The sequence below is a fragment of the Cibotium barometz genome, chromosome 1 (genome assembly GCF_041138505.1).
Source record: "Cibotium barometz isolate CiBa-2024 chromosome 1, ASM4113850v1, whole genome shotgun sequence".
Lineage (NCBI taxonomy): Eukaryota > Viridiplantae > Streptophyta > Polypodiopsida > Cyatheales > Cibotiaceae > Cibotium > Cibotium barometz.
In genome coordinates, this window is record NC_141046.1 from 25,947,029 (window position 1) to 26,019,117 (window position 72,089).

At 41.8% G+C, this 72,089-nt stretch overlaps 1 protein-coding gene across 1 annotated transcript; it reads left to right on the forward strand.

The window, feature by feature from the left end:
• Positions 1-25,112: 25,112 nt before the first annotated feature.
• LOC147641793 (putative arabinosyltransferase ARAD1) lies at positions 25,113-58,395 on the forward strand. The gene is made up of 5 exons (XM_086799734.1): positions 25,113-25,410; positions 25,595-26,192; positions 31,116-31,412; positions 31,494-31,589; positions 57,647-58,395. Exons 2-5 carry the CDS (start codon positions 25,668-25,670, stop codon positions 58,064-58,066), a joined length of 1,338 nt encoding a protein of 445 aa, XP_086655860.1. The 5' UTR covers positions 25,113-25,410; positions 25,595-25,667; the 3' UTR covers positions 58,067-58,395.
• The last annotated feature ends 13,694 nt before the right edge of the window (positions 58,396-72,089 follow it).

Here is a 72,089-nt window from a genome sequence, read left to right on the forward strand (position 1 = left end):
ATAGTTTTGCCTGTTTCCAAACCCATCATTTGAGGTCATCTAGGTGCTTGAACCAAATGTGCCTCACAATCCAAGGATAATGTGTCTTGGGAATATTTCCTTCTACCCAAAAGTGCGGCCTAATAATTGGCTTGGATGCACTAACATGCATACTACTTGGCATGGTACAAGTTTATATAAGCTATTTACTAACCATCCAACCACACATGGCCAACATCTAACATCCAATGTTTAAAATTGGTATTGGCATGTAGTCTAGTGCTCAACACAACGACTACTCCTCGTATAAGTGGCCTTACAAAATAGAGCAACATGATCATCACCCACACTATAATAGTGATGACAAGGGTGGAGCATTAATTTCCAACATTTGTGTGGTTAACCAACTATAAATTATTCATGTTCTTTGGATATGGCTAACTTAGGCCTAATTAAGTTCAATAGAAGATTAAGATTGTAATAGGTTTTTTTGCTTGAAAATAATGCAAAAGATGATTAAGGGAAGCTTGGTGATAAATTTTGAATGGAAGTTGAGAAGTTACATGGAAAATATATAAAACAGTAAAAACTTTGACAGAGTGTTGGTAGATCTTCAAAATAGATAGAAGAAGATAGGGCCTTGGTTTTTTTATAACTATATGGAATTGTATGTATACAGTAGATAGAAGAAGACAGGGCCTTGGTCTTTTTATAACTATATGGAATTGTATGTGTACAATTGGAAACGTACGATTTGCATCACCATAAATTTTGTATGTGTATTATTTGATTATTTAATATTATATGTCATACAATTAGGAAGGGACACATATCTTTTGATGATGTAGTTAATTTCAAAAGTTCAACGATTGGACCTATCCATCAAAACATTCATTTTGTCCTTGTACATGTAAATTATACATCAAACCATTCTCCATTCATAGAATTAAACAATGGACTTTGTGTGTTAGTTCATGTGATTTGTACATCTACGAGTTGTTTTGTATGACAAACCATTAAAAACATATGTCATATTTGTGATGTTGTATGCACACAGTTAAGAATGTACGTCATATGAAACAGTGTTGCATATTGTACAATATGACGTTAATAATACATGTATAACAGACCATTAAAAACATATGTCGTATTTGTGATGTTGTATGCACACAGTTGAGAATGTACGTCATATGAAACAATGTTGCATATTGTACAATATGACATTAATAATACATGTATAAATTAACTTAGAAAAATTCAAGCCCTGACCATTATTTTTACATTTTTTAGGCCTTTGTCACCCATCATACCAATTGGGAGAGCCATGTGTTTTGCATCTAGACACTATATCCAAACATTAAAACTTTTCTTAAAAGAGTGGTCTATTCTAATTGATTGAAATGGAAACCTATTGCATCCATGACCATGGGCTCTCTAATATGATTTGCTAGGAATTTTTACATTTTTTGGTTGGAGGTTCTTATGTGTCATGATTTTTTTGCCATGGTTCTTGTGGTACTCCTGATTGACTTTTTGTACGTCCCTTTAGTAAGATGTTAAGCTAAGATTTTGTCTTACAAGCTACTTTGATGTGTAGGGATGATCCCAATTCTTATATTACCACACCTCCTTGGGTCAGAGTGTTATGGGCTCTTTGCTCTTGTGTTTTACATGTTTTACTCTAGGGATAAGAGATTCTTGTGGTAACTTACAGTATATGGGAAAGTTTTCTTGTGGAGCTTGTTGAAATGTCAAGCTCAACATGAGCTGACACTCATGAGGCACCTGCATCACTGGCGGGTTTGGTAGTAGCTGGCACTGACATATCTTCACCAGAGATTCTATAGGTGGACTAAACCAACTAGTCCACACCTACCCACTCCTCTTACCATGTTCATATTATGGACTGCTTGTATATACTCTATTATGTGTGTTAGTCACTTTATCTTCTTTGTAGACCTCTTTTGTTGTGTGAAGAAGAAGAAGAATTTTCAGCCTCTCACCTTGTGTGTTCTCTTCTAGGGTTTGTATGAGTGTGTGTGTGCTTGTTGCAAGAGCTCGAGCTCTCTTCTCCCCTGCATCTTTTCATGGTATCAAAGCCTGGTTCATGCTAAGGGTTGAGGCGGCAAGCAAGAGAAGCATAGGAAGCGGTACGAGGGTAAGAGCTTTATCTTCTCTTCCCCCTTTTGTGTTGGCTACTACATTGTCGGGAGCTTTTCGGGAGGCATCGACAAACAAACTTCGATTGAGGAGCTTTCTTCGTGGGAGTAGAGCTACAAGGCAGCTATACTCTTCATTGGACCAAATTTTTTAGGCCGAAAATGCATTTCAGGCGCGTCTGGACCTCCATTTTTCAGTTTGCAGGCATTTAGAGGAGGGGGCACTGCGGGTAAGTTTTGATTCTCTGCAAAACTCTGTTTTTGGAACTACAGGAAGGGCAATTGGTTGCGTAGACACTGTCTGCAAAGAGGTCTCAAAGTTGCCATTGGGTATATGTATGCAAATTGAGGTCACTAGTTGTGATAGTTTGGGTGCTGTATAGTACCGCTCTACAGAGAATACAACAGTTTGTGCAGGTCAAACAAGAGTGTTGTTTTTGGTAAATTTGTGTTGTAGACAAGATGTCGAATGATGGAATAAACTAGATTGTTACAGAGAAGCATGACAAGAATAACTTCCATGCTTGGAGGTTTAGATTGATAAATTTCCTGATGGGAAAAGGTTACTCTAGGACTACATTGAAGGTGAACATGAGGAGGCATCAGAGATACCGGAGATTAATCCAACTACTGTAGATGTAAAAGAATTCAAGGATTGGAATCAAGGAGCAAGGAAAGTCATGTATTGGCTTTCTATTAGTATATAGGAAACATGATTGGGCATATACAGGATGCCAAGTCACCTAAGGAGACATGGGACACCATGATTGGGCATATATAGGATGCCAAGTCACCTAAGGAGGCATGGGACACCTTGGTGAAGTTGTATGAAACCAATACCAAGGCACGAAAGATTCAGTTGAAGAATGAGCTTCATACTGTGGAGAAGAAAAATATGTCTATCAATGATTATGCCTTAAAGATCAAGGGCATTGTGGAATCCCTTACATCAATTGGTGTTTCTGTTAATGATGATGATAAGGTGGAAGTGTGTCTACGTGGTCTTGGGCCACAATACAAGGCATTCAAGATGTCTATTCAAAATCAGGAGAACATTCCCAACTTCATAGATTTGGTGTCCATGTTGATCATTGACGAGAAGAATTTGGGTAAAAATCAATAGTCTTCACAAAACAAAAATAGTTTAGAGCAACAGGCCTTCTACACAAGTACAGGTAGAGAAAGAGGTAGAGGTCGTGGATGTGGCCAAGGTGGTGGCCAAACAGGTAATCAAAATTATGGTTAGCAGCAACAGTAGTCCCAGGATTTGCCAACAACAAGACACAGGTAGAAGAGGCCAGTTTAAAGGTAGGGGGAGTCAACAAGGTCGTGGTAATTGGCAAAGGTAGCATAATGATACACGAGGCTGTTTTTACTATGGTAAGCATGGACATGTGCAGGAAGATTGCTATAAGAATCAGAGTGACATGTGAAATGGAAAAGTGCAGCAAAATAATCATGCATTCTCTAGTAGAAATAATGAGGATAATGAGAGGTTGTTTGTTATGCAACATGTGGTTAATGCTGTGTCTGGAAATGATGTAGCAGCATGTAAGGATGATGTATGGTATGTTGATTCAAGTGCTTCGAACCACATGGCAAGTCATGGTGAGTGGTTCAAGGAAATGAAGAGTCTTGAATGACTAGGTTTTGTTGAAAAAATAGGGGATAACACTGCTCATCCGATTGCCCATGTTGGAGATGTGCCATTGTCTATGCAGGATGATAAGGTGAAGTACCTTGCAAATGTACTTCATGTTCCAAACATTACAAAGAATCTGGGTTTCAATCGGCCAAATGATTGAGTAGGGTTTGTAGGTCCGGTTTAACCCTAATGGCTGTTATGTAAAAGACTTTAAAGATAAGTGCAGGCTGGTTGTAAAAGGAAACTTAGTGGGTAGAATCTTTACATTGAATGTAAATATGCCTGAAGTGAGTGCTACAATGTTGTAAATGGTTCAAGAGTTGTTACAGATAGAGACATTTGGCATAAGAGAATTGGGCATGTAAATGTGCAAAGAATGAAGTCTATACAGACTAAAGAAATTGTGACAGGGCTACCTAAGTTTAAGGTTGAAGGCATGCTGGAAATCAAACAAAGCATGTATTTCCACATGATAGAAATGTGATTATGAATGTACTAGATGTTGTGCATTCAGACGTACGAGGTCCTGTGAAGACTATGTCTGTGGCTGCGATGAGGAATCTCCTGGTCCACTCTCAAAATGATTGTGATTGCTGACTTGCATTCTGTGCAACCACGTTTCCACTTACATCAGCCCCAACAACATCTTTTTCAGCAGCATACCAACTACTCATCTTATCAAATACAACATCCCTACTTACCCTCTATTCACGTCCCTCAATTCACGTGTAGCAGGATTATAGCATCTATATCCCTTTTGCTTAAGGGAATACCCAATAAACACACATTTCTCTACCTTTGGATCCAACATAGTACGCAACTCATCTGGCACATGCACATATGCGATACATCCAAAATATTTCAAGTGAGACAAATCAGATTTCCTACCAGTAAGCTTCTCCTCTGGCGTTACATCATGTATGGTTGAGGAGTCATGTTTATGATATAAACTACTGTAGACATAGCCTCAGCCCAATAGCTATGTGGCATATTCTTCTCTGCCATCAATGCATGTGCTATCTCTGCAATGTGCTTGTTTTTGTACTCAGCAACTCCATTTTGCTTTGGAGTATATCTACATTTAAATTGTCTCTGAATGAAATTCTTTTGCAAGAATTCAGAGAACTCATTGGAGAAGTATTCTCCCCCTCCATCTGACCTTAGGCACTTCACATGTTTTCATGTCTGTTAACTTATGAAAATGAGTGAACCTTCACTCTTCTCCTTCATGAAATACATCCACAATTTTCTCGTGTGGTCAATCAATGAATGTTACATAGTGCCTGTCAAGCGGTTCTATTAATAGACCATGGAGTGGCAGGCTGCGTCATAATACCAGTCCTGGAAATGTTGTTGGTACATCATATAAAGGCAAAGAGAAAGTGGTTAAGCCCCTTGGTATACCTGATATTTCTGCAAGGCATTCTCTTGTTGATGGAGAGCCTAGTGGCTTGAAGATGAGCCTTGATGAGAATCTTGGGATTCTAGCAATGAGGGATTCTAGCAATAAGGACACTTGGTGTGAAGAAGGCTATGGAAGCCATGAATGCAAAGTTACAAAGATCTTGAAGAATCAGGTTGACTTATGATGGTTATGTGTGGCACATCACTATGCTTATATGGCAAAAGTTGTGCAGGTTGTAGAACCCACATGTTTTGATGAGTTTATTGAAAATGTGTGTTGGTGGGAGAAAGCTATGGATGAGGAGATGGATGCATTGTATGGAAATGAGTGGTGCCATTACCTGAAGGCAAGAAAGCTATTGGTTGTAAGTGGGTGTATAAGGTGAAACATAACCATGATGGTAGCATAAGCAAGTACAAGGCTAGATTGGTAGCTAAAGGATATGCGCAGACACATGGGATTGATTACGAGAGGAGACATTTGCCCCGGTTGCAAAGATGGCAACTGTGAGAGTTGTGATTATGGTGGCTGCAGAAGCTAAAGGCTAGTTTTTACATCAAATGGATATAAAAAATGTGTTCTTGCATGGCAACTTGTAAGAAGAAGTGTATATGGATTAGCCACCTGGTTTTGAGGATACAAGTCACCTAGAGTATGTATGTAAGCTTCGTAAGGCTTTGTATGGACTGAAGCAAGCTCCACGAGCATGGCATGACAAGATTGCATAGTATCTTGTCACTATTGGTTTTCATATGGCAGATGTAGATCACTCTTTGTATGTGCGCAAGAGTGATAAGGGTATTATGATCATCACCATATATGTAGATGATCTTATTGTTGGGGGTGACAACTTGGATGAAATTGAGCATATGAAAAGTCTTCTCAAAAGGAAGTTTGAGATGAGGGATTTGGGAGATCTGCGCTACTTTTTGGGAATTGAGGTCATTCGCACACCTGAGGGTATTTGGCTATCACAGAGACAGTATGTATTGGACATGTTGTCCAAGTATGGGATGGCTGATTGTAAGTCAATCTCACTGCCATTAGATCAAAATGGCAAGCTTAGTATGAATGCAAGTTATGTGCGGAGGATCCCACTACGTACAGGAAGATTGTAGGGAGTTTGATCTAAGCCACGATCAGCAGGCCAGATTTGAGTTACATTGTTAGCTTATAGAGCCAATTTATGCAAGTTCCACGTGAACCACATCTTGACAGTGTCGACACACACTTCGGTATTTGAGGGCCACTGTTGATTATGCATTGTTTTATGCAATAGGTGTACCATTGGAGCTATATGGGTACACAGATGTAGATTGGGCAGGTAGCATCTTAGATATGAGATCTACTAGTGGATTTATGTTTTCATTAGGGAGTGCAAACATTGATGCCATCATCTTCACATTGCATCTTTGAGCTCCTCTTCAATAGCTTAAACAACATCATCAACATTATCATCAAGTTCTACATTCATGGTAAGTATCATTTCCACACTCTACAATTTTTCATGCACTTTCCAAGTTTCCATCATTATCAGTGATTAACTGGTAACCATTTCAATAGGTATTGACGGCGGCAAGTAGTTGGAATATTTTCATTATGTGTTATAATATAGTCATTTGCAGGCAAAATGGCAATAGGCACTGATGTATTTGGGATGCTTTCCACTAAGGATAAGCTTGATAGGACTAACTACCCATTGTGGTCCTATATGATGTGCCATGTATTGGTCACTAAAGGGCTTTGAAATGTTGTTTTTAGCATTGAGGCACACCCTATCTCACTAGCATAGCAACATAGTACATGTACTTTGGATGGTGATACAAGTTTTAATGCAACTATGGCATCTACCTCTACACGTCCCAAAGTAAAACAAGCCAGGTGGGATAGGGATGCACAGGCATATACATTAGTGGCACTTTCAGTGAAAAGGAGCATTATTCCTCACATGCACTCATGTAAACTACAAAACATGCTTGGGATGTGCTTTACCAGGTGTGTCACGAGGCATGAGTGGCCTACTTGCACGAGCAATTAGAGTCCGAGTAGCATATGAATGAGGAAGATTTAATGGATGAGTTCCACAAGGATTAAAGATCTTAGGGAGTAGCCAGCGTGTATTACTTAGGCCTATCCTGACAGTTAGATGTGCAAACAACTCCTCGCATCCAATAAAAGGAGTTGGTAAGGACCACATGATTTAACCTTAGGATGTGGTTTCTTGATGATTGGATAATTTATGGAGCACAAACTTGAGCTATTGGTACCCAGCTACATTTTTTACCTTCATAGTAACCTTATTCTTTTAGTGATTCCTCCATCTCTAAGGTTGTTGTTATCCACCACCTCTAAGGTTGTTGCTTCTCGTAGATTTTTTGTTATTTTCCTTGGATTGCTTCTTAACCTTTATCGATGCTTTTAGCTGCTACTATCGAGTACCCAACATTGATAAGATTTTCTCAATTATCGAGGGTTAGGGTTGGTGTGCTCAACATGGGAGAGGTTGGGGTGGATATTATCATGGCTATTGTGGATGGTTTGGGGTGGATATTATCATGGGTGTCATGGAAGGGGTTTTGATGCTAGAGGCATTGACAATGCTAGAATTCTCCTTCCTAACGATTTATGAGGATTCTTTCTTCTTTAAAGAGATTTTTATGGTCAAGGGTGGGACTTGAGTTTGAATGGCATTGTTCATAAGGTTAAAGGGGTATCTTGTCCTTCACGACAGGATTTGGTTACCATTTCTTCCTTTCCCATATTGGAAAGTCATTGTTTTCTCCTCTAGTTGGACATGACATTGAATCCACTCTTTTTTAAGCATGATTATATGACTTGAACATCACTGCATCAATCATAAACTTTCCCTAACTATAGCCAAGGTATATTATATGCTTAAAACATTATATACAAGGTACCTTAACTACAAAGAATTCATGAAGTAGTTAGAATTGGTTTATCTAGGTATATCCATGTTTCCCTAAACATAAGCTTATATCATATTTCATTGGCAAGTTGTCATTCTCTCTCTTGTGTGTCAATTAATGAAGCACAAAAATACACAAATTCACCGTGAGCAAGCAATCTTACCCAAACTCTTGCTGGTTCTATGGCTTTGTTTGAATAACCTTTTTCAATCAAGGTTGCCATGTACTAATGGCTTGGTTCTAGCTTGTGATTGCTCACATCTTGGTTTTTCTAGATTTTGCCTCTTGTTGAGTAGGTCTAGTTATTCAGCTTCTTGTTTTTTTTGCCATTTTGACAATGAATCAGACTAATCAAAGGCCCATAAATTTTATTGAGTTTGCTTCCATTGAAATGTTCTCAAATTTCAACTCCATCTAGGGTCTCATTTTTTTTTTCAACCTTGAGATGTGAGTTTAGTGACTTTGAAAGGTCCAAGTCCTTTGTAAGTTAATTTGTGTTTGGTACTTTGAACTCTTGATATAATAAGGACCAAATCTCCTTTTTTGATATCCTTGAGATTCTTGTCAAACCACCCTCATTTTTTGATATTCTTATCCTTTGTAATTTTTCAACCATCATCCCATGGACAGTTCATACATACTATCATTTCATTGAGTTTTTCTAGATCTACCAATCTCTTTAGTAGTGCATTTTCCATCATCCTTTTGTTAACTGCCACAAGCAAACTTGGCACCATATATTGTAGTGCCATTACCACTTTTAAACCAAAGGCCAATTGAAATAGTGCTTAACTAATCACAACTTTATAAGGCATGCGATAGGCCCATTGAGTAGTTATAAGTTTATACTCCCACTATGAACTACTTGCTTCCATTGTTCTAGTTAAAATTGTGCACAATGTTCTATAGGTCCTTTCAGCTTGACAATTTTCTTGTGGATAATAAGGTGCATTAAACAGGAATTCTAATAGTAAGTGACTTACAATAGCTTTAATGAAATGTGTTTCCCTATCATTCTCACTAATTATGCATGCACTCGCACGTGTGTGTGTGTGTGTGTGTGTGTGTGTGTGTGTGTGTGTGTGTGTGTGTGCGTGCATGTGTGTGTGTGTGCATGTTTGCTTGTGCATATTCATATTCGTGTGTGTGTGCGCGCATGTGCGCGTGTGTGTACACATGTGTGCTTGTGATTATTCATATACATGTAAGTCAGTATGTATATGTATGTGTGACTATGCACACACTTATACAAGCATGTGTTTCTTTATCATTATAAGTATATGAATGTTACTTAAGACAAATCTCTTCATGTCATTAATTTGGTCCTTCAAAGTGGTATTTATGTTAATATAATTGTAAAGATCAAAGAAGCATAAATGCATAATTTCACGGGGGACTTTTAATGAAACTAAAGAGTTATAAGGTTCAATAATATAAGGGGACTTTTAATGAAACTAAAGAGTTATAAGGTTCAATAATATAAGGGGTGTCACTATATGGAAGTGCGAATTGAGTAGTCATTGTAATGTCCACATTCATGATGGAAGATGAATATGAACCTATGAATGTCCTTAGACAACAACATCTTTATCCCTTAAAAGACTTGTGGGTTTTTCTTTATATGCTAATAGGTTGTGTAGAGAAATGACTTAATTAGAAATCCACTAGTAATTACTACCTCTTGAAGTTTCATTGATGCCACAACATATTCTAGACATTTGAAAATGATTTCATAAGTGAAGTTTTATTATAAAATAGGCACATCCACATGCTAATAGCAAGCAAGAATAGAACTTACAACCTCATGCTTAGGATTGCGACACTACATTATTTAAGTTTATGGCATGCATGTTTTATGGTGCAAACAATCACCTTGAGAACTTTAAAAGATAGCTAAAAGAAACCAACCTAGTTGAAGGAATATTTGCAACCTATATCTTCTATTGAGTCTACCAATGAAATTGACATCTAGAGGCATGAGGGTCCAAGAGTGAAAGGTTTCAATATCATAGCACTGTCACCATGCATGGTCATGGAAGGTAAGAGTATAGAGTAAACATGAAGTGATCTTCTCATAAATAGCTACTTAAAAGGCATTATGTAATTATTGCTAATCAAAGTGCTATGCATATTTAACATAAAGCAATTTATGTAGCTTCTTGATAGCAACTTAAAAGGCATTATGTAATTTTTGCAAAGCAAAGTGCGATGCACATTACAATAGAACATTTTGGAGCTTGTGACAAAAATCAAGGAAAATTTTAGCAATGAAGAAGAGACTAACAAGGATCAAAGAGGCAAAGTAAATGGATCATACATGTAATATATTGATTTTTATCTTTACAAAGCTTAGTTATGTATGATATAATATAAACCCTAAAGGCAAAATAATGACTTTGTGCATGTATTCATCAAGAACAGTTTATAAAAGAACAAAGAGAAGGTTCTAAAAGATCTATTTTCTCTATATTATTATGTCCCTCATAATATAAACATATGTGTACTAGGTGGTCCTATATTGTGTCATACTTTGGGCAATACAATTAGATCATGAGCTTGCAACTTTTTTCTTAATCCATAAAAAAATACTTGCGTCGTGGGAAGAGTGAGATTTGAAATATCATAAATTAATTTTCATCATGAGAGGGTCATGACATAGCGTGCCCACATAATAATGCAAACTTTAAGGCTTAAAGCATACAAGAATGTGGGCTTGCATAAATAAACATGGCGGCATGTGTATGTAAAGTGCATTTTTCTTGATGTGAGCAAAGTCACAATGGTTTTCCCCACTAACATCTATATTGTTATAGATTGTAGTTTGACTTAAGAAAATGCCCCCTTTGTTATAATGAAATCTATGAGCACACTTTAAGTGACATATTCTTAGAGATTTTACACATATATCTAGGAATAAGCAATGAATGGGCATGATTTCTTGGTAACGATGGATATTTCCCTTATTTCTTGTTACCCACTAGGTGCAAGACTTGGCACTAGTTCAATTACCCTTGAAGGCCCTTAAGGACACTAAAATCAAATCAAAAGTATACATAGGGAGTTTAAAAAGTTTCTTGGGGTGTTAGCTAAAAAGATGGTTGGACTTGGAAACTTCTTAGGGGGTTTACACACTTATTGTACCCTTGATTTTTCCACTGAAAAGGTGGGGGAGTCTCTTTTGTCCATCTCCTTGCCTACCCAAATGTTATAGAGCTGCTCTAGTTTTTTCGCTTGTAGTGTGTAAACCCCTTTATGGGCGGGGAGACTCTGTGTTTAATAGACTTGGACATGGGAGATCTTCCCCTTTTTTGGGGTGTCTATTGAAAGGACGAGTGTCCCAACAAGCCCATATGTACCTCCGCTTAAGAGATTTTCATGTGCATGAATTGATTTTTAATGGATAAGCTTATCCTATCAACCCCCCAAATTTAGTAATGCAATCCAAGAAATGTTGGAAGGTATCAAAGATTTTCACGAACATGAGAATAAAAGATTCTCACAAATGTGAAAAAGTAGGTGATCCCACAAATTTGATTTTGAAGTGTTTTTGCTTATTTTGGAGGTTCAATGCATCCAAATTGGGCCTCCTGAACATGAGGATTATGATTTTGTGCTCAATGGAACCCAATTGCAACACATTATGAAATTTTTTGGTTTTTCTATCTCTTGACTCTACTAATCAAAACCATATTTTTGGTTTTTGTGCTCAATGAAACCCAATTGCAACATATTGTGCAAATTTTTGGTTTTTCTATCTCTTGACTCTTCTAATCAAAACCATTAGATTAGTCAAAATTAGTAAAAATCAAGAGTTTTTTTATTATTTTTTGTGATTTTTCACTTGTTTATTCCTATCTAATTACTTATTAACCTATTGACCTAATTGAATGCAATAAAAACAACAATAATCAAGAAAAAATCTAGATCTAAGCTCTAGGTTTAGCCTAAAACCTATTCTGCACATTACATAAAAAGTAGAAAATCTCTTAAATTTGAAGCTATTGCATCCCACGATGCATTCTAAATGAATCTAGATAGTTCCACCATACATTCTAAATGACTCTAGATAGTTCCTAACATGTTTTGAGAATAAAAAACACAATAAATAGATTTATATTATATTTGAAGCAAAATGGACAATGTATGTTGGTCCAAATGAACCAACCAGATCACCCGACTGGAACCATATTAGACTACAACCAAAATCTATAGTTTTGCCTGCTTCTAGACCCATCATTCGAGGTCATCTAGGTGCTTGAACCAAATGTGCCTCACAATCCAAGGATAATGTGTCTTGGGAATATTTCCTTCTACCCAAAAGTGCGGCCTAATAATTGGCTTGGATGCACTAACATGCATACTACTTGGCATGGTGCAAGTTTATATAAGCTATCTCCTAACCATCCAGCCACACATGGCCAGCATCTAATATCCAATTTTTAAAATTGGGATTGGTGGGTAGTCTAGTGCTCAACACAACGACTACTCCTCGTATAAGGGGCCTTACAAAATAGAGCAACCTGATCATCACCCGCACTGTAATAGAGTGATGACAAGGGTGGAGCATTGATTTCCAACATTTGTGTGGTTAACCAACTATAGATTATTCATGTTCTTTGGATATGGCTAACTTAGGCCTAATTAAGATTAATAGAAGATTAAGATTGTAATAGGTTATTTTGCTTTAAAATAATGCAAAAGATGATTAAGAGAAGCTTGGTGATAAATTTTGGGGGTTGGGAAGTTACATGGAAAACACATAAAAAGTAAAAACTTTGACAAAGTGCTGGTAGATCTTCAAAATAGATAGAAAAAGATAGGGCCTTTGTCTTTTTATAACTATATGGAATTGTATGTATACAGTAGATAGAAAAAAAAGGGGCCTTAGTCTTTTTATAACTATCTGGAATTGTATGTGTACAATTGGAAACGTACAATTTGCATCACCACAAATTTTGTATGTGAATTATTTGATTATTTGATGTTATATGTCATACAATTGGGAAGGGACACATATCTTTTGATGTAGTTTATTTCATAAGTGAGTATTGGAACTATCCATTAAAACATTTATTTTGTCCATGTACATATAAATTGTACATCAAACCATTCTCCATTCATAGAATTAAACAATGGACTTTGTGTGTTAGTTCATGTGATATCTACGAGTTGTTTTGTATGACAGACCATTAAAAACATATGTCATATTTTGTGACGTTGTATGCATACAATTGAGAATGTACATCATACGAAATGATGTATATTGTACAATATGACATTAATAATACATGTATAAATTGACTTAGAAAAATTCAACCCTTGGCCATTATTTTAACATTTTTTAGCCCTTTGTCACCCATCATACCAATTGGGAGAGCCATGTCTTTTGTATCTAGACACTATATCTAGTCATTAAAACTTTTCTTAAAAGAGTGGTCTATTCCAATTGGTTTAAATGAGCATGATTTTTGAGGGAGCTTGGTGGAGAGAGCTCTTCTTGGGTGCCCTCTCTCTCTACTTGAACAATATCTCTCTAACTATTGCCACCACCATCTCCACCCACCACTGCAGCCCAGCCCAGCCTCTCTCTCCTTCTCTCACCCTCTTCCCTCCCCCTCTCTCTCTTCTCTTCCTTTCACTCTCCCAGCCTCCCTCTCTCACTCTCTCTATCCTTGTCTCTCTTTGCTAACTCTCTCTATCCTCCCCATGTCACTCTCTCTATCCTTATCTTTTCTCACTCTCTATATCCTCCCTATCTCACTCTATCTATCCTTCTCTTTCCTAACTCTCTCTATCCTTCACTCTCTTTGGTAGCTCTCTCTATCCTCCCGCCTTTCTCTCTCCTTCATTTCCCTCTCCCTCCCTCCAATTCACTCTCCCACCCTCCATCTCTCTCCTCTCCCACCCTCTTCCCTCTCTCTCTCTCTCTCCTTTTCCCACCACCACCCAACCCAAAACCTAGCCCAACCCACACCACCCTCTCTCTCCTTCTCCCACCCTCTTCCCTCCCCCTCTCTCTTCCCTCCCTTTCACTCTCTCACCCACCCTCCCTCTCACTCTCTATCCTTGTCTCTCTTTGCTAACTCTCTCTATCGAGCTCTATCACTCTCTCTATCCTTCTCTTTTCTCACTCTTTGTATCCTCCCTATCTCACTCTCTCTATCTTTCTCTTTCCTAACTCTCTCTATCCTCCCCCCCCTCTCTCTCCTTCATTTCCCTCTCCCTCCCTCCCTTTCCCTCTCCTACCCTCCCTCTCCCTCCTTCTCGCACCCACCCACCCTCTCCTCTCCCTCCCTCCCTTTCACTCTCCTTGTCCCACCTTCCCTATGCATAATCTATTCTTCCCTCACTTTGGCCCCTGTCTCACTTTCACCTCGTTTCTCTCTCTCCCCCTCGTCTTCACATGCTATTACATAGCATTGCATGTGAGTTTATTTTCTACATTTGTATTTTTGCGTTTGCATGACATTGCCTGCTCTTTATTATCCAATTGCATGTCAATGCATGTATGTGACATTACAATACATTGCATTGCATAGCATGACATTGCATCTGAATGTTATTGCATGTGCATGTCGTTGCATGGTACTCCATGCCCTTTGCATAGTGTTTCATGTCATTTGCATAGTGTTGTATGTCATTGCCATGCCTTTATTATCCAATTTCATGTCAATGCATGTATGTGCCATTACAATACATTGCATTGCATGGCATAGCATAGCATTGCATTTGGATGTTATTACATGTGCATATCATTGCATGGTACTCCATGCCCTTTACATAGTGTTGCATGTTATTGGCATAGTATTGCATATCATTGCATGTATTTGCATGTGATTATATATCATTTGAATCCTTTGCATGTGACGACATATCATTGCATGTGAGTACAATTACAAGGTGAATAATTTAAAGAATTATACATGCAAGATAATTTCATTCTAGGTAAAATATCTACTATGCCTTACATACTAGATATTAAGAAGCAGTGAAGAATGTAAATTTATTAAAGTCAATATTTTTTCAATTATGATTGAGATCATGGCTTAATTATTTGAGAGGAAGAGGGAGAGAAAGAGAGAGGGGGGGAGTGACAGAGATAAGAACATGACGACATTACATCCTTAGGATCGAAAATACCACTTTCAATTATAGATAAAACCAAGTTCATTCACATACACCTTCCAAATACAACTCTTCTATCATAACTGTTATTCAAAACATACAAGAAACCGAGAATTCGACATAATTAATCAAAACAACAACAAATCAAAAATTTACCAATGCAATTAATACCAAAAACAAGGTGATTAATACCAAAAACAAGGTGATCTATAGTTAAGACCACTTTATTCCAAAAAACATTGTTTAAAATTGATAACATATCATAACTACCTACGGATCCTACACCTATATGCTTTTTTGGGCTACTCTATTCTTTAACTCCTCTCATAGGGGCTCCTCCGTCTCTTCGGCAATATACCTATAACTTTGCCAAGTGCCAATAGTGCTTCCAATATTCATGTTCCATACATACAAATCTCCAAAATCAATAGGCTCATCCACTAGCATCTTCATCCAAAGATTGCGGGCCTCTGTCATGATTCTGAGATGTTCTGTCGCATCTCCATCCATTTTCTTGCATAAATCTTTGCAAACCCTATCCAGGGTTTCCTTCAAAGTATAGTTGGGGCCATTGGAAGAAGCCGTTATTAGAGATCAACAAAGGTTAGTTGATCTGATAATGGTGAGTGTTGTAAGGAAGAGAACGACAATGAGGGAGAGAAATACAATGAGAGGGAGAGGGAGGCAACAAGATTTGGAAGTAAGGATTAGAGTAAGAGGCAGGGGTCAAATTTATAGATACACAAAACAAAAAGCAAAAAGGTACTTTGCATGGCTATCCACTAAATTTAGAAAAGTAGATGCATGGCTTTTCCCAAAATTTTGAAAAGGACATGTATGGCTTTTCCCTAAATTTAGAAAAGTAGATGCATGGCTATCCCCTTTATTTAGAAAAGTAGATGAATGGAATGAACATATTCAAGCCATTGACATATAACCATATTCATTATCCTGCTAAAACATTAAAAAAATAAAAAGTAAATAGTCCTTGCTAGAGAATTGAGACAAAGGACATTTTATTATTGAAACATGAAGGATCTTTTCAAAACTAGAGTACAATCTCATCAAGAGTACTAGGTCCTTTTCACATTGTTCTCTTGCTAAACATTCTCATTAGGTCCTCCTTTTTTAGAGTGGGTTGATGTATAAACATATTATGGTTCGCATCTAACCTAAAGATACACAAATATACAAAATAAAGGTGCTTGCATGTACAATATGGTCGTCCAGCACCACCTACCCTAATTTAAAAATTGGGACATGTGATGGATTCTTTTCCATAGTCACCCGGTATTTTTCATTGTGTACTAGTGATTCCTTAGTCTCAATTATAAAAACACTTCAATCTGCCCAACCTTAATGACCAAATGCTCAAAGACCATAGCTGTGCTTAAAATTATCGAATCTATTCTCTTGGCTGCCATATCCGATATGCCACTTATGTACCTTGTTGACTGTTGGCCTATATCATTTTCTTCATGACATTACCTCTTTTGCAACACAAACCCACCAGACTCCAATGCTCGGATCTCATCCACAGTCATGTGTGTACCTCATCCCACTGGCCAAATAATCAGGGGTCTAGCATGTGATTGATAGATAGTGTTACATACTCTCCAAGTATGATCCACGATGCTGTTATAAAACCACATGAACTGACGCTTTTGCCCCCCAGACCATTCTCTTATACTATAGAAAGGAGGAGCTAGAACACCTTGCCCACAATTCTTGATGCTCTTTTTACACGTGCCATCTTGGCCACCTAACCATCCTTGGTAAAAGTTACCTTACTGTGTAGAGATGTTTAACGTATAGCCTAAATTGAATCGTGTATGTCACTCTCCACAATTTCTTGCACCTCTGCTTCAGTTGTCTCTCCCTCTACATTGTGTTGACCACCTTCTGTAGCTAAAGGAATAGTGGGTGGAAAGTTTAATCTCCTATCTTGTTTCTTATGTGGTTGGTTTTGTATATGACATACTCTGGACGATGTGATGAGTTGTAACTGTGGGTTTTCGATGTCGCTAACGATAATGTTATCACCAAAAAATTTTGATTGCACATGCATTGGTGTGCCACTCATCACTGCTTCCCCCACCAATCTGTTAGTGCTTGAGAGACTTGGAGCTTTTGATGTTCTGGCCTTCTCCACCCATCAACTTTGTTATTGTAGGGCCTGCTCTGTGATATTTATCTTGCATGAATGCGAGATGAATGCATGCTTCTTTGTGGATTTCAAGAGGGAATTAGTGAGGTTTGAAATCGTTGCATCATATAAAGAGATGTTTTCCCTAAAACCCCCTCCTACTAACCAACTTGCATGTTTCGTTTCTGCTAGATTGGTGGTCGGTATGTGTGACACACTGGCATCGTCAACATCCTACAATAGGAGATTAAGTTAATTGTAAGCTCTAACCACATTCTATAACCAAATCGTTAAGTTGACAATTCAGATTCTAAATACAAGCTATTCTTTTCAAAAACCAAGAAAGTAATACTTACCTCTACAAGATGCTTCCTCCAATGGGGATATCTAGTATGCCACTAACTAAGCCAACAATCCATGGTTGGTAAGTTTGCATTAGCGACTTTACCGTTCATCTACCATGATCTAATGTGTATGTATTTTAAAAGTTCCTCTTCCTCACTCAATGCACAATGCCACTAACGACATAGTCGCTTGTGCTCTTTCTGAAAATTACGAACTACATATTGTACTGTATAGACATTCAAGCTTTGTTCCCAATGAAAAAGACATGAATGCTCATGACCTTCCAATATATTCTCTGGTCCATTATTATAGACTATCCTAATTGCCCTCCAGTTGGCTCCAGCCTCATCAACCATGAAGCCAAAAAATTTTGGTTTGGAAAAGCCTTTTTGGACCACAACAATGTTAATCATTTCCCAGAAAAGCACTCATGTGACTGTGTTCTCCTCTTTTATTTCGCAAGTTGCAATTGTCATGAGCTCACAGGCTGGATGCCATCATACAACAATTGGAAAAGTACTAAAAATAAGATCAAATTTTTTAAGAACTTTACAAGACCAAACTCTACCTTGGATCAAGCAGGATCAAGCACGCACCATCCTCCTGAATCTACAAGAGAATTGGACAACTTAACAAACTATGTAAACTTAAGTTCACAAGAATTACCAAACAAATGAAATCAATATGGAATTAACATTACCTTTAGGGGATGCATCTGTTCCAATAATAGTGACAACTCCATGTTGCTAATATTTGATTCATTCTTCGTATGCTTCCTGAGACAATTGCATCCAATACGAGTTGTTTGGTGATATCCATTTGTACTTTCCTTGGACCACTTATAGCCACCTCTGAAACTACCTCGTGCACAAGTTTTCTTATCTTTTGCAATGCTTGCCTTGATGTACCCCTTTGCACCTTATGCAAATGTTCCCCTTGATGTATCATCAATCTCGACATATGTGAGTCAGCAGGCATACAATAGTACACCATAGCACCACACATTCTTCTACATATAGGATTGTTCTTGCAGTAGAAACAAGTTAGTGATCCAGATCCATCCGAAGTTTCTCTGTGAGCTTGCTTATTATGTGAAAATTTACAAAGTTTCAATAAATACTCTTATAAATCAAAGTTTAATGAAATTAAGCCAAGACAATAAGCTTACCAATCCATGATGTTGTATTCGGTGTGCCGTTCATAGAAAAATTTGTAAAAATTATATACTCATTTTTAAAAAATAATCATTATTGTAACAAACATAAAAACATTCTTCAATCACTATAAATAGTGTCATTAATACATAAAATCTAAAATTCCTTTTCAATAATTATACTATATAATAAATGCTTGCATAACTAACTCTCATTTAATGATTATTCCATAACTAACTCTCATTTAATGATTATTCCATAACTAACTCCCATATAATGATTATTCCATAACTAGCTCCCATATAATGATTGCATAACCTTTACATGTCTTCTGTGATCCCAATTTAGGCTATAACCTTATTGCCAGTCGTCATCTAGGACTATTGCAAAGCAAAAGCACATCAAATAACTCTTGTACCTTTTTATGATTCCATCCATTTTTATTTCAAGTAAAGAGTACATCCTTGTATAGTTCTTAAGCCACTAATTTTAACCCCAAGTAAGAATGTGCTTGGAAAGAGTGGGTAGTTTAGGCATATCTTGTAAAGAGTGGGTAGTTTAGGCATGTGCTTGAAAAGAGTGGGTAGTTCTAGATTTGTCCATCTTGCACAAAGCTCCATAACTTGTTTGAAAGGCACAACTTCCTAGCCCAAGAGAATGCATATGCAATGTGACATGAGAACAATGTCCCTCCCTTACCCATGGAGTCGATGTTGGGTAATAGAGTCGTACATGTGATTGATAAATTAATTGATCGCGCGCATGCCGTGTGTGTGTGTGTGTGTGTGTGTGTGTGTGTGTGTGTGTGTGTGTGTGTGAGAGAGAGAGAGAGAGAGAGAGAGAGAGAGAGAGAGAGGTATTAAATTCATTTGTAATACCATGACCCCCCACCCTCACTAAGGGTGACAGATTCCCTTAGTGAGGGTGGGGGGTGGCACCCCCCCATCAACTAAGGGCAAGCGTCACCCTTAGTTAGTGGGGTGGGGAACGGTGTGGGAGGGGAATGGTCGCCCTTAGTTGGTGGGGGGGGGACAGTCGCCCTTAGTTGGTGACCCCCCCACCAACTAAGGGCAACTATCGTGAATTCTATTGTGAAGCCTAGAAGTCTACGTGACAAATCACATGTTCAAGGCAAAGGCAAAAGTCTTATGAAAGATGAAGGGGATGATGATGATGAAGAGGAAAAAGTGCCAAAGAAGGATGCAACGAAGGGAAAGGGAAAAGGAAAAGCATTCTAGGAAGAGGACGACTCTGATACCTCTCCATCAGAATATAACGAAAGTGATTCTCATGTTAGCACTCGGCAAGATCGAGGCAACCTTAAAAGTTAAAGAAGTTGGTCATGCCACAACATAGGCACGGCACTCTTTTACTTGTGGTTCATTGGTATTATTGTTACATTGTTTGGATACTAACATAGATTAAGTTATGGATTCAGATAAGCTTGGCAAGAGGTAAAGTGCCAAATGCACCATTGCGACATATTAATCTACCTAGCCCGGGTGACCTGACTCCAATCCAAATGAATTTGCCAGGTATGATTTTACTCATTGGTAATGATAATGTAAAGTATTTGTGTAGTGCATGCACTTACAAAATGTACACTTTGTAGGAGTGTCATTGTACCATGACAATAGTCCTCGGTGCTCCGAGCGAACATCAAAGTGCTAGTTCCTCTACCATTATAGAAGCCTCAGCATTAATAGGAATAATCAATTGTGACCACATGTGAAAAGATTGTAAAGTTGTGTCTTTTATATCCTGTAATGACAATTGACGTATAACTCTACTCAACATGGTGTGGCGTGACATCATTCTACAAAGATGATGGCATTTGTTGGGGATCCTTTGAAGATAGACCGTGCACTTCTAAACCAGGAGAGTTCACTGGAGCTAGAACATGTCTTTGATATGTTGCAGAAGGTCAATGTGGGAGATATGACCTTTATTGTTAAAGGTGTCAATACAAGCATAACGTGTGATTGTATTGTAATGAGGTTGCCAACAAGAGGTTCTGTTTATGGCTACCCCGATGACATTGTCTCACCATGGAATCTCTGCACATGTGAGTGATGAGATGATTGTCCCTTCATTAAGACCTTGTGTGTTGTTGTGTATATATTGCGTGTATGTCATGCTTACGTTTTTTGTGTATATCATTCTGATGCCACGTAGATGGAGAGGAGCATGCATTGCTTCAGATTTGTGAGACCATCTTAGACCACAATGGCTCTATTATTGTCATCGGTACTGAAGGAGAGAGAGGGTGGTGTGGGTTAGGTGGAGATGGTGGTGGTAATAGTTAGAGAGAGATTGTTCAAGTAGAGAGAGAAGGCAGCCAAGAAAAGCTTCCTCCACCAAGCTTCCTCGGTGACCATCCCTGGTTGAAATGGAAACCTATTACATCCATGACCATGGGCTCTCTGATATGATTTACTATGAATTTTTACATTTGTTGGTGGGAGGTTCTTTTATGTCTTGATTGTTTTTCCACGATTCTTGTGGTACTCCTGATTGACTTTTTATATGTCCCTTTAGTAAGGTGTTAAGCTAAGATTTTGTCTTACAAGCTACTTTAATGTGTAGGGACGATCCCGGTTCTTATATTACCACACCTCCTTGGGTCACAGTGTAATGGGCTCTTCACCCTTCTTAGAGTAGGTATGTTTTACATACCTACTCTAGGGCTAAGAGGTTCTTGTGGTAGCTTACGGTACTTTACTCTAGGGCTAAGAGGTTCTTGTGGTAGCTTACGGTATATGGGTAGGTTTACTTTTACATACTTTACTCTAGGGCTAAGAGGTTCTTGTGGTAGCTTACGGTATATGGGTAGGTTTACTTGTTGAGCTCTCATGGGGTTTATTTGTGAAATCTATTCTCTTCACATTGCATCTTTGAGCTCCTCTTCAATAGCTTAAACAACATCATCAACATTATCATCGATTTCTACATTCGTGGTAAGTATCATTTCCACACTCTACACTCTACAATTTTTCATACACTTTGTAGGTTTCCATCATCCATAGGTTATCTATTTAGCAGCTATTTCAAATGGGTATTAACAGTACCTATTGTAGTAGTTGGGATATTTTCATTATGTATCAGAAATTAGTCATTTGCAGGCAAAATGGCAGAAGGAAGTGATGTATTTGGGATGCTTTCCAGTGAGGATAAGCTTGACGGGACCAACTACCCATTGTGGTCCTATATGATGTGCCATGTATTGGTCGCCAAAGTGCTTTCAAATGTTGTTATTGGCATTGAGGCACATCCTATTTCACCAACACAACATAGTACATGTACTTTAAATGGTGATACAAGTTCTGATGTAACTATGGCATCTACCTCTACACCTCCCACAATAGAATAAGACTGGTGGGATGGCAGGGATGCATATGCACATACATTATTGACACTTTCAATGAAAATAAGCATTATTCCTCATATGCGCTCATGTAAACTGTAAAGCATGCATGGGATGTGCTTTACCAGGTGTGTAACGAGGCATAAGTGGCCTAATTACACAAGCTATTAGAGTCCGAGCATATGATTGAAAGAGATTTAATGGATGAGTTCCTCACAAGGATTAAAGATCTTAGGGAGCAGTTGGCACGTATTGCTTAAGCCTATACTGATAGTTCTTTGGTCTACTATTCTCACAGCACTACTAGATTCATACCATTGTTTTGTATCTACACTTCAGCTCATGAGATGAAGGGTAACCCCAATGCCGTTGCTTTTGATGAGTTAGTTTGCGCAAGAGAAATCTTGGCAAAATCGAACTAGTATGCATGTGGGAGATGAGGCACTTGCTACTAGTAAAAAAGGTAAGGACAAAGCTTTTCTTAGGGTAGCTATAAGCCAAAGACAGAACCAGCTTAGACTTCTAGAAAGGATGCTCAAAAGGGGGGTGATAAGGTTAAGAAAAAAGGCAAATGCTGGAAGTCAGGCCATTACATCAATGAATGCAAAAAAAGACTAGAGAAGGAGAAGAAGAAAGAGTCAGGCGCATGGTTGTGGGGCTGATGCATCAACACCAAGTGCTGAAAAGAAGAAGCCAGCGATCTATACACATGATGATTATGCATTCATTGTGCACTACAATTATGTCACTAATTTAATCTTTCAAAGTGGTATTCGTGTTAATATAATTGTCAAGATCAAAGAAGCATAAATGCACAATTTCACAGGGGAATTTTAATGAAACTAAAGATTTATAAGGTTGACCAATATAAGGGGTGTCACCATATGGAAGTGCAAATTGAGTAGTCATTATGAAACTAAAGATTTATAAGGTTGACCAATATAAGGGGTGTCACCATATGGAAGTGCATATTGAGTAGTCATTATGATGTCCACATTCATGATGGAAGATGAATATGAACCCATGAATGTCATATGCTAATAGGTTGTAGAGATATGACTTAATTAGAAATCCATTAGTAATTACTACCTCTTGAAGTTTCATTGATGCCACAACATATTCTACACAATTGAAAAAGATTTCGTAAGTGAAGTATACAATGGGCACGTCCACATGCTAATACCAAGCAAGAATAGGACCTGCAACCTCATGCTTAGGATTGCGACACTACAGTAGTTAAGATGCATGTTTTATGGTGCAAACAATCACCTTGAGAACTTTAAAAGATAGCCAAAAGAAACCAACCTAGTGGAAATAATATTTGCAACCTATATCTTCTATTAAGTCTACCACTGGAATTGACATCTAGAGGCACGAGGGTCCAAGAGTGAAAAGTTTCAATATCATAGCATTATCACCATGCATGTTCATGGAAGGTAAGAGAACATGAATTGATCTTCTCATAAATAGCTACTTAAAAGGCATTGTGTAATTATTGCTAATCAAAGTGCTATGCATATTTAACATAAAACAAATTACGTAGCTTCTTGTGATAGCAACTTAAAAGGCATTACATAATTTTTGCAAAGCAAAGTGTTATGCACATTACAATGGAACATTTTGGAGCTTGTGACAAAAATCAAGGAAAATTTTAGTAATGAAGAAGAAACTAGCAAGGATCAAAGAGGCCATTTATATAAAGTAAATGGATCATACATGTGATATATTGATTTTTATCTTTACAAAGCTTAGTTATGTATGATATAATATAAACCCTAAAGGCAAAATAATGACTTTGTGCATGTATTTATCAACAACTTGTAAAAGAACAAAGTGAAGGCTCTAAAAGATCTATATATTATTATGTCCCTCATATAAACAAATGTGTACTAGGTGGTCCCATATTGTGTCATACTTTGGGCAATACATTTTTTTCATAATCCATAAAAAATATTTGTGTGGAAGAGTGAGATTTGAAACATCATAAATTATTTTACATCATGAGAGGGTCATGACATAGTGTGTCCACATAATAATGCAAACTTCAAGGCTCAAAGCATGCAAGAATGTGGGCTTGCATAAACAAACATGGCTGCATGTTGTGTATGCAAAGTGCATTTTTCTTAATGTGAGCAAATTCGCCAGTGGTTTTCCCCCAGTAACATCTATATTGGTATAGATTGTAGTTTGACTTCAAAAAATGCCCCCTCTGTTATAATGAAATCTATGAGCGCACTTTAGGTGACGTATTCTTAGAGCTTTTACACATATATTTAAGAATAAGCAATGGATGGGCATGATTGCTTGGTAACGATGGATATTTCCCTTATTTCTTGTTACCCACTAGGTGCAAGACTTGACACTTTTTCCATTACCCTTGAAGGCCCTTAAAGACACTAAAATCAAATCAAAAGTATACATAGGGGGTTTACAAACTTTATTGGGGTGTTACTGTAAAGGTGGTTGGACCTCGAAACTTCGTAGGGGGTTTACATACTTAGTGTGCCCTTGATTTTTCCACTGAAAAGGTGGAGGAGTCTCTTCTGTCCATCTCTCTGCCTGCCCAAATGTTACGCAGTTTTTCTCACTTGTGTGTAAACCGCGCTGCGTCACGGACGGGGAGACTTTGTGTTTAATAGACTTGGACATGGGAGATCTTCCCCCTTTTTTAGGGTGTCTATTGGAAAGACCGGTGTCCAACAAGTGTGTAAACCCCTATGCTTGTGACAAAATCATAAGAAGAACAATAAGAACAACAAGTGTGTAAACCCCCATGCTTGTGACAAAATCAATAAGAAGAACAATATACTATGTACTCAAGGTTGCATTAGTTTAAAAGTTTAGTTCCTCAGAGACACTGATTTGTTCCAACTCGATCTTGGGTCCTCGTTTTCTCGATAAAACTCTCCTCAAGTAGCTCGGAATCTGGATTTGTGGCCTCTCTGAGAGCCGTCTGTCTGTCAAGCTTTTAGTATCTGTCACGCTTTGCACAGGTCGTGGGGCACATTGGTGGGCAATTTACACACCAATCGCAGATTTGGCAGCATGCAGGCGGCTAAAATGCATCTCGGCTCGAGCAGGGCAGCTTCAATTCCGCCAAGACCACACCCAAGCTCACACACTCGATGATGAACACCTACATTCAGTCATGCACTGCTTTGGTATGTAACTTCTTCTCTCAGAGTGAATGCCTCAGGCATAATGCGGCCACATTTCACTTGCTAATCCTGATAGGAGGGGCGACTGTATTACCTGTCCATAGTCCGCCCCTTTGTGTTTTGCATACTAGTTCTTGCTATAGGATCGTTTAATGATTTGATGTATGCTGTCGTTATGGTGCCTCAGGGGGACATTTCATCATCAACAGTCGCCCTTTACTCCATTCTTAAACAAGCCTCACTTCAGGCACGCTCTAAAAATGTCTGGACAAGTCAGTGGGAAGACGGTCATATGGCTATCAGTTTTCCTATTTCTTAGCATTTTTCTACTTCTTTCCACAACATGGGACCTCAGATCATCACTATCAACACAACTGGTGGATCTTCGCAAGACTTTTCATGGTTCAATTATTGGGACCAAGTCCGAGTTGCCAATAGGCGGCTTGTGCGAGGGGCCTTTGAGAGTATACATGTATGACATCCCTCAAAAATTCAACTTAGGGATGCTGAAACCGGGCTCTCACTGGGAGTTGCCTTGGGCAGAGCAAAAGGTTCCTCAATGGCCATCAAGATCAGGTTTGAAAAGACAGCACAGTGTTGAGTATTGGATGATGCTGTATCTCTTAGATTCTGACGCGAGAAAAGGTGAGGAGAGAGCAGCGGTCAGGGTTGCCAATCCAGCCGAGGCAGATGTTTTTTTTGTGCCCTTCTTTTCATCTTTGAGCTTCAACACTCATGGTGTCAATATGCTAGATCCGGAGACAGAGAAGGACCGTATGTTGCAGGTACATTAGATCAATTTTGGTGTGATGCTCATGTTTGTGATCAAGTGAGTCAAGTACTCTTTTTGAGCCATGAAATTTAGGTGTACTTCTGCAAAATAGCTAGAGAGAGAGAGAGAGAGAGAGAGAGAGAGAGAGAGAGAGAGAGAGGAGGACTGTATGTTGCAGGTACATTAGATCAATTTTTGTGTGATGCTCATGTTTGTGATCAAGTGAGTCAAGTCCTTTTTTTGATCCATGAAATTTAGGTGTACATCTGCAAAATAGCTAGAGAGAGAGAGAGAGTTATATTAATGTCTATGGAAGGTTGCAAGGGTCTACCATAAGTAATACAATGGCATAGTTGTTACGAGGCGCGCCTCTAACGGTTCGAGGCGTACGACTGCTGATCGAGGCGTCCACCAAAAAATAAAATTATATATATATATATATATATTTTGCTGGTTTGAGTCTTTAGATGGGGGCTTTAAGGGCCCAAGGCAGCCCCTCTCACACACACTCTCTCTCCCTCATTCTCTCCCTCCCTCCCTTAAGCGTTTCTCAAGACCCAAAGTTCAAAGTTCAAACTTCAAACACACTAGGATGATGATGTTTTTTATACCCCACTTTTGGATTTCTCTCTATACTCTACTGGTTCATTTCAGTTTACTCTGTACCCTTGAATCTTGATGATGTATCCAGATGATGAGGATGGACTATTTTGGTCTCATAGGTCATTGTGGCCTTTTGCAGACGTTTAATACAGCTTTCTTTCTTTCACACACACCCTCTCTCTCCCTCTCATACACACCCTCTCTCTCTCTCCCTCAAGGCTCATACATACACACTCTAGTCTCTCTCTCTCTCTCTCTCTCTCTCTCTCTCCCTCTTATACACACCCTCTCTCTCCCTGCCTCAAGGCTCATACACACACACTCTAGTCTCTCTCTCTCTCTCTCTCTCTCTCTCTCTCAACTTTCACTATATATATTATATCTATCTATCACTATATATATATATATATACACCAAGATTCCTTGCCAAGCTTAAATGGTCCCAATGCTCGAAAAAAACATATTTTTCAATAAATCAAAATAAGGGCTTAAATCTATCTGGTTTTTATTTCCGAAATCTCTACTTCATATCGGTTTTGTAACTAAAATATATTATGTTGCGTTCTTATGTTAGTAAGAAGCAATCTAATTGGGAAGAGTACTTGCCCTTATTGGAGTTTGCCTATAACAGCTCCAAACACTCAGCGACTGGATTTACACCATTCATGTTAATGTATGGATTCCAGCCGAGATCTCCGATGGCTGTAGGTATATATATATATATATATAAAACAGACGCCTCTAACACGCCTCTAACGTCTCTAAAAATTACGAGTCTTTCAAGGCACGTACCATACCCGCCTTGTACCAAACGTCTCTGACGCCTCTAACAACCTTGTACAATGGTACCATGGATATACTGGCCCATGGAAGAAGTAATGTTGGGTATACATCCAGTAGTAGCAGATGATGATCCTATGATCCCTCCTTAGCCAATACCAATCTCAAGATAGAAAGAGGGTTATGCCTCTGTGATGGGAGCATGTCGTGTTGGTGGAGAACCTCCCGGATCTATCTGTGTGGTGGAGGGTCCTGAAGCTCTAGGTCACGGGTGTTGGGCTCATAGAATGGATTGAGCACTCTTGCTAAGAACTCCTATGGAGGATTGAGCTAGAGCGTGGATATGTGTGGTGGGCTTTGATGTCAGAACAAAGGCATTGGTATGGGTGGTGGACTTTGATGTGGATGTGTGTGACAAAGAAATCGGGGATGATGGCTCTATGGGAGGTGTCCTATCGGGGTTGGGCTTGTCTCTCAATGCATTGTGACGTGTCTGAGGATTTGTGTAGAAAGCGTCAATGTGTTCATTGGAAGCATCAAGAGGGTATCGCCCTAACTAGACTGCACGCAAATCACCAGTGATAGTGTCCTATCCTTCGGTAGTCCAAAGAAACTAATGTTGAGAAGGCCGCGCACAAGTCTCGAAGACTTTGGCCATGAGTTACAAGTGCAAAATTTTGTAAGATTGTGGAACAATGTTCTCGCAAATTTAATTTCTCTCTTTGATTGGAAATCATATGTACTTGGAAAATCCGGTGCTGAGCACTCGCATCCTTTGTTTGAAAGATTACTCCCAAGGAATAGAGAATTTCGTTGAAGGGGGGGCCGGTTGTTTCGGTCCCAGTGTGGTGTGACTGGTGTCCTATGCATATGATATTATTTTTCAGCATGTGTGATTATGTATAATGGCTATGGCCAGTGTTTAAATGCTTAAGTTCAAATTGATGGTCATGTAAAAGTGTGTTGAAGACCTTAGTCCCTGGGCGTGGAATGATTCGGTTACAGTGGTATCAGAGCATAGGCTTTCTCGGAAGCGGAGGCTTTCTTTTATCAATGAGGATGAGAAAAGATATCAAGTGGGGACCATCATTGCTATTAAGCATGGCCAACCTATTCACTTGTGGAAGCAGCTATGCGTCAAGAGCATGAGTAGTAGATAGCTTAGTCTAAGGATTTCTGGATTCACAGAATTTATCCTGGAAGTATGGAGTTAGCTTTATGTGCCCATATTTAGCACTCTTTTCATATGGATATTGTGGATTATATTATCAAGCTTACAGGCAAGCTATATGGAGATACATCTTGAGATATCTTATGGATATGGTGAGGAGATCTTCTTTTGGCTTCATGACTTGCAAAGAAAAGCTAAGTATACTTTGACTTTTGCAAAGTTGGTGCCTTTTGCAATTTATTGTTAAGTGTTTTTGGACACTTAAGCCTTGTATGTTGGTACAAGGAGAATTGTGTGTTGTTTGCCTTGAACTGTTTCATGTAAACAATGTTAATGGTTGAAAAGCTTGGTTTATATGGTTTTCATACGGATATGTCCAAGGACTATGGACTAAATTTATGGCACATCCTTTGCTTGGGGATTTATACATAAATGATGGTTTGGTGCATCTATATGGTTATTATTGGCTAAGTGATTTTTGGGCTTTATGCTTCAATGGTTTCATATATATATATATATATATATATATGTGTGTGTGTGTGTGTGTGTGTGTGTGTGTGTGTGTGTGTCTCCGGAGGTTTGACAGAAACTCAGTACGAATGACTTTGTGTGAATATATGCTCTTATGTGTGTGTGTGTGTGTGTGTGTGTGTGTGTGTGTGTGTGGAGTGCGTGTGTGAGAGCATATCTTGATACAAAGTTCTACACCCACTATTGGGCACTGATGACGTTAGTGGGGATGTCGTAGTATCTAGTCCATACTATGCATAATGGAGTTGATAGTTATATAGTCTTGTGGGTTGACTACCATGAGTATATAACATGCACATTCCTAAAAGGTGAATTTGGGCATGTTCCTAGATTCATCTAGGTATATATATATATATATATATATATATATATACATTGTTTATGGCTTCCTTCATTGGGATGGATTATGTTTTTGGCTCCCTTTATTTGGGATGCATTGGACTTATGGAACTCATGGTTAGCTTATGGATCAAGGATTTCTATTGGCAGCCTAGGCCCTAAATGCCTATAAAACTATCGGTGGCTGAAATGCCTATAAACTATGTGTAGCAAAAAGTGTTTATAGAGCACCCAGATATCTATCCCTATGAGTGATTCTTATCTTATGTCACACACTTGAGCCCACCTCTTCTCCATGGTGTGTGGTCAGAGTACCAACATGGAGTGCAAGTGGTAGAGTGGACATGACACCTGGTTGGCAGGGGGACTTGATGTCTGCGCTCAGATCCAGTGGACGTTCTACATTTGCGTGCACGGTCAATCGGTCTTCTATTTCTCGGCCTGGTGTTCACATGTGTAAGCATGGAAGCCAGTGGGAGAGTAGCATGTGTTTGAGGTGACACTGGGAATTGGGGAACGAGTAGCTGCTCCTTGGAGTTGGATTTGATTTGTAGTATGGACAAAGAGACATGATTATGGATTTGATTTGTAGTATGGACAGAGAGACATGATTATGTTATCTGGACTTACGGAACTGTTTTGTCTTGCCCATTTATTTGGGACATCATTTTTATCTCTTCGTTATCTCGTGGTCATACAGTTTAGTCTGGAGGCTGAAAATCAGAATTTTGAGCAAGTTTTGACCTTTGGAAACCTTGGAACAATGTCTCTACTGGTGTCAGATGAATGGAGAACACTTTGTGTGGTGCATAGAGATGATATTGAACTCATGCATCGCCGATCATGCTGAAAACCAGTGTGGACAGCACATAGAGGGTGGTCCCTTGAGCGTGTGTCCGCGGTATTGTGTGCTCATGAAGCCTCAGATACAACGGGTGGTGCTTGGTGGCTATGAAAGCTCCTCGTGGGAGTATTCTTTGGCATGACTATCACCACTAGAGGTAACTACTCCTAGACTCCGAGGATCACTGCACGCGAGTTCACATCATGGATAAGAATGGCCAACAAGTAGCTTCTATTAACAACATAAAAAATACTACAAATATAATCAGGGAACAATCCAAATTGCTGACACCAAACCAGTCCAAGAAAGGTCAAGTTCAGGTGCAGTCCAGTGGATAGCACACCAAGTCTTTGTACCTCTTCATTCTCTTGCAATATAACAAGCACATACACTGGCCAGTAGTGGGGGCCCTTGAGAGGGTAGTTGGGACCCAATATTGTGTCCTTGCATATTTTCTGAACCCTAATCTCTATGCATATTCAGTTTTCAGCAAGTGTGATTGCATCGTTAATCTTATCTTTGATACACTTCTGCATAGGCACATGTTATAGAATGTAAGTTACAATGGTGACACACGAGTTCTTTTCTAGTACATATCAAGGAGGATACTTTTTTTTTTGTCGCAACAAACTGTTTTTAACAGCTTTTCTCAACTTCCATAATTGCAGGTTGAAATTATGAACTTCTTACAGAATTCGGCATGGTGGCAGCGATCAGGTGGTCGAGATCACGTTCTTGTCATGCACCACCCCAATGCCTTGAGATTTGTGAGGGAGGGCTTGAACTCCTGTATTTTTATTGTTGCTGATTTCGGACGGTTCACTCAGAAGGTTGCGTGGCTGGGGAAGGACGTTGTCGCTCCTTACACGCATGTGGTGGACACCTATGTAAATGATAATGTGACAGATCCCTTTGAAGCCAGAAGCATGCTGCTTTTCTTCAGAGGAAGGATAAGGCGCAAGGATGTACGTATATGCATGTGTGTGTGCATGTTGTTTGGTCACATCTCTGGTTGTTATTATAAAGCAGGCTGGTTCATGTGGCAGGATGGTGTAGTGCGGATAAAATTGGCCAAGCTTTTGCAGAATCATCCCAATGTGATATATGAAGAGAGTGAAGCCAAAAATGGAGGAGTTGAAATGGTACTGCCGTTTTTAGCTTGACTTTACAGATCGCTGCACTATCTGTGTTAAAAATCTTTCAAGCTTGAGAAAGGCTTTGTTAGACATGAATGTTCTCGTTACTGCTGCTTTGCTACTTAAGAAAGAAAGAAAGATTTTATTGGCGTCTACTAAAGGCGCAATGGGTGCATGAGACCAAAAGTGTCACACATGTTCAATGTGAGCTGAAGATCATAAACATAAACACGGAAACAGATGTGTACATATATGTGCACACATATGTACATATATATGTACACATCTAGAGATGTCAATTGTTTGCTGTGAAGATGAGGCTGCTTGATGGCGGTTCAAGATCTCTTGAATCTGGAGTGAATGAGCTGGGGGTGGTTGGGGTCTGATGGGACAAGGGCGTCTAGCCCTCTGGAGTGTGCATGCCTGATCTGATGTGACTCCCATGGGCCTGCTGCGAGGGGGCACTGTGGTATAGGTTCCCGTATCCAATGTGATAGGCTGTGGTGCCTCCCTATCCACCCCTCTAGGCCTATGAGACGAAAGTGATACAATAATGTCCATGGCATATTGCATCATGGAACAGAAAATAAAATAAAAACAGAACAAAACTATCTGACTGGAGTGATACAAAACTGTCCATGGAAATCTCATCATGGATTACCAGGAACATGAAACATGAGAGGAGCATCAGCTCTCGTTAGATGGTATACCACTCTCCAAAATATGAAGCATGGGGGTAATGAGTATGGTGGAGAGGTCTCCCTCAACTACGTTATGTGGAAAGATGGGCGATGGAGCATGTCTTGGATGTGGAGCTGATGAGCGGATGGTGGCCGACGTCCACAAGCCAAGGGCATCGGGCATGCTAGAATGCGGAGGCCCGGTCCGAGGTAATTCCTCAGGCGAGGTGGGTCCGGAGTAGCCTAAGGTTGGTCCACAGGATCCACTATATGGGTGTCCTCCTACTGGGTTCGAAATGAATTGGTGATGTGGAGCCGATGAGGGAATTGTGGCTGACATCCACAGGGTCGAGGGCGTCAGGCATGTTGGAATGCGGAGGCCCGGTCCGAGGTAATTCCTCAGGTGAGGTGGGTCAGGAGCAACCTAAGGTTGGTCCACGGGATCCACTGTATGGGTGTCCTCCTACTGGGTTCGAAAGGAATTAGTGATGGTTGGCTAGCGAGGGAGGGGTCGAGGTAGTTGGGGCTGAAGCTGTCTCAAGAAAGTGCCCCTATCTTGTCTGCGGAGCTTGAGCAGGAAGAGCCCTAGGCAACGTTGGTCCGGGAAGTCAATGATCGTGGAGAGGGGGCCAAATCCCTCATGGAACAGCCATTGAAACCTCCCACGGATCTCATAGTATACTGGGCAGCGACATACTTAATGCTCCTTCGTCTCAACCTTTGCGTGGCATAATGGACAGATTGTAAGATTCCTCCCTCCAGCTTTTGAGGTGTAAAGGAGTAAGAACCTCCCCTTCTGTTCTTGAAATTGTTCCTCTCTCTGGAATAAAAGAAAAATCTTGTTTTACCTTGTTTTGATCCGGAGAGAGAAAATGTTTAGAGAGAGGTAATCTAAAATTGAGATATTTTTGGATATAAAAATCCTCCTAGTGTCTAAAATGGTTTTCCCTAAAACAGAATTTTAAAACAGAATTTCAAAAAGAACTTTTCAATGTGCATTTGGAATTAATTGAGAATGTGTATAAAGGACCTTAGTCTAAGGGTTAAGATTTTCAGAAATTTTTGGATTATGGTCTAATTAAGGTTCCTATGGATCAATTGAATTAATCCAAGTGTGGGGATGAGATAAATCCAAAGCAAGGTGGTAAGGTACGTAGTGTACGGTACGCTATCAGTACGTACGGAACGTACTTCTGTACGGAACAAATTTTAAGGTACGTAAACAGTACGTACCATTTGTAAACAGTCCTAGAAACCTGAATATTTTGTAGACATAGCAACCAAAATACTTAAAATAAAGAGACTGAACCTCATTACTTAAAGTTTAAATCAATTATCAGTTACCAAGCCCATTACACAATACCTCATGTTAACAGTCATAGTGATATAAGTAAGAACCATGAAAGTCACAGATGATAAAAGAGAGTACAAATATCATGTCTACAGCTGCCAGCACATGTCCTGGTCCACAAGTGCAAAAAACAAAACAATGAAACACTACAGTTGTCTAGACTCTAGAGTCTAGACGCAAGAGTCTCAAATCTCATCATCAGATGAAGATGATGAGTCTTCTGAAGAGAGCATGCCTCCATCATTGATACCATTGCCCTCTTCATCGAACTCTGGCTCAACAGCAACAAGCTCCAGTGCATCCTCGTCATGTGCCACCGGGGGGGGGGGGGGAACGTACGGATCCGTACAGTACGGTACTGTACCGTGCCGTATGGCTGTACCGTACTGTACGGATCCGTACGTACGTACGGAATCAACCTTGATCCAAAGAATAAAAGAAAATATCCAAAAATGAGTAAATGCTTACATAAGATGAAGAGTTGACTGAGTACAAGGTTTATTAGTTAAAAACTATGAGATATTACTAAAAAAATAAAATATTTTGGTATAATGATACATTTTTGACATCTTGGTAAGGAGGGGGGAAGACTTTAAGGAGGTGCCTATTTCACACATGTGGATGAGTTTTAAATTTATAAAAATTGTGATATTTTTATCTCTCCTCTCTCTTGGATCAAACCAAATAAAAAAGGGAGCCAAACTGATCCAAATCTTGCTCAAATTTAGTCAAATTGAAGCTGAAAAATTTTAGAACTTAGTTGGACTCAGTTAGTGGCCTCCCTCATCTATAAATAGACCCTCATTCTTTTGTATTCTCATTTGTGAACTATACCATGCCAGTATTACATTAAAATGATGATATTTTTTATTATCCTTTAAAAATCCTCTACATTTTGGAGAGATTGGAGCTTCTCTCTCTCTTCAACCTTCCTTGGAGCTTTTCTCTTAACACACTAACCAATTGATTGGTTAGGGGCTTCTTCTAAGATAGAGAAGCAAGCAAAAACAAGAGGTAAAGTGTAATTTTATGGTTTTTTTCTACTATTCTCAATGTTTTCACTTCTCAACTCCTCTCAAGCTTGAGAAGTTTCTAAATTAAGTGTTTATAATGCAAATTTAGCTTTTCTTAAGAGTTGTAATGAATAATTTAGAAAAGTTTACATTTATGCTTTTTATGTTTATCTCTCTCTCCAAAAGAATGGTCATTCCTATGACCAATTCTTTATTCAAATGATGCTTCTCATTGAGAAATTCTCAATTCACAAATCAAACTCTAGGCTTGTGAAGCTAGAGGTTAAGAAAGTGGTTTTTTTATACTTTTATGCTTCTAAAATTATGATAATCTTATGATTTAAATCCAAAAATTGGATTTAAGTTTAGAAGATAGTTATACTATCATAATTGTATTACTATGTTTATTCTTTTCAAAAATATAAAAAATTATCAGTAATAGCAGCGGAGCTATAGCAAAATTTTTAAGAAATTGATACATAATTCATTCTTATGCATAATGTGAAAAGAGGACTTCCTATTATATTCTAGGATTGGTCATCCTATGCTAAAAGAATGATTTTCATCACATTCAATGGAAAACTAATTTTTAAGATTTATGTATAATTAAATAATTAAGAAAAGAAAAAATTATGATAATTTTATTTAAATGATAAAAAAGAAATTCCCATGACATTTAGAATTCAATCATTTAAATGGAAAAAGTGAAATTCTTAGCATATTGAATTAATGGATATTTTAATTAAAATTTAAAGAAAAATTTTAGATAAATTTATTTTATGTATGAGAAATATTTAAATGATAAAAGAGAAATTCTCATGACATTTGGAATTCAATCATTTAAATAGTAAAAGTGAAATTCTTGGCATATTGAATTAATGGATATTTTTATTAAAGAAAAGAGAAATTCTAAATAAATTTATTTGATGATAAAAGAGGAATTTTCATGACATTTAGAATTCAATCAAATGTAAAAAGAGAAATTTTCATGACATTTAGAATTCAATCAATCAAATGTTAAAAGAAGAATTCTCATGATATTTGAGATCTAAGAAATTAAATGAGAAAAGAGAAATTTTTAGTCTAATTCAATTTATGAATATTTATCAAAAGTGAAATTTTGAGCATTATTGGGAAATATGGATAGAATTGATTTTTGTAAATCTTATGAATTCTTTTATTTAAAAGAAGAATATTGAACATATTTCACTTGAAAAATTTGAGAAAGAATATAAAAATAGCCGTCTCGAGAAAAAGAATCTTTACCAAGGCCAAACAATTGACAGAAATTTAGAAAAAGTCCCATCGTCGGTATCGAAGTAGAAAAAGCTACCAAACGGAAATGAGATATGATAAGATGTGAATGGATGTGATAGAATGTGATAAGATGTGAATGGGATGTGATAGGATGTGGTGTGATATAAATAAATGTGGATGAGATGTGAAGTAAATGGATGTGGATGTGAATGATGAGATATGAGGTTATGTGAAAGGATGAGATGTAAAGTAAATAGATGTGGATGTGTATGTGAAAGAATGTGATGTAAATGAATGTGGATGTGAATGATTAGATGAGAATGAGATGTGAGGTTATGTGAAAGGATGAGATGTAAAGTAAATGGATATGGATGTGTGCGAAAGAATGTGATGTAAATGAATGTGGATGTGAATGAGATGAGGTTATGTAAAAGGATGTGATGTGATGTAAATTGATGTGGATGTGAGAGGATGTGATGCGATGTAAATGGATGTGATGATGTGACATGATGTAAATAGATATGGATGTAGATGTAGATGTGGATGCGGATGCGGATGCGGATGCGGATGCGGATGCGATAAGATGTGATGTAATGTAATGTAAATGGATGTGAACGCGGATGTGGAATGAGATATGATGTGATGTAAAGGGGATGTGGATGTGATATGGATGTGATGTGATGTAAAGGGATGTGGGTGATGTGATGTAAAAGGATGTGGATGTGAATGTGAATGTGAATGTGATGAGATGTGAAGTGATAGATGTGAATGTGAATGAATGGATGGATGTGAATAGTCGTGCATGTGAATGACTGGATGGATGTGGATGAATGAGATGGGATGTGTATGAATGAGATATGATATGGATAGTTGTGGATGTGATGTAATGTGGATAGAATGTATGTGATGGGATGGTGATGAGAATAAATATGATGGATATGAATGAATGTGATGTGATGGATGTGATATAAATGGATGTGATGTGATAGATATGAATGAATGTGATGTGATGTGATAGATGTGAATGAATGTGATGTGATGTGAATCAGGATATATATGAATGGATGAGATGTGATGTGATGTGATGTGATGTGAAATGGATGTGATGTGATGTGGATCGGGGTACATATTGGATGAGATGTGAATGAATGTAATGTGATGAGATGTGGACATGGGTAGATGCGAATGGATGAGATATGATAAGGATAAATGTGAATAGATGTGATGAGATAGAATATGATGTGATTGGATAAGAATGGATGAAGGACTATAGGAATACATATGATTGGACGTGGATTAAGAAATGTAGATTGATGTGAAACAATGTGGAAAGACGAGAGTTCGTTATAGAAACTGTATTTATGACTTGTTTTATGTCAAGAATGCTGGGGAAGCATTTTGACCGTCTTGTGAATGAGGTCGTGGAGACCTAAAGTGAATGAGGTCGTGGAGACCTAAGTGATAAACTTGCAACAGCTGACGGAGAGTCAATGGAGGACGGCTCGCGTAACAAGGTCGGTCGAGGTCTTGACTTACCTCGGTTCGATTTAAATGGTGAGCTTCCGGTACGGTGGATGAGGGACCAAGGAAGCGGCCTATGAGTGAAGCGCTAGGTGACCTGCGAAGGTTCCTAGAGGGTGCCGACCATACGGTACTCGGGCTGTGCGTTGCCAAAGATACCCACGCGTGCGTTGAGGAAGAAAATGTAACAAGGAGTTAGAGTTGTTTTTTGAAACCGGGCATGGATCTGGTTGATTGACCTTGCTGGTTCTCAACGGATGAGTCCATGGCTCTTTATATGGATTTGTTGGTTGATCTTGCTGATCTTCAACGGAGAGTCTATTTGGATTTTTATAAGTGAATATATTTCCGGGTACTATGAGTTGGTCTCCACAAGAGGAGAGATGGTATTCCTAGGCTGCGTGGCCAGGATGGAGCTATTGTTTTTGATCCCCCACATGTGAGAGCCATCACCACGGATTTCTTCCGATCTCTTCTCACTGGTGTCCCATTATCCCCCCAGGTGATGGATGCTTGTGAGAAAGACTGGAGGCACACAAGAGAGGTGGTTCCCCCCTCCCTTCGGTCTTTCTTATTGACCCCTTTCACTTCAGAGGAGGTGGCGGAGGCGATGACAGCATTACCTAGGGGCAAATGCCTGGGGGCGGATGGGCTTATTGTCTCTTTCGATCTTCGCCATTGGGACCTCATGGAAGGTGGTCTTCGAGCTGTCTTTAATGAGATTATGTTCACAGGTGCCATGCTAGAGAGGCTCACAGAGGACTTGATACATTTGATTTCCAAGGAGGGTGGTGATAGATTGGAGATCTGGCAGTGGAGACCCATTACCCTTCTAGGGACGGCCTATAAGATTTTGGCCAAGGCCATCAATAGGCGACTTTAACCTTCTCTCCCAGACTTGATCCACGACACTTAGACTGGTTTTGTTCAGGATTAGAGCATTCTAGACAACATCTTTACCTTTTGGAAGGCGACAACTTCGGCCAGGATGCGGCAGCAGGACCTCATTGTGCTACTCCTAGACTTTGAGGAAGCTTATGACAGGGTGGAGTGGAGCTTTCTGGAGGGCACATTGAGCCGAATGGGATTTCCCATGGAGTGGATTCGTGGAGTCTCAGGACTTTATTCAGCATCACACAGCCAGATTCTCATTCAGGGAGCCCGAGGCGACAGACTCTCCCTTTCCCACTCGGTTCAACGGGGCTGTCCTCTGGCACCATACCTCTTCCTATTTGTTGTCGAGGCCATGAGTAGTTTTCTCTCCACCCAGGAGACCGGACTTGAGGGATTGCGTCTTCCCCTCCATACGCAGGAGGAGCTGTTGGACTCAGAGTTTGCAAACCACACAACAGCCCACCTTGCAGGAGATGTTGGGAATCTCCAGAGATTTACGGAGGCGATTGAGATTTTCTGTCGTGCATCAAGAGTACAGATCAACTGGCACTAGTCATGTGGTTTTTGGGTAGGCTTAGCACCCGCCCCGACTTGGCGACCAATTGAGGCCTTCTAGCGGATCTCGAGGGGCACTCCAGTCCACTACCACGGTTGCCAGGTTGGCATTGATATCTCTCCCAAGCAGCAGCTCGCTCCGCTTCTTTTGAGTATTCGGAAGAAGCTTCTATACCGGAGCTCGGCGAGGCTATCCTTAGCAGGCAGAGTGGTGGTGGCGAACCAGGTACTGCTTGCCACCATGTGGTACATCACTTCGTGCTTGGCCTTTTCTCGTGCATGTATTGGCCAGGTACAATGTTTGATCCGGAACTTCCTCAAGGCCAAGGTGGCATGGAGAGTGATCATTCAGCCACGTACCAGAGAGGGGCTTGGCCTCATCGATCCTACTATACAGAGCCGTGCCTTGCTGGGCAAGTTGATTGTTAGAGGACTCCTACCTGGTGGTGAGCCTTGGAAGGATTTCCTCTTGGCCCAGATTTTAGCCCGCACTCCGAGCCTTGGAGGCCCCTGGCCGTAGAGTACTAGATGGATCTTCATAGAGATGCGAGTCCGTTGTTTTAGCCTAGCCTTTGAGGACAGATTCACAACCAGTCTACTTCGTGCTTGGGATCATCTCAGGCCAGCCCTCATATAGATTGTTCCAATGGCCTTAAAGGAGCAGCTTTGGCAGCCTTTGGTCTGGAACCCCTTGATCCGTTTACCCAGTGGCCACATGCTCGGGGCCCGATTGCATATATCCTGGGGCGCCTTGAGCATGGAACCAACCAGGTCTCTCGGAGATTGGATTGCACACATGCAGTTACCTCAGGAGGAGCAGGAGAGAGGCCTGACAGGGATCCGGGGTAGAGACAGGCTCAGCATCGACATCGACTTAGCTATTCCTCAGGAGTGGTTGACTCCTATTTCAAACCCGACCCCCCCGGTGTGGCTAGACATGTTTACCAGACACGATATCCTCGTGGCAATCCATGGAGCAGATGAGGACAATGGTCTACTCACTTTTTCTATTGGATCCCATGGCAGACTAGAGAGATCAGAGCACCCCTTGGAGGATTTCAGAGGTTGCACCTTGTAGAGGGTGAGGGTGATTGGTTTTCGAGCACGGGAATGGCACATGGATCTAGCACCGGTCAAGTGGGACTCGGGAGAGTGGACTTGGCATGATCCCACAGATTAGGAGGAGACTCTGGATGCCCCCTTCTTGCATATACAGCGCGGCTTGGCCACAGGATCCAGATGCTTGAGATAGATGGCACACCGGCAGCTGCAGCACACTAGCAGTCTGAGGGCCTATCACAGCGCTTCCTTTTAGATTTTTGGAAGAGGCTTTGGGACAACTTTCAGCCGAGGAAGATCACTCTCTTTCTTTGGCTGGCACACAAGAGTTTGGCGGTCGGTACTTGGCTGGCAGTCGGAGGTCGGTCAGTAGCTTGCCCGAGGTGCAGCCGCCCCCAGGAGTCTCAGCGACATTGCCTTTGGGATTGCCTTAAGGCTCAGCAGATTTGGCAACTGATTCTCCTCATCTTTGCTATGGACAGGGCATTGACCCAGATAATCACTTGGGGTACCGTCGCTTGGGCCACCGAGGCTAGAGTGGTGAGGACTTATGAGGAGGATCAGGGAGGAATAGCCCTTTAGGTCTCCCACCGTCGTATTGCAGCAGTACCCGTCACAGACCCACCAACAGGTGACTGGCGACCAGGCTCATGCGAGAGCAGCTTGGCACATCTGGTGTGCTAGATGCAACGAGGCCATTGAGGGTATCCACACTCCGCCGGCTGAGACCATTGGAAGCATATGGCTCGATATCATTCACACCCTCCGTGGTCAGTGGGGGAAGCTGCAGGGAGGTTCTAACCGCATGCGAAAGCGGCGAGAAGCCTTCTTGAGACATTGGAGACCTGGCCCTTTCCTCACAGATAGAGGCGGTGACCCCATTTGGAATTACAAACCACTTGTGTGGTTGTTTTCCCCCCCTCCCCCTCCCCTTGTATGAGATAGCCTTCTCCTCACAGAGTGGCCAGCCAGAGGAGAAGCATCTTTTCCCCTCCTTTGATCATTTGTTTCCCACCCTTATATGAGGCGAGTTTGTATCTAGCCCGTCGTGGTTGTACTTAGCCCTTTGTGGTTGCTTTTTCTTAACTAATTGAAGAATCTTTTTTTCGAAAAAAAAAGCAATAAAGCCATGGATAGGTCTCTTCATCCACTTCCATCTCTTCTCCACGAGTGCCAAGAGGGCATCGCATCGAGAAGTAGCCTCAAGGGGATCTCAGAATTTTAAAATAAAGAAAGAATATATTATATGAAAAAAAAGAAAGAATAAGTATTTAGATTCATCATTCTATTTTAGTTTATTGAATTATTCTTATTTACCTTGTTAGCATTTACTTTGGATCAAGCTCATCTAAGACTGTGGTGCAATTAATCTTGGCGATGGCCTCTCTCATAAAGTGAGTGAGAAGTCCCATAGTAGCCCCCTCCATGTTTGTCATGCGAAGGGAGTAATCGGAATGAGTATGGCGCGGACTTGGCGCCAGAACTCCTCTCTCAAGCATAGCCGTTGAATGGCTCTTACCTCATCGACACGCGAAAGTATCTCACTTCGTATCCATTCTTGCCATTTCGTCGAAACCATTGTTACCTGGAGCTTAGGCATCACATCATAAAGGCGCTCTGGAAGAAACCACATGTAGGCAAAGCGCGTCGAGGGGGGCTTCTTCATCTCCAAGTCGCTATGATGGCGGAAAATAGCGAGGCCTTGACTTTCTAACTGAAAAAAGTGACAATATGATTGGCTTGTGTCACCACAGGTTTCATCCACTCTAACTTGCCTATGTCCTCCATAAGCAAGTCAAGACAGTGAGAGGCACTAGGAGTCCACACTATGGACTTGAACTCCACCTCAAGCAAAGAGCCCATCTTGCGGCAATTGGACACATTGTCCGTAACCACTTGAACCACATTTTTGGGGCCAATCTACAAGGACGATGGATGTATGAAATTTGAATGAGAATATGGAAAATAAAGGAGACTTGAAAGTTGAAACTTGAGTAAAAGGCAAAGGCTAAAGCTTCAAACTCAAAATTGTATCTCACCTCGGTTATGGTTTATCGAATGTGGCGATAGATGAAATCGCTTGAGGTTTTCTTCCCTACCTTTCTGGCATCCACATCCCGCAAGAAGTAAGTGCCAAGGACAAGATACTAGAATGTTGAGTGTTACATACACTCTGCACTGTAGTGCATGGTGACAAGCTAGCTCATCATCATCAATGCAACATTGTACAGTATTAGTTCCTTTTAGGATGATATTTGTCGTAGCAGTCCAAGTCCCTTAACCCACCTGAAGAGACGCATTCATGCATGTAAAGTCAGTAGAAACCTTAGGGTTTGCATTAGAAAGCATTCTGCATATTGCACATCATTCATTCATGGCATCTAGACCATTGCAGAAACCCGAGATATCATCTAGTATTTATCAGGATATTTACTCGGAATTTTCTAGTATTTTTTCCATCATTTTCAACATTTTATACATAATTTATGCATTTATTGTGGACATGAGCAGTCGGCTAGCCCTGTAACCAGCCGACTAGCTCATCTGGCCCATATAAATAGCTCAGCATGGTATTCATTCATTCATTCATTCATCATAATCAGCAAAAGAGCATTCAAGCGCTTGGAGCCTTCAGCACAAGGAGTATAAAGCGATTGCAGTTTCCAGCCCTCATACGTCAGCGTTTTCCTCCTACAGCCCTAGGCGCATCAACGCATGAGCATTCAGCCACCCTGCATCAGCAAAACGCATCAGTTCAACATTCAGCCACCAGTTTATCTTGCGTTTTCTGCATCCATACAGTTTTCAGCATTTATCTACTCATCGTTTTGCTCTAGCCACTTGGTAAAGGTAAAACGCAGCATTCATAATCATTTACAACATTCATACTCAGTCTAGAACAGTCCCAAACAGCCCCTCTCTCAGCCTCAGCTTTGCATCCCTTCCTCATTCCATTGGGAAGAGTGCATAGGCTCGAGATTGGACATCTTTGGTGCTTCTAGAGCAGTGTACAGTTCAGCCCAACTCTTGGTCTTCAGAGGTCTTGCGTTTGGCTTATCGTCAGTCACACCGTCAGTCTCTTCAAAGATAATAAAGCAAATACTATCTCGGTAACGTGATAGGGGACTCTTCAGTGGGTAATTCGGGACCCCATACGGTGCACAGTTCTCATGATTGTATACTCCATGCATATAGCTTTGCATTCTCCTAGTAATAGAGCTCCATCCCCTGCACACCCAGATTCAGCTTTTTTATTCAGTACTTTTTCATTTTGTTGGGATGACAGAGGATACCCCATACAGGTACTCCGATTTGTCTCATAGGCCGAGTTCGGTCTTTTGGAAGACGTTAATAAAATCTTTCTTTCTTTCTTTCTTTCTCTCTCTCTCTCAAATCTCTGAAAAGTTTGAAGTCTTAAAGTGGATTGCTAAACTCGCGAAACTCAGGATACAGAAGGCGGTGTGAGCATTTGTGTGACAGGTTCCTCCAATACGAATACTTCCATTGCATGCTACATTCGTATCAGATTCATCTTGTCCACACACACCGTATCCTAGCGTGAGGGCATCGTTGGATGGTCAGATTGCGTTCTGGCACGACCACCGACTTCAGCATCATGTCTATAGAGGACAGTACCCATTAGCCGGAAGAAGTCTCCCTCGAAGGAGACCTTGCTCTTCCGACTACAGCAAACACCATAGCTCTTCTTAGAACTCAGAACCAACTGCTCATGGAGCGTCTCCAACTCTTGGAGGCAACAGCAGCACATCCTCCTCCGCCTCCGGCAGTCCCCGACTACATCTCCCTCTTCTTTCAGATGGAACAACAAAGAAGAGAAGACAAGACCAGACGCAGAGAAGAAAAAGCAGAAGTAGAAGCAAGAAAACAACAAGAAAAAGCAAAAAGACAAGACTATGAGGAAGCCCAATGCAGGATCGACGAAGACCGACGTCAGGTTGAACTGGCTGCTCGGGAGCACCAACGAGAGCTCGATCGAGAACGTATGTTACTCGAGCACCGAAGGGAAAAGGAGGCCATTCATCTTAGATACCAGCAACTCTCTTCAGCTTCCCCCGCCTCAGGTGCCACCAGCCAGCAGTCCGCAGCATCAACTACCGTCATTCATAGTCAACCAAATTTCAGTGAGTATGTTGGTAAGTGTGATCATTTAGCAATTAATTAGTTTATTCATCAATTTACTGCTCATTTTCCGTTAGCTAGGATCACAGATCCTCAGGATAGAGTCCACGTGGCGGCTCCCCATCTCACTGGTGAGGCAGTCACTTGGTGGCAGCATTGGTCTAATCTTCATACAGACCAGACCACAGGTGTCAGCTTTTAGCTGGGATACATTTGTCCACGACCTAAAGACCAGATTCCTCCCGCCCCAGTACATGACTGGTCTGGCAGATGAGTTCTATGGACTTAGACAGAACGGATCCCCAGTGCTTCAGTTTTTCGGAAAGGTTATCACTTTAGCATAGCAGTCAGGGCTATCTGTGCAGGCCAAGATGGAGCAATTCATTCGTGGATTGGATCCTAACATTCGGTTCACAGTTCGCAACTTTGAACCCAATACATATGACCGGGCTTTGACTCTCGCTCAGAATGAAGAAATGAAGATGAACGTAGGCAAGCCCAAACAATCATTACAGTCCAGTAGCAAACCGCAATCGGGGAAGGGTAATTCGTCTTCTAAAGACACTAAGACAGACAACAGTCCTAGCTCTACTTCAGGGAGTAAGGAACCCAAGCCTAAGAAGACCCTTGAGGAAAAGGCCAAAGCAGGCATCACTAGAGGCTATCTTTCTCCAGAGGAGCAAAGATAATATCAGTCAGAAAACCAATGTTTTTTTTGTCATACCATTGGGCATGGTAAGAAGGATTGTCCAAAAAGGCAAGCGGAGCAAGCCTCCAAAGAGCCTTCTGCCACAGTTATCGCAATATTGAAAGTGGAACTGGTAGCCGTCAAGAACACCGAGAAGGAAGAAGGGGAGATCAATGAGAACACTCTCACGGCCATCAAAGAAGAGATCTCCAAGGAGATCACAAAGGACATGGAGGGAAAACTCGAAGCCAAGCAGTCAGGATGGGTTGAGGTGGTGAAGAAGAACATCCGCAAAGAAGTGAGGGAGGAGACTCAAAGGGAAGAACATCAAATCATTCACACCACCATTGAGGAGGAGAAGATGAGGCATGCCCGCCGCCTCAACATTCGAGTCACAGGTATAGCCGAGACACCCAACTCCACTCCCGAGAAAGATGGACAGCTTCTATGCATGAAGCTAGGCTACAGGGAAGAGGACCCTCTCCCCTTCACAAAAGCATGGAGAGCCGGGAAAGACTCAACACGCAAGCGAGCCCTCATCCTACAGTTTGCAAGAGAGACGGAGAGGGTCACCTTCATGAGGAAGAGGGTCATACTACGAGGCTTAGAGGGAGCTCCTATTTTCTTGGATGATGATCTCACAAGGATGCAGCTAGAGCATAGGAGAGCTTGCATGCCACGAGTCTTACACGCGAGGAGAGAAGGCAAGAAGGCCATCTATCGAGATGGTCGGGTCATCATTGATGGCCGGCCCATGGATTAGCGGTTTGGGGCCTATGGGACACAGACAAGGCCACTGACAAAGATACACATGGCAATATGGAACTGTAATGGTTCACTATGGGTGCAGCCTGGACGACTCGAGCATGTTATGGTGGGGAGAGACATCATACTTCTGACAGAGACACATCAGAGCCCAGAGAGAGGGCTACCTCGAGTAGAGGGATTCCAGTGGGAGTTAGCATACAGGAGGACCACACGCGAGGGTACCTCGAGAGGGTCGGGGGGGGGGGGGGGGGTAGCAGTTCTATTCAGACGGGAGCTACAGGGGAGACTGAGAGTGGTAGCATAGGATCCAGAGGCCAGATACATGTGGATCAGCTTACAGCTCTCACAGGACAGGGTTATATACATAGCCCTATGTTACTTTCCTCCATCAGGATCCTCATATGTCATTACAGAGGACATGCCACAAGAGGAGGAGACAGGAGCCTCGCCATACACTTGTCTGTCAGAGGAGATTATGCATTATTCTACACTAGGAGAAGTATTTCTTACGGGTGACCTCAATGCCCACACACAGAGCAGATAGTGTGAGGTGTATGACTATGATGACATGGAGATCCTCCACCCTATGGATCCAGAGGAGATAGGGGCTAGTCAGGCATCAGAGGACACTGGACCAGACAGAGGACATTATGGGGACCACTTACTAGAGTTGGGAGCTAGGTATCGTCTCGTTATTTATAATCAGGAGGGCTGACATGCTTCCCACATGGGGGTCATACACGGACCGGAGGCACAGTGGTAGACTACATCATGGGGTCTTTGGAGGCGTCACAGCTTGTCACCTCATTCTCCATCCCACCTCGTCCTATTGGGGCAGATCATACATACTTGGCATTTTCACTAGCCGGATCACCGGTATCGCCAACCCCCCACATACCGACGCCACACACTACCATCTACTTCACACATGACATGGCAGACATATACACTGGCAGAGTAGAGGATGGGCTCCTACTCATGGATCCCTTGGCACCTATGGATACCATTACAGCCTAGCTGGCATCACTCCTACACACGGCTGCATTACGGAGCTTCCCACATCGTGTCCACTCAGGAGAGCTTGCGAGATCTGGGACTATGTCCCAGAACAGATGGTATGATGACGAGTGTAGAGCCCTATACTCACGGCTCCGCATGCAGAGAGCCTTGGGATCCATCACAGAGCAGGAGTCGAGGAGAGAGATGAGGAGACTTACTTGCCGCAAAAGGCGGGCCTTCGCAGAGATACAGGAGCTAGAGATCTTCCATTTCTTCATGAGTAGAGATAGCCCTATCTCATGGCGGCACTTCAGAGAACCCCGAACACCGACACCCATTGCAGATCCACAGACATGGCACACATATGCAGAGGGCCTATACCGCACCCCACAGTAGCCACCTATACCTCAGCCACAGGAGCCTCGACCTACCACAGCTAGCTTCTTTACCCACTCGATGGTAAAGGAAGCTATCCGCCGCCTACAGCATGGACGGGCCGCCGACCATATGAGCCTACAGGGTGAGCATCTCATATATGCAGTAGATTCTTTGGCTCCTTTTCTTGCACACCTGTTTAACAGGGCACTAGCAGAGGGTTTGCCTGCGGAGTGGACGATGCACACCATTGTGCCGATCCACAAAACAGGGGATATGCTCGATCGGAGCAACTACAGGACGGTTATGGTTGGCCACGTGTTGGCCAAACTCTACGGTGCAGTGTTGGAGCAAGAGCTTAGCTTATATGCTGAGCGAGCAGGTTTACGCTCATCAGGGCAAGCAGGCTTCAAGAGAGCTTTCTCTACCACTGACCATGTATTCACTTTGAGATGTATGATTGATCAAGCCAGAGTGAGGAAGAGAAAGCTCTATTGCTGCTTTGTGGATTTCCGCAAGGCATTTGACACAGTACCACGAGAGAGGCTCTTTCAGCGCCTGCAGTCTCTTGGCATACCAGCAGATATGACATGGGGCATCTATGCATTATATGAGCAAGTTTTTGGGCGAGTCAGATGCCCAGGAGGTATATCCGGGACTATTGCTAGCACCATTGGTGTGAAGTAAGGATGCCCACTTTCCCCCACGCTATTTGGGTTATACATTGATTAGGTGTGGCTGACTTCATTACACGGGGAGGCAGAGATGGAGTTGATCTAGCAGGTACCTCAGTACATATTATGCTTTATGCTGATGATATTGTATTAGTGTCTGAGTCTCCAGGAGGTCTACAGCAGCATCTACATGCACTCGATGATTTCTGCACACAGAGAGGTCTTACTGTGAACCTTGGGAAAACCAAGGTTATGGTCTTTCATACATCGAGACAGGGCAGGAGTCAGCTGACATTCACTCTCACAGGACGCCAGGTGGAGGTGGTGACATCATACGTGTACCTAGGGGTTACCTTCTCTGTAGCAGCCACGCACTTCACCATGGGTTCAACAGCCAGAGCTAGATTGACATGGAGATATGCAGCATTGGCTATGCTAGAGAGACAGCGCCACTAGGCGCATTTTCAGGAGCCCTGGACGAAGGGGTGGCTATTTGACACATTAGTCACACCGGCACTGATGTATGGAGCAGCGGTATGGGCGCCAGGCCTTGCTACCCATTGGTGGACACAGATAGAGAGACCACAAGCCCTCATGATGGCACGCATGATACGCAGCAAACCGTCAGTACCTCATGACATTATCCGAGCAGAGTTTGTTGCGCCTCCTATGATGGTAGAGGCCATATTCGAGACTATATGCTAGACAGATTCAGAGAGATGCCACAGACAGATTGTCATACAGAGCTTTTGAGGCATCTAGACAGCTGGCTTAGGCAGGAGACAGAGGATCATGGTATGCATTGGTCACACATTGGTTCTCACAGCATGGCCTAGACATGGATCATCTACCACCATTCCAGTATGACAGGGATGCACCACATATCCGTCTCTCTTATAGTGAGAGGAACAGAGTATTGAGACAGGACCTATGGCAGCTCTATACACGAGAGACATGGATATCGCCTACACAGCCTCTTCCACCAAAGATGCTATACTATAGAGATCACTTCATGAGTATCACTGATGATGGATTTATAGAGAGGCCTAGATACATGGAGGGCTTTTTACCACACGGCTCCCGTGGCTATTGGTTAGCTTAGAGTTTCATCACATCGATTGGAGATCGAGACTGGCAGAGCAGCACGGATCCCCTAAGAGGAGAGGGTATGCAAATTGTGGAGAGAGGAGGTGGAGAGTGAGGAGCATTATGTATGCAGATGCAAAGCATATACAGCCATCAGAGAGAGATATCCCATTTTATTCAGAGAGCCACATTCCCTACGCCAGATCTTTGAGGCAGCAGACCAGCGCATACTGGGGAGATTCATTCTAGACATACAGCGTCACAGAGAGACATCATTATAGGCTCATACAGCTCCAGAGGGGGGACGACAGACACAGATTACTACATTTTTTTAGAGATCCATCCCACTCCCAGCCCCTACACAGCAGGGAATTACTCTCCAGAGAGCAGAGACACTCAGAGCCCGGAGGAGATAGAGGACACCTGGCTTTCGGACACCACGACTATACCAGAGAGAGAGGACAGAGATCAGAGCTCAGTTTCACAGAGGGTGCGGAGCGACTGGCTCGCTTCAGAGCAGACCCAGGCATGTTTTTCAGGGAGCTGTGGACACCCCCTTCATTGATGCATACCATTTTATACCCCCAGTATGGTACAGGATGGAGCTAGCTAGGTTGCATATCATGATTGTATACTCCATGCATATAGCTTTGCATTCTCCTAGTAGTAGAGCTCCATCCCCTCCCCTCCACTCATTGTACTTATTGCACACCCAAATTCAGCTTTTTTTTAAGTTCAGTACTTTTTTATTTTGTTGGGATGACAGAGGATACCCCACACAGGTACACTGATTTGTCTCATAGGCCAAGTTCGGTCTTTTGGAAGACGTTAATAAATCTTTCTTTCTTTCTTTCTTTCTCCTCGCCACTCTCTCTCTGTCTCTCACAGGCAGAGATTACGAGACTTATCAGGCAGGACTTGACTCAGCTGGACACTAGGAGGACATGGATACAGCCAACACACAAGCTTGGTACGAAGATGGCTTTCTATAGAGATCATCTTCTATGGCTTTCTATAGAGATCATATTCTCCAGCTCACGGAGGATGGGTTTGTGATTAGACCCAGCTACATGGATACTCATCTTTCTCATGGGGTACGAAGATGGCTTTCTATAGAGATCATCTTCTCCAGCTCACGGAGGATGGGTTTGTGATTAGACCCAGCTACATGGATACTCATCTTTCTCATGGGATACGGTGTGCTATTGTTTAGATGCGCACATCCTCACACCAGCTAGAGATTGAGACTGGCAGATTCAGAGTAGTATATTATGAGATACAAGGCCGTTTTCACTGCCTGTTCAGAGAGGGTTTCGGACCACTTTCCAGAGCCATGAGATACCAGGATCAGAGATGCCTCGGATTATACTTGCTGGAGCTACGTAGCCATAGAGAGGGCCTCTTGAGAGGGAGGGGATCAGAGAGGGAGAGACACCTACAGAGGCAGATTACAGACTTCTTTCGACCAGAGATTGAGCAATCAGGCCAACAGGCATTGTAGCTAACCCCAGAGTATAGCCGCACCAGAGGTACACTGATTGATCGGGCTATAGAGCTGGGGCGGTCCAGGTGCCCCAAGATGAGAGGCCCATCCCGACACCAACAGAGAATACAACAGAGGATCAGGACCATCCTAGCACGGCATGGGAGATGTCCAGTCAGAGTACTCACCATGGAGAACATTGAGGATATCCACCATCGACCGATGAGAGACATCTTTGGATAGTGATGTATATGATGCTTACCTTTGTTGCTGGAGTTTTCCTTCCCAGATGTTATCCATTAGGAACTCCTAGTACCTTAGTTTTCCTCATAGTTGTTGTTTCAGTTTCAGTTAGTTGTTTAGTTGTTTTAGCTTTTCTTACACAGACATTGTATCAGATCCACCAATTGTTGTAACCTTTTTGGTCTCATAGGTCATTTTGGATGATGAGATATGCCATGGACATTATTGTACCACTTTGGTCTCATAGGCCCATTGGGTCTTTAGTACACGCTTAATATCTCTCTCTCTCTCTCTCTCTCTCTCTCTCTCTCTCTCTCTCTCTCTAGACTCTCTCCCCCACAAGGCTCTCTCTGCTACCCCTCCTCGGACCCTTACACACAAGCTGAAATTTTATTCTTATTGTGCTTGAATTTTGAAATATATTTTGAAACTCTCAAGTCGTGACTCGTCTTGAGATTTCTCCATTTTCTTGATTTCTTTTTGTGCACATGCCATAGATGCCTCGTGCACCGAGTTCCGTATGGGCAAGGCACACCATCATTCAAGGCACACCCAACACCCCAGGTGTCGGTCGCTCCAACACACGCGTGTGGAAGTGCTTATATTGTGGAGGAATATTTACTAGCACATCCACTTGTGTTATTTACATGTTGGCCAAGTTACGGGAGGCGGCATTGGATCATGTTCATTGATGAATCTTCAAACTTCATATTTCAAAAGTTTGTAAGTATATATATCGGGAGCAAGGTTCACTACGTTTGGAATCTTTTCAGCATGTTTTCCAAACGTACTGTACGTATCGTTCACTATGTTTGGAACCACCTTGCTTCTGCTCCTCCGCCTGGTTCTCTCAGGCGATCTTCCAGAGTTTCAGGGAAACAAATTCATGAGGGTAACATGTTTATTAACTATGCTCTTATGTCCTCTATCATTCATGGTTCTTCTGATCCTACTTCTGCGGACGAGGCTCTTTCACATGCGCCATGGCGTCGTGCTATGTAGGCAGAGCTGGATGCTATTGAACGGAATGACACTTGGACTTTGGTGCCTAGGCCACTGCAGCGTAAGGTGATTGGTGTACGCTGGATCTTCAAATCGAAGTTCCGAGAGCTGATGGCAACTTGGACAAGCACAAGGCGAGGTTGGTTGCCAAGGGTTATGCTCAGTGCCCTGGAGTCAACTTTGATGAGACCTTCGCTCCGACGGCTCGAATGACTACCATCCGCACTGTTCTTGCTCTTGCAGGACATCATAGATGGCCTGTATTCCAAATGGACGTCAAGTCGGCTTTCCTAAATGGAGAGCTTACACAGGAGGTTTATGTTGATCAGCCGTTGGGATTTGTTATTCCAGGCAAACAGGATCAGGTGTACCGGCCAAAGAAAGCTTTATATGGTTTGAAGTAGACTCCGCAAGCTTGGTACTAGCGAATTGATGAGTTCTTTCAGAAGCTCAACCTGCGCTGTAGATTCGAACCTTTATATCCTCCTTGAGAGGGGGTTGATTGTTATCATTGTGGTCTATGTTGATGACCTTATCTTTACAGGTTCTTATTCTATGAGGATCCGTTCGATCATGGATGCTTTGGAGACAGAGTTTGAGATGACGGATCTTGGTCTTCTGCATTATTTTCTTGGCTTTGAGATTTGGCAGACGCCGAAGGACATTTTCTTCTCTCAGCAGAAGTGTACTTGGGAGATACTTGATAGATTTCAGATGACTGCAAATCAATATCTTCTCCTATGGATACTAGTGAGAAGCTTTCTCTTCTTGATGCTTCTCTAGGGATTGATCAGGGACAGTATCGGGTTCTAGTTGGTTGTTTGGTTTGGTTGACCTACTCCTGATTGGACGTGTGTTTCGCAACCAACTTATTGAGTTCTTTCTCATCCAAACCCCGTCAGCAGCATTGGCGGTGTGCTCTTAGAGTTCTTCGGTACTTGTGTGGCACTCTGGACTTTGGCATCTTCTATGGCCAAGGATGCACTCTTCTTGGATGGTTTGATTCAGATTGGGTTGGAGATCCAAATACGTGGCGTTCGACCACCGGTTGTGTTTTTTCACTTGGGTCTGGAGTCATTTCATGGAGCAGTAAAAAGCAGCCTACTGTGGCGCTTTCCTCGCCAAAGGCGGAGTATCGTGCGGTTTGTTATGCCGCATGTGAGGCGATTTGGTTGTGGAGATTATTGGGGGAGTTTGGTTGTCCTCCTACCGGATCTACTCTTCTTTGGTGTGACAATCAGAGTTGCATCACCATCGCCAAGAACCCTGTGTTTCATGCTCGCACGAATTACATTGAGATACAGTATCACTATGTTCATGAATGGGTTCTTGCTGGAGATTTGCGTTTGGAGTATTGTCCTTCAGCGGAGAATGCAACAGATTTGTTCACCAAGCCGGTTTCTCAAGCTTCCTTGGCTCCTCATCTTCGGCTTCTCGGAGTATGTTTAGCATTTGGTGCTGAGAGGGGGTGTTAGCACATTCATCCCCAGTTTTTGCTCATATTTGGTGTCTCCTTTTGGTCCCTTTTCATGGCCCTTGGTTGTGGGTTGGCCACCCTATTTTTGTACATTTTTTTGGCATTTTTCCCAAGTCGGGTACCTCATGCCCAGTCGGCCAGTTGCTGCATGTCCAGTCGGCCAGGTTCAGATGTCCAGTCAGGCAGCCCCTCTTACCTATAAATAGGTGGGCTTGCCTCCCTCTTTTCTCATAGTCTAGTCTTCCTTTTGCTCCCTCGCTTATTAGACTGTTTATGTCTCTTGCTTGGGACTGTATCACTTTAGTATATTCAGCATAGTTGCTTCATATCTCTCTTTCTCTTGCACTCTCTCTCAGCACACTCTAGTGCTTGTTTGCTTCCGCTTTGTGCACTCATTCATTAGAGAGGATGGAACACCCATACTTCACCCATCCCGCTCGGATGGACTCGAGGGTCTTGTTGATTCTCTCCTTTTCTTCATCAAGTGCCTTTGTGCGCATGTCGTTGTAGGTGATACCATGCGAAGGGCCATGGCATGGTCCTATTTTGGCAATGGCCCTCACCATCATTTGCCATTGAGGAGTTTTAAGGACACGAAATGCGAGATTGCACTCAATGACTGTGCGTGCAATCTCCACATTTGCCTCTTGTTGCTTTGCTCGGACCCAAGAGAGAGAGGTCACATTCGCTCCAATGGTGCCTCCAAGAGTGGCTTGCCTCTTGTGTGGAACCTCAAACTCACTTGATCTCTTTGATGAGGGGTTGGAGTTGGTCAACGGGGAGAAGAATGCAGAGAAGGATGAGGAGGATGTATCCTTTGCCGGCGGGAGGACGTCATCTTGAGCGTCGGCAATGGCGGGGGAGACTCTTCCACGATCACTTGATTTGCCAAGCAAGGATTACTTCTTCACAATGCCATCGGAAATGTCTTTTGGGGGAGGCTTGAGAGTTGGGGAAGAGGGAGAAGCTTGGGGGGAAGGCTTGATGGCAAGATGTGCAAGAAGCCTAGTGGCACTACCAGTGTAGACCTTGCCACAATACTCGCAAGTCCACTTCCATGCCCCCGACTTCCCCTCGTTCTTCTCATGGGTAATGGCATGCAAAGTAAAGGCTTCGTGCTTTCTCTCATGGTGAAGAGAGGTCCCGGGAGAAGGAAAGGGAGAGGGAGGGAGATGCTTGAGGAAGAGGGAGGGAGAGGCTTGAGGAGGAGGGGAAGGCTTGAGAAAGAGAGAGAGGCTTAAAAGTTGGGGAAGAGGGACAAGCTTGAGGGGGAGGCTTGAGGAAGAGGGAGATGCTTGAGAGAGCCTAGAGGGGAGAGAGGCTTGAGCCTTGAAGGAAAGCTCAAGGGAGAGGATAGAACTTAAGCAATGAGCATGTTACATGCACTTTGCACTGTAGTGCATGGTGATAAACTGGCTCATCATCATCAGTGCAACATTGTACAGTATTAGTTCCATTTAGGATGATATTTGTCGTACGCCGTGATCCCATTGTAATCCTCAGTCCAAGATAAGTCAAGCACGAGCTGCGTAGGTCATTCTCAGCCATAGCAAGTCAGTCAGTCAGTCAGTCAATCTAAGTCCCTTAACCCACTTAAAGAGACACATTCATGCACATATAGTCAGTAGAAACCTTAGGGTTTGCATCAGAAAGCATTCTGCACATTGCACATCATTCATATATTGCATCTAGACCATGGCAAACATCCCAGATATCATCTAGTATTTATCAGGATATTTACTAGGATTTTTCTGGTATTTTTCCCATCATTTTCAGCATTTTTCACATCATTTAGGCATTTATGGTGGACACGAGCAGTCGGCCAGCTCAGTAGCCAGCCGACTGGCTCATGGTGTCCATATAAATAGAGTACTTGCATATTCAGCCATTCATTCATCATATTCAGCAAAGGAGCATTCAAGCGCTTGTCATCCTCAGCACTAGGAGCATAAGCAATTACAGTTTCAACCATCTTCTCTTAGCGTTTTCCTCCTACAGCAATAGGTGCATCAACGCATGAGCATTCAGTCATCTTGCATCAGCAAAACGCATCAGTTCAGCATTCAGCCTACAGTCCACCTTGTGTTTTCTGCATCCATATAGTTTCAGCATTCATCATCTCATCGTTTTTTTCCAGCCACTTGGTGAAAGTAAAACGCAGCATTCATATTCATTTTCAGCATTCATACTCAGTCTAGAACAATCCCAAACAACCCCTCTCTCAGCCTAAGCTTTGCATCCCCTTCTCGTTCCATTGGAAAGAGTGCAAAGGCTCGAGATTGGACATCTTTGATGCTTCTACAACAGTGTACAATTCAACCCAACACTTGGTCTTCAGAGGTCTTTCGTTTGGCTTATCTCGTCAGTCACACTGTCAGTCTCTTTAAAGATAATAAAGCAAATACTATCTCGGTAACGGGATAGGGGGTTCTTCAGTGGGTAATTCGGGACCCCATATGGTGTACAGATCTCATCTCTCTCTCATATCTCTTTAAAGCTTGAAGTCTTAAAGTGGATTGCTAAACTCGCGAAACTCAGGATACAGAAGACGGTGTGAGCATTTGTGTGACAGGTCACAGGATCATCCAATACGAATACTTCCGCTGCATGTTACATTGGTATCAGATTCAGCTTGTCCACACACACCGTATCCTAGCGTAAGGGCATCCTTGGATGGTCAAATTACGTTCTGGCACGACCACCGACTTGAGCATCATGTCTACAGAGGAGAGTACCCATCAGCTGGAAGAAGTCTCCCCCGAAGGAGACCTTGCTCTTCCAACTACAGCAGACACCATAGCTCTTCTTAGAGCCCAGAACCAGTTGCTCATGAAGCGTCTCCAACTACAGCAGACACCGTAGCTCTTCTTAGAGCCCAGAACCAGTTGCTCATGAAGCGTCTCCAACTCTTGGAGGCAACAGTAGCACGTTCTCCTCCACCTCCGGCAGTCCCCAACTACAGCTCCCTCTTCTTTCACATGGAACAACAAAGAAGAGAAGACGAGGCCAGACGGAGAGAAGAAAAAGCAGAAGCAAAAGCAAAAGCAAGATAACAACAAGAAAAAGTAGAAAGACCGGACTATGAGGAAGCCCAACGCAGGATCGACGAAGACCGGCGTCAGGCTGAACTCGCCGCTCGGGAGCACCAACGAGAGGGGAGGGTTGAGCAACGAGCACTTGTGAGAACGGGATTGGGGGAGGGGCTATTATATAGATAATAGAATGAGACTCAAGCAAAGACTAAAGCCTAAAATAGTCCCAAAAAAACACCCAAGAAACGGCTCCCAAAACGGCGCCCAAAGCAATCAAAAACGATAGAAAAATGGCAAAAAAAAAAACGAAAAAAAAGACGGGGAAAAAAATGGTCAACTGGGATTCGATCATACCGCCACTCTACGGAACAGTACCGTACGTATCAACCATATTGAATCGTACCTCTTGGGTGGTGCGTGAATCAGGTGCCACTATGGTTGGGATCTGTGTGGGAGTTGGGTTCACCATCGAAGCCGTGGAGACTAGGGTGGTAGTTTGCAGAGTGGTATTCTTCTTTGGACAATCCTTAGAAGTGTCCTTTTGTGCGTCAAAAGAAACACCTACCCTCCTCCTTTTACTGAGTTGTCTCTTTGGCACATAGTTTCTCACCCCTAAGCTTTCTGGTTTGAAGTAAGCTTGAGCGCATTGGTCGAGCTCTTGGAGCCAGAAGCTTCCGTGCTTTGTCCTAGGAAAGACCTCGTCTGGTTCTGGTCGTTTTTTCCCCAAGGCAGGTGCCTTGGGAATTGAAGGTTGGGAAGTCTTGGGCTTTCCGCCATTGTATGTCATTTGAGCACTCTGCGCAAGCAAGAGTTCATCCTCGAAGGTGGCTACCCGAAACATACGCACTTCCCACTAGATTTGTGTGTCAAGGCTATAAAGAAACTGCTCTTTGTTGTTCTTGTCTGATATGCCCAATTGCAAACATAGGTTCGAAATTTTATTAGCAATTGCAGGACTGGTTGTGCGTTTTGACGCATCCCTTGAACTCGTCTTCGAGTTGCTCAAGATAATGGGGTGGTAAAAACCGCCACTTAAGATCGAGGACAAACTCATCCCAGACATAAGCTGCCATACCTAATCTAGTGTGGGCATGAGTCCATTGGGTCCATGGAATGGCCTCATCTTCCAAATACCAACTATCTAAGAGTATCATTCTTTCTAGCTACAGCAAAATAAGCTTCAAATTGATGCAGCCAGGAATAAAGGGTTGTGGGGTTGAGTTTAGTTTATTCTCTCCGGAGGATGACTAATGTGTACAATAAGGCAAATCTGTGGATTAGAAGATCTGTTCTTGACCTGCACTTTTCACCTTGGCTGTAGCACTCCCCTTGGCTGTCCTGGCCCTTGAACTGCAGCAACCCTTTGTGAATTATGAGATGAATGATTGGATTTATGCTCTTCCTATTTATATGTCTGAGCTGGGAATGTCAAATCCGAGCCATATGATACAAAATGGGGGGTTGAGAGAGTAATCAGTAACGTCTACGAAGTTGACCAGAAGTGATACAATGGTACCATGGAGAGAGCAGTTGAATTGATAGGATCTGTAGTTATAAGGCTTCGATTATTAGAACCTAATTGTATTGGGATTCTCTGTACACATGCAGGCGCTTGCAAACACACATGCCCCCCCCCCCCCCCCCCCCCGCGCCCTCTCCAAGAAAAAAAAAGCAACAACTTTGTAGCACACGGTTTGTTGCTCAATTCATCATTCTGTATCTCTTTACATGCTTTTCATCCTTATACTTGCTTCTTATTTTTGCAGGCCACGCATGGCATGCGCCAATCGCGGTTTTGCCTTAATCCTGCTGGTGATACTCCTTCTTCTTGCAGACTTTTTGATGCAATAGTCAGCCACTGCGTGCCTGTCATAGTCAGTGACAGGGTGGAGTTGCCATTTGAAGATGAGCTCAATTACCAGGAGTTTTGCTTGTTTTTTTCTGTCCAAGAAGCATTGACGCCAGGTTACATGCTGAAAATTTTGGAGAATTTTCCAAAGAAAAGATGGCTAAGGATGTGGAGCAAGTTGAAGCTCATGGCCCACCATTTTGAATATCAACATCCATCGATGAAAGATGATGCCGTTGATATGATGTGGAAACAGGTGCAGCGGAAGCTGCCATTCGTGAGGTTGGCCGTTCACAGGTCCAAGAGGTTGAAGATACCTGATTGGTGGCACTGGTGAAGGAGCTTTGATTCGAATCTTCATGCTACAACTGTTATGAAGTGTTAGACTTACTACGGCCCATGGGCACAGCTAGATCCTTGTACGATGTCCAAATATTGACAACATGAAGGGCCCAACATTCTCCTCTCTGCTTTTCCAACTGGCAGCAAGCGGCAGACAGCATGTGTGTACTTTCTAGATTCCCATGGCTCTCGTAACATCTATCAAATGTGGATGTCTGCTCTTGTACAAAAGATGCATCATTGTTTACAACTTCAGCTGTATATGCCCCATGTACCTCATTAGAGGGCCATGCCACATGTTAATAAAGGGTCCATCCTATATTATAATGGTTTATGTAAGAATACCTAATTTTTTTCTAATTGCTATGATAGATGTGCGAATTTGAGCAGAAAGGTTTTTTATGGTACCCATGAACTTTCTAGCCTAGGCCAGAACTTTTCAAATAAAATTTGTGTTTTGGTGCCCAGCTCTTAAAGATAGGGCTGAGAAAGCTATTCTCGTGTAATCTTACTCTGCAGGATTCCAACAGAGAGCTGCCAACTTCTAGAGCAACCCAACTCAAGAGAGCCAATTGGTTCTTGCCATGTGTGCCTCTCAAGCTCCTCCTGAGAAAGTTTTATTAAACATCTGCAAAAGACCCAACGGGTGACCAAAAGTGATACAAGAGCTGCCCACTTCTACCCAACTCAAGAGAGCCAACTGGTTCTTGCCATGTGTGCCTCTCAAGCTCCCTCTCAGAAAGTTTTATTAAACATCTGCAAAAGACCCAATGGGTCTGTGAGACCAAAAGTGATACAAGAGTTCCATGTGGTACTGGCCCATGGATAGAGACCAACGAAACTGAAAAAACTCAGATCCACGCATTGGCCACTGATGGGCACGAAGAACTGGGATCCGGACACTCGGATCCACGCACTGGCCACATATGGGCACAAGAAACTGGAGAGGACCATTTAGGTGGCCAAATGGTGACACATCATGCTGCTGATGACGATGATGACACAGACAGACAGCTAGTCTATCCTTTTGTATGAGTGTCCGGGATCCCAGTTCTGCGCTTTTCGATGTGCCAGATTCGTGCTTGGAAATGCCAGTGTTGTACATGTTCCATGACCAGGAGATTCGTTCATAACAGTAGCACATGCACACATGTTTGCATGCCTAAAACTGTTTTCGCGTGAACTGTTTTCGTGTGTTTGCACGCCATGAATGTCCAGTTCACGGGCCTAGGACACCTACCAGTGAACGAGTGCTCTGTATTCTGACATATTTTGTGGTGTGTGAACAGGTGGTAAGTGCACTCAAAAACCTTTATTTTAATTGATTTAAATGCTTTTTAATGTTTATAACCTTACAGGTTCACACTCATTAAAAATGGGTGGAAATTTTTAATTTGTGCCTGGGGCCCATCCCCATGGGCACCCTTGTGGCCAAGTAATGTGGGTGGCCCAAATTAATTGGCCACCTACCTTTGCATGAGTTGTGAGCTTCTCTCCCTCCTTTTGAAGCAAATTGTCCTCTCTCTGCACACCACCCCCTTCATCATTTTGCTCATAGCAGGAGCTACACTAACTTGATTTCAATTCCGTCGATGCCATCGCATTCCTCTTTCTGAGAACACCCCTCTCCAGACCTCAATTGTTGTTAGTGATCATTTCTGCCAGCCAGCTGAATTTCGTTTTTGCTAATGGAGGGCTGGGTTTTCATCAGAATTCGATTTTGAGCACACGATTGTGTGCACCTCAGCCTATTTCATCTACTTGGTGAGTCAATTCTGAATTTTAGGCAAGATTTCTGCCAGGTGCCCGTGGCCAGCCGACATATTCTATGCATTCTGACTTCATCAACAACTCCGTTGCTGCTTGGTTTCGTGCTCGGGAGTGTCCTTCAATGCAAGAACTTCATTCTCATTCTTCGGTTCACCGCGACGTTGCAACCCAGGCGCTAGTATGGGCACACTAGTGTCGTGCGTGGACCTGGAACACCAAGTTCATGGTTGCTTCACTCCAGTGAGTGGTTGTTTCCCTCTCCTCAGTGGGGAAACGATCTTGTGGGCTTGGACACCACGTTAATAGCACACTCAGCACTATGGACAGCCAAGCAAGGCGTGAAGAAGTTCCCAATTCTAGAGGGTACTCTAGTGCTACTCATGCTTCGGATGCATCTCATGGTAGGTATGCTGCAAGCCCTCATGATCCCAACATGGTATTGGTGGGACATCCATCCTGAGGTAAAGAGAAGGTGCATGAAGAGGAACCCAATCCATTGAGGGCTGAATTGGTACATGTGAAGCGGCAATTGCAAGCAAGAGATGAGGAGCCAAAGCTTTTGCATGAGAACCCGCAGGTTCACAAGCTTGTCGAGGCCACCAAAGCTGAATCCATGGTGGACAAGGGAGTTGGGTGTGAAGCCAAGGGAATTGGTTGGCCCTCACATACCTCATATGGAATGGAGATGTAATGGAAGGTGACTCCGGTGTCTCACAATTCAAGAAACCTAGAGCTTGGTGGTGCTCTCTCTCACAGAATCAAGTTTTTCGTGCAAAGAGAGGAGTCTTCGGTGACTTCTCCCCATGCTTCTTCACCACATGACACGAGGGATGAGAGACATGCCTATGCCAGAGAGGGTGGACAGCCAGGTGGATATGCATATGCATATGCAGGGAATGCATCGAATGCAGAACATGGTACATTGTCTACAGAATTGGCCTGTTGAGAAACCACACATGGGCTGAGATTTTCTCACTATACAGGTGATGGCCGTCGAGAAACCACACATGGGCTGAGATTTTCTCACCATACAGGTGATACACATGATGACAATTCAGCTCGTGGTACTCGTACCAAAGAGTATTTCCGTGAGCATGGTGATGCAAGGAAAGATGTATCTATGCATGTAGGCAGGCCACTGTTGCCAAGGCCACCAACTCCGAGAGCACATGCCCCCGTGTCTCGAGTTGCACATGAGCCCCATGTTGCAAGGGCTGTCCCATTGGATAGGGGAAAAAGAAAGCATGATGACGATGAGCACCATGGCAAGAAGCTCAAGGAATTCAAAGTAGGTGACAAGTCGTTCCAATTTGAGTCATACCGTGGGGGGGAGTATGATGCTTCCAAGGTCGTGGCTTTTATTGCCCAATTTGATATTGCCTTCAGTGATGAGAACTTCATGGAAAAGTCCAATGTGAGCATGTTCTTGAAAGGCATGGCTGCACATTGTTGGATCTCCGAAAAGCTCGGATCCCGTTGCCACTTGGGATGAGTTTGTCACGTGCACCCATGCACTGTGGTATACGGTGACGAATTGGCTCATCAACAGTGCAAGAATCATGTACAAACGTAGTATCTTTTAAGATATTTTGTCGTATGTCGTGACCCCTTTGTGAGCCCGAGTCCAGGACATGTCAAGCATGAGCTACGTAGGTCAGTCTCCTAGCCATAGAGGTCAGTGTCAGGTCAAGTCATGTAGTTTCATTGCATGTAGAAGGGGCCAGCCCTAAAGGTGGGCTAGCCCACCCCCTAGCCATACTCCTAGACCATGTCGGCAACCCTTTTGTGGTCTTGAGCAACAGTCGGCCATGCAAGACAGCCAGTGAGCTAGGCCAAATTGTGTCAGCCAGGTCAGATTATGTTGGCCAGGCTAGTCGGCCAGTAGCCCGACTAGCCCAGCAGCACGACTAGCAGCCAACAAGACTAAAACTAGCTGACCAGGCATTTAATGCCCAGTCATGGGATTTCTACAGGCCGACAGCCTCCTCAGGCCGTTGACGAGCATCCATGAGCGATATAAAAAGGTAAGGCATATTGAGTCCCAGAAAATCATTAGGTAAAATTCAAAGATCATCAAGCTAAGTCAAGCATGTATGCCTAGGCTCCTACTTGTGCATACCTACAACCACTCTGCCAAAGGCAAAGAAGCTCAGTCTCTTCAGGAGTATTCAGCACACCTACCCTCGGTCTCGGGTCGGTGTATTTCTCTCGAAGATAGCTTCACAGTCGCCTAAAGCTTATGGACAGTTCTGCCTAGCGTTTGGTCGCTTTGTCCTTGCGTTTGGCAATTAGTCAATGAGTTTGTTCGCGCAGTCTTGTGGACACATTTCAGCTAGTATACAGTTCTCTAGAAGAAGAAATAAAGCAAATACTCCTACTTGCAGAGCCCCAAGGGCCTTCAGTGGGTGATTCGGGACCCCATCTGGTGTCATCTCTACTACATCTCTTTCAAATTCATGTATGTTGTTTTAAAGGATTGCTAAAGACTCACTAAACTCAGGTTTAAAGAAAGGCTTCGTTTTTTCACACGGTCCTAGCTCGGCGCATGCTACATTGGTATCAGAGCTTGGGACGTGATTCAGGGCATCTTGTGGATGGTGAAGCTGAGATCGGGAAAAACCACTCGCCCATCCACATTGGCATCAAGCTCCGAAGACATCACTAAAGAAGGAGAACCATTCGAAGAAATGCTTCCGCCAAAAAGAAGACAAAGACAACTAGAAGCTAAAGGAGCAGATAAGGAAACTCCAAATTCAACTCAAAAGAATGCAAATGGAAAAAAAACTGGTAGAATTACAGGCAACCTTGGCCCAGCAGGAGACATAAAGAACGAAGTTCCTCACTAGAACAATGGTATCGATGGATGACTAAAAAGTAAGAGCTAGACCGTGAAGCAAGACTGGACGAACAGCTAGCAGAGAAAGCCAAACGCAAGGCTAAAGAGGAGCGATTGCCGTCAGAGCTTGAAGTGAAGGCAAACCACGAGCGCCAGGCCCGAGAAGACTTGAGGGACTAGCTCCAACAGACACTCCGAACTCACTAAACTTCACCAATTGTGACCATTCGATTGTGACTCAATTTATTCATCAATTTGTTGCCCATTTTCACTTTCCAAAATCACAGAAACCCAAGACAAAGTCCATCTGGCGGCTCCACACCTCACAGGTGATGCAGTCACTTGGTGGCAACATTGGTCCCGTTCGCACACAGATCTTGACACTGGCTTATCAGACTATGATTGGGAAACCTTTGTGTCCGATTTGAAGACCAAGTTTCTACCTCCGTCGTACATGACAAATCTTGAAGAGGAGTTCTGCAACTCACCTAGAACGGTTCCCCTGTGCTCACCTACTCCAACAAAGTGATCACATCTGATCAACAGTTGGGGAAGTCAGAGGAGGAGAAGCTCAAGGGGATTGGATCCAAACATTTGGTTTCCCGTTTGAAATTTTGAACCCCAGACTGATGACAGGGCTTCGACTCTTGCGCAGAATCATGAGATGATGCTCAATGGAGGCAAGCCCAAGATCTCTCCCGTCACCCCCAAACCTTAGCAACAGTAGCAGTAGCAGACGCAGACCACCCAGCAAAACCAAGCATCTTACTAGTAGCCAGTCAGGTAAGAGGGCTTCCAACAACAAGGATCAAAAGAAGAAGGGCAAGAATAGCTCTTTTAGTGGGAAGGAGCGACAAGATGGACCTAAGAAAACCCCTTAAGAAAAGATCAAGGAGGGCCTTACTGGAGGATTCTTACAGTGAGATGAGAACGAATGGTACTTCAAAGAGAATCGTTGTTTTTTCTGCCAGCGCACGGGACATACCAAGAAGGATTGTACCAAATGGCAAGTGGAAAAAAGCAAACAACTAGCCTCTCTACTGCCACAGCTGTACCACCCCCTCTACCCCCGCCCTCAACCACCAATGCTGGTCAACTTTTGTCCGCTTTGAATGCGGTACCCGCAGTGGTATTCTATGATAAGCAGGAGGGCGGAGTTGAGGAGCATCAGAAAGGTCTTATTTGAGCTTATGGTACAGGAAAGGGAAACAATTCGTTCTTCTCTTTGACATGGGCAGTTCCAAAGATGCCATCTCTCCTACAGTTGGCATCCAAGATGAAATGTGCCCCTGTGCCGTATCATTTGGATGTGGACGGGTTCACTCCTGGCCTACGTACCCATATTTCCCAAAAAGCTCAACAGTTTGCCTTCAGAGCCCAGAAGGCTCAGTTTTAGAGGGACTTCATCATCTCGCCCCTTCTCGGGTGCAACATGATCCTTGGAATTTAGTGGTTCCATGGGCAGTTCCAAAGATGCCATCTCTCCTACAATTGGCATCCAAGACGAAATGTGCCCTTGTGCCGTATCATTTGGACGTGGACGGGTTCACTCCTGGCCTACGTACCCATATTTCCCAAAAAGCTCAACAGTTTGCCTTCACAGTCCAGAAGGCTCAGTTTTACAGGGACTTCATCATCTCGCCCCTTCTCGGGTGCAACATGATCCTTGGAATTCAGTGGTTCCTCTAGTATACACTCATTCTTGATTGGAGGCAAGATACCCTCATGATCATGCCTGAGCCTACATATTATTTCCGGGGATTGGAGCATTCAAGGTATTCCACTTATTTCCCACCTTCAAGCTAGTCAAGCTATTAGAAAGGGAGGTGAGTGCGCAATGATCATGACAGATAGTGACATCCATCGTGACTCCATTAGAGCTACAGATGACAGGCCTCCTCCAACAATTTCAGGAAATCATGTCAGGGATGATCTTCCACTAAGACATATGCCCTCTCGTCTTGAAAACCATTGTATAGAGTTGGTACTTGGAGCTGAGCTACCCAATAAGTTTTCGTATCGTCTTTCCAAGGCGCTGGAAGCTGAGTTGGAGACGCAACTCGCGCAGTTGCTTAGGTCTGGTTTCATTAGGCCTTCATCCTGTCCATTTGCTGCACCGATTCTTTTTGTGCAGAAGAAAGATAAGATTGCATGTTGTGAGGATGCCGGGTGATGGCCTTTATAACACCACCAGCAGACACACAAGAAGAAAATATAAAGGGATAAAAATTACGGGACTCTAAAATCCTAGCTCCAAGGGCACCAATAACTCTGCACCTATCCTCAGCCCTTCATCTGACACCTTCTGACACCTATACACACTCCAATCTAACTCAGTTGATTCCTCCAACTGTCCTCCCAAGTCAGATCTAACCTCCAATAGCTCTGATCTTCAATCCTAACCCCTCAGCTGACCTCAGCTGACACCCGACTGACCTGAAAAGCTCCTAGCTGACACTCAGCGCTGATTAGTTGCTGACTGTACCTAAGTCAGATGCTTGCTACTGATTCTAGTCAGATATATGTCTACCAAGCTCCCAAACTGTCCTCCAAGCTCCAAAAAAGTCATCCAATATCAGCAAACTTCAAATTCCTTGCTTCAGAACTTCATCGATCCTATCAACTCTCCCTTGTTGACTTCTTGCCAGACCATCAACCTAAAATAGCTGACCCAGCTGATTCAGATCTGACTCACAACATACCAACCTCAGTGTCCTCTGACCACTACACTCTCAAAAACCTCAGAAAACACCAAGAACCAACACAACAAACCCAATACTGATAGCAACTGATTGCCTGCTGACCTTGAGACACTTGTCAGATTGAATTTGTCTGAAACTAACTCAGCTGTCTAAAACAGACCCAACCGACATCAGCTGCCTCAATTGAATCAAAATTTTTTACTTATGTGTCCTTTGGCACTCCAAAGCAACACATTCACCACAACTAAAACATCAAATCCAAAAACCTTGCATCCGTTCATAACAGATTCAATCCATTTTCTCCGTCTTCTTTAAATAGATAAAAACATATTAGTGTCTCAACATCCTTGAGACATAGCTCAAACATACGAGAAGAAAACACCAAAAACCTTTTGGATCCTCTATAGATAGACTCCAACAACAATTCTCCACTAAACCATCTTCTCACTCACGACCTCAAACCTCATTGAAACCCCTACCACAAATAGTATGTCTTTCTCAAACACACACAAACCAACCTTCATCTGACAGATAGCAGCTACAGTTGAGCTAGTTTTAGAGTGAGCCAAGTCTCTAACAGAGATACTAGGGCAACAACTTTCTAGCTGATTCTCTGGTCCTCAGTACACCCTTTGCTCTGACTCAACATATTCCACTCTCACTATGCTGATCTTCACTCTGCAACCTTTAGCATCTGTAAGACCTCCCATCCGTAGATAACCTCCTCTCTGTAGTCCCTCTACTCACTCCCCTTCGCCTTCTTCTTTTAAAACTTATCAATTTCTCCCTTCATCAACCTCGTTTCTTCCAGAAAGTTGCGCTGCTTGAGTCCTTCGATTGCCCATACTCTTTCCTTTTTTCTTCATGATTGCGCATATCCACCAGGTTGCCACACGTCGCTTTTACCACCTAGGATCCACTTCACACCATCTTATGTACTTTACATCTACCTATACATCATGTTTGAACTCGGCTCCGGATTCCTCTCACATATTTCCCCAAACCCTTTGTGATAAGTGTTTCACTATGTGTTACCAGCCTTACATAATTCTGATGTGGTATGGCCTCAACCTCAGGCCATTGACCCTACTGGAATGCATCTGACCCCCAAGATCTTGTAATTGATACGTTCCGTTAGAAAAAGCTTCATGCACAATGAAAGGACCTTCCCATCTGATCTTGAATTTGGTATGACATGTTGTATCAAGAGCATTGTTGTATCTCAAAACCAACATACCCTTCTTCAGATCCTTACTTCCCAACTTATCATCAAATGCCTTAATCCTCTTCTGACTAGTCTCTTCATACGATCTGATGGCATCTTCTTGATCCAAAAGTAGAGAGTATAAATTGGACCATCTCTTTCTCTCTTGTTCCTCCTGGGTCATATTATGCTGCAAAAGAAAATCAAGCGAAGGGAGCATAACACTTACTCTTCACCATATACCAAATGATATAGAGTAAACCCTGTAGCATTCTTCTCAGTCACTCTGAATGCCCACACAGCTCTGTCCAAGTACATGTCACAATCATTGGGGTGGTCCTCTGCTAATTTGAATAATAATCTTTGCAAAACCCCATTAAAACTTTCTACCAATCCATTGCATTGGGGATGATAAGGAGTGGCAAACCTATGTTTTATAGCCAACTTCTTGGCAAGATTTTTTACCACATCAGCCCTGAACTCTCTTCCTTGGTCACTAACTAGCTCCAAAGGGACACCAAAACGACAACAAACCATCTCATAAATAAATTTACAAACTTGTTGTGCTGTGGCACTTCTTGTTGCTCTAGCTTCTGGTCACCCAGTTACGTAGTCCACAACAGCAATATTATAACGCTTTTTGCTTCTAGTTCTTGGTCTAGTTCTTGGAGGAGGCCCAATAACATCTATTCCCCATTTTCAAAGGCACCATGGCTCATAATATGATGCATAGGCTCATGAACCAGCACCCTTTTCTGAAATATTTGGCACCCATGACAACTTTTACACCAATGATGGATGTCTGTGTTCATACTAGGCCACAGAAGTTTTGATGTTAATACTTTTCTTTTTGTGATATGAGCCCCATAGTGACCTCCACATCCTTCTTCATGGAGTGGCAAGATTTCAAGCAAGCTTGAATATCATCCTGGCACAAAGCCCTCCTCATAACACCATCATTTCCTTTATGATAAACTGCTCTACTAACTCATGTGCTCTTTTGTTGTCCTCCCTAGATACATGCCAAATCTGAAAGGCTTGAAAAAAATTAAGGAGCTTTCTTACCTTTAAAAACCAACTTTTCATTTCATCTTATTAACCCTCGAAGTGACTTGTACCTGCCTTATGATCAGCAACAACAAAGAATCACCTTTTATAACTAATCTCTTGACCTTCCCTTCCTTTGAGGCTAAAATACTCAGCCTCATTGTTGCTTTTAACCTGAATTTCTTGGCTGCTAGACCATGATTCTTGACCCTGCTTGCTAACAAAAACAAACCCAGCACCACCTTTACCAATACTCCTTTTAAAAGCCCCATCAAAGAATAAAGTTCCATGTATATCCTGCAATTCCTCATGCATCCTGTGATCAAGAACAACTTACCTTTCAACATCTCTAATGGGTTTGGGTTTAACTTGAACCTCCTTATAGGTGAGCATATTTGCCATGTGAGCTCTCACACTATCTTATTTGATGAAACTCATGTTAAACTCTTGTAATGTCATAATCCATTTCTGTACCTTTGGGTTGTCACACCGGGATACTGCATCACATGAGATAAAAGATTACAAGAGGTGAGAACAACAAAAGATTTATCGATCAAATAAGGTTTCAATCTTTTTGTGGCATACACAAGTGTCCAAACTAACAGCTCAACCGAATGCTAAGTTTTCTCTATCTCACCCATTGCCTTGGTGATATAAAAAACAAGTCTCACATAAGATTGCTTTGTTTCTTTCTGCATCAGCACTGCTCCTATTGCATGCTTTCCAACACACTAAGGCTTAGATAAAAAGGCAGGCTCCAATCTAGGGGCATCATTGTTGGAAGAGTAGAAAGCATATCTTTGAGACTCTCAAAAGCATTCTACTTGACTCCACTTAAATGGATCTTTCTAACTAGTTTTTTGGCAGAGGGTAAACATATTCAACAAGCATACAAAAAGATCTAGACAAATACTTGAGCTTTTGAACAAAGCTCATTAGCTCCTTGGTTAACCTTGGGCTCTCCATTTGTAATAAGCTTTCTATCTTTGAAGGATCTGGGGCTATATCATTCTCACTCACCTCATGTCCCAAGAGTGCCACTTGAGCCCTTGCTATTTTACACTTGGCTGGGTTGAGTTGGACTCCATCATCATCAAGATGTTTAAACACAATGTCAAGCCTCTCCACATGTATCAACCTATCACTGTAAACACAAAAGTCATCCATAAATATCCTAACAAAGGATCCAAGGTAAGGAGCAAGGATTTTATCCACCCAGCTTTGAAAACTAGCATAAGCATTGAGCAGTCCAAAGGACATAACTCTATAGCAAAAAACTTCCCATGGAGTAATAAAGCTGGTCTTTTTTTTATCCTCTGGAGTTATTCTAATTTGATAATAACCACTAAACCGATCACAGACTGAATATCTTTCATGCCCTGCTCTACCTGATCTAATATTTTATCTTAAAAAGGAAGTGGGTAATGATGCCTCTTTGTAGCAGCATTCAGGGGTTTGTAATCGACACAAACCCTTCACTTATTACCCTTCTTAGGCACAATAACTATAGGGGACACCCACTCTACATCATCAATAGGGTATATGAAACCAACCTGTATAACAATCTAGTGACTTCTGTGTCTCCAGGATCTGCTTGTGTATTGTCCCTAATCTTCTTAATTTCTGGGATATTGTCTTTTCTCCCTCCTTCGATTTCATCTCATGAACCACACTGGATGTACCCCTCATTTGAGTATAGTCCTTAGCAAAAATTTTGGGGTACTTGTCAAGCAACACTCCATATTGCTCTCTTTTGTTAGATTCCTCCCTAGTCTCTCAAAATGTCCAGCATATTCCCTTGTAATCAATTCCCTCTTCAGAAATATAAGAGATCTCGTCTCTACCTGTTTTGACATAGAGAGAGAAAATATTCTCTCTCTATGTCAAAACAGGATGTACCCCTCATTTGAGTATAGTCCTTAGCAAAAATTTTGGGGTACTTGTCAAGCAACACTCCATATTGCTCTCTTTTGTAAGATTCCTCCCCAGCCTCTCAAAATGTCCAGCATATTCCCTTGTAATCAATTCCCTCTTCAGAAATATAAGAGATCTCGTCTCTACCTGTTTTGACATAGAGAGAGAAAATATTCTGGAGAGAGAATATTTAGATTATGAATATTTTTGGATAGAAAAATAACTCATCTTATTAAAATAAGTTTTCCTGAAACAGAAATTCAAAAAGAACTTTCCAATGTGCAATTGGAATTTATTGGGAATGGGTATAAAGGACCTTAGCCTAAGGGTCTAGATTTTCAAAAAAATTTGGATTATGGTCCAATTAAGGTTCCTATGGGCCAATAGCATCAATCCATGTGTAGGGAGGAGATAAATCTAATTTATAAAAAAAGATACCCAAAAATGAGTAAATGCTCACATAAGATGAAGAGTTGACTATGTACAAGGTTTATTAGTAAGAAACTATGAGTAATATCAAAAATATGAGATATTTTTGATATCCAAAAATGAGTAAATGCTCACATAAGATGAAGAGTTGAAAATGTACAAGGTTTATTAGTAAAAAACTATGAGCAATATTAAAAATATGAGATATTTTGGGTATAATAATTCTATTTTGACACATATGTAAGGAAGGGGAGTCCATTAAAAGAGGTGCATATTTCACATGCTTGAATGAGTTTTAAACTCAAAAATAATGTGATATTTTTATCTCTCCTCTCTCTTGAATCAAACCAAATCAAAATGGAATCAAACCAAATAAAAAAGGAACCAAACTAGATTCAAATCTAGTCCAAATTCAACCAAATTGAATCTGGAAAATTCTAGAATTCAGTTAGCTTTGGTTAGAGCTTCCCTCTCCTATAAATAGAACATGAGTCCTTTGAAAAAAATAGAAGAATTTTACTATACTAGAGTTATGCTGAAATAATGCTAATTTTTACTATTCTCTAAAACTCTCTCCAAATTGAAGAAATTGCAGCTTCCCTCTTTCTTCAATCCCCATTGGTGGCTCCATCAACATACTTAACCAATTGATTGGTTGGGAGCCTCTACCGTGAACAAAGAATCAAGCAATTTGTAAGGTAAATGGTGAATTTTGATCTTTTCTATAATTTCTTAATGCTTCTCTCTTCTCAACCCCTCTCAATCTTGAGAAGCTTAATTGGAATGGTTTTTGAATGCTATTGAAGTTAATTGATGAATGGTAGTGAAGAGTTACATAATTTGATGAATGCTATTGAAGTTAATTGATTAATGATAGTTAAGAATTACATAAATTTTCATTTATGCTTAATTCTAATGGTTTTACGTAATTTCTCTCTCTCACTCAAGAAATGGTCATACTCATGATCCATTCTCAATCCAAATGAAGCTTTTCATAAAGCTTTTTCTTAATCCAAGATTAATCTATGCTTGAGGCCGAATTAATAGCTTTTTTCTATGCTTTTAGTTTATGTATTTCATGAATATTGATGATTTAATCTATTATTGGGTTAATGATCCAATTAGGGATCATTCTAATCATTTTCTTAATGATACGCTTTATCCTTCAAAATAAATTGAGATTTATCAGTCAATAGCGGAGCTATGGCAAAATTTTTATAAAAATTACACAAAATAATTTCATTCAAAGCATGAAAAGAGAACTTCCTATCATATTCTAAGAACTATCATGCTAGATTAATTGAAAGAATTTTATTATAATCATGGAGAAATTAATTTTTATGTTATGCATAATTAATGATTATTTTATTATAAAAGTGTTACTTTTATCATATTTGGATTTCATGCATAGAGGTATGCATAAAAGTTGATTATTTTATTATAAAAGTGACTTTTATCATATTTGAATTTCATGCATAGAGGTATGCATAAAAATTGATTATTTTATTATAAAAGTATAACTTTTATTATATTTGGATTTCATGCATAGAGGTATGCATAAAAGATATTCTTTTTATACTAAAAGTGTGATTTTCATCATAAATAGATTTTATGCATAAGAGAAATTCTTTTATTCTAAAAGTGTAATTCCTACCAAATTAAATTTATGCATAAGAAGATACATAAAAGGTTGATTTTTATTTCGAAAGTGTTAGTCTCCTTAAATGGAATTTATGCATAAATAAATGTGTAGAGAAATCTTATATCAAATATAAGAATTCTCTTAAAAAAGATATAAAATGTGATAAGATGTGATAAAAGGTGTATGAGATGTGATAAGATGTGATAAGATATGTATGGGAAGTGATAGGATATGATAAGAGATGTATGAGATGTGAAAAGATGTGATACGATGTGTATGAGATGTGATAGAATGTGTTAAGATGAGTTAGGATGTGTTAAGATGTATATGGGATGTGTTAGGACGAGAATGGATGTAATATGGTTGTATGAATGTGATGTGGATGTATACATCTACCATGTAGATGTATATGTATGAATGTGAATGTGGATGTGGATGTGGATATATGGATGTAGATACGGATGTGTATGTATG

Bases quoted from the DNA above. Each gene is read 5' to 3' on its own strand.
- LOC147641793 (XM_086799734.1), top strand. From the start codon at position 25,668: ATGTCTGGACAAGTCAGTGGGAAGACGGTCATATGGCTATCAGTTTTC. The intron at 31,413-31,493 runs GTACGTATATGC...TTCATGTGGCAG, and splicing joins GAAGGATAAGGCGCAAGGAT to GATGGTGTAGTGCGGATAAA. The intron at 31,590-57,646 runs GTACTGCCGTTT...TTATTTTTGCAG, and splicing joins AAAATGGAGGAGTTGAAATG to GCCACGCATGGCATGCGCCA.